The sequence below is a fragment of the Amphiprion ocellaris genome, chromosome 9 (genome assembly GCF_022539595.1).
Source record: "Amphiprion ocellaris isolate individual 3 ecotype Okinawa chromosome 9, ASM2253959v1, whole genome shotgun sequence".
NCBI classification, from domain to species: domain Eukaryota; kingdom Metazoa; phylum Chordata; class Actinopteri; family Pomacentridae; genus Amphiprion; species Amphiprion ocellaris.
This window is the reverse complement of record NC_072774.1, coordinates 28,346,144-28,418,232: the sequence shown is the minus strand read 5'-3', so window position 1 is coordinate 28,418,232 and position 72,089 is coordinate 28,346,144. Positions and strand designations below refer to the sequence as shown.

Sequence of the window (72,089 nt, the reverse complement as noted above, 5' to 3'; positions counted from 1 at the left end):
AGGTCTCTGAAAGTAGAGTTATCTCTATGAAAACCCTGAAAAGGACTTTTCACACCAGAGTGTCACACAAGGTGGGCCTCGATGCACCAACACACACATGCAAATGCAATTAATGTAGTCGTTGCATTAAAACGACTGCATGACTTAGTGAGGTTTTCATGTCTCATAACATAATAGTGTGAATTTAAGTGTATTTGAATGGCCAAATTAGAGCATAAACTACCACGGATGTTCACTGAATTATTGTTGTGTCGCTGAGGTAAATGAGACAATATCTGATATTTTCTCCCACAGTGACAACAGGTAAACTAGGTAATCAGCAAAAGCATTTGAACGCACGGACACACACACACACACACACACACACACACACACACACACACACACACACACACACACACATAGACAGACCCACATGTTCACACACAGACACAGAGCATTCATCTCTCACTAATCTAACCACAGGGATCCCTCACAGTTATGGCCCCAAATAGCAGGAGCTGTCAATATGGACAAGGTTAGTGAACCCAGGGTCATAACAAGCCAGACCCCTACCACCCACCACCACACACACACACACACACACACACACACACACACACACACACTCACACTCTACATCCACACAATACACACACTGCCGGGGCTACACATTGCTTGGCTTTGATCACATGCATGAACACCATGAATATAATTTCAGAATTTCTGGAAAAAAGTAGTGATGAATGTATGCATTGTACGTGCTTTAATACACCTCAGTCTCACCCTAATTGAATTTTATCCGTTACACTCCAGGCGCAATAGCGGTATAAGGCACAACATGGCAAATAATTAAGCATTTCTTTCAATGACATAATATTATATGGATGTTATCACCGGGGCTCTGTCGGGGGAATTGTATTGATAAACTCAAATAAGCTCATCAGGAGTAAAAATCTGAACGTATAGAGAAAGTGCATGTCTGTCAATGTTTTTTCTCTGCTTATAATTGAGATTAAATTAGAATAAAATTTTTAAAAAGTCAAAAGAAGAAGAATCATCAAGCCGATAATAGGATTATTGTTTGTTGTTTGTTTGTTATGGATGGCGGATTAAAAAGAAAACCAGGGTTAAACGCAGGGAAGATTAGCACAGGCTGCGTAGTTATCGCCCTGCCATTTCATAAAATTAGCGAACGCAACAGACTGAGAGCTCATTTGCATGAGGAGATAACACTGGCATTGTTGTACGAGTGTTGCTGCTAATTAGAGGTTGTGCGAATACTGTTATGATGAATTAAACCCTTCATCATTAACACTGAGAAAACTCACAAATGATTGGACAGAGGGGGGAATAGCTGAAACAGGAGCTTGAAAGAGTATTTACAGGGTGTCAACTTGAGTGACACCCCCTTTCCAAAAAAAAAAGAAGTATCTGGGGAGGGGCGCCTTTCCCTTTCGAATATTATCAAAGTCAGTAAAGCCCCAGATTGAAATATTATGGGGTTTAATAAGACTTGGGGGGTGTGACCTGCTTCTCTGTGTGTGTGTGTGTGTGTGTGTGTGTGTGTGTGTGTGTGTGTGTGTGTGTATGTGTGTGTGTGTGTGTGTCTTCTGGATTTAGTTGGTGTGTGCATGTGTGTGTGTGTGTGTGTGTGTGTGTGTGTGTGTGTGTGTGTGTGTGTGTGTGTGTGTGTCTGCTCATTTGTGAGTGATGTGTATGTGCGTTTCTGTACCATACTGTATGTGTGTTTGCTTTATCTAAAGTGGTTAATTAAATAGCAGAGTGGAATTGTCATTTAGTTTTAATTATGTGCCATAAATGAGGAGAGCAGCCGACTCGCTCTCCTTCTCTCTATGAACTGGTCCTTCAAAAACATCAGTGAATTTAAAAAACAACAAAAAAAAAAACCTAATATATGGTGCAGTTAGAAGTTATGCAATCTGACGAGAGTTGGGGGAGTGGAGAGTGGGGGGGGGTGGCGGGTGTGGGGAAGTGGGGGGTAAAAAGGGAGATGGTGCTAATTAAAGTCAGCTCTCTGTCAGTTCTGGTGGATAAACACTTCAAGAAGCTTTGCAGATAGACGAGAGATGCCTTTGTGTCAGGGAAATCTCTCTTACGTGGAAACGTACTCCGCAAAGGGTGACAATCCCCAGTGAGATAGCGTCTGATAAGGACCTTGTCTTGATTTTTAAAAAGCCAGAACAGGCCTCATTAAGGACCAAAGTCATGCATATATGCCCTTCGTCTGGTTTCTTCAACCAGCAACATAACAATAATGGAAACACTTGGACTGGATTTACGGAATTCCAGTCCCTAACTGACTTGGTCAACTGTAAAACTGCATAGCTGCAGGTATCAATCAATAATAATGTGCATCTGCATAATAGAAAATCAACTATTCTGGATGAAAATCCTGAAGATACCATTTAAAAGGGTTCACATTGCATTCCTTTCTTGCAGCAAGGTACAGTTTTACAAGCGGCACTTGAAGGCACTAGCTTGGACTGACAATCATTTTATATATTCATACGGCAACACTATTACTTTGCCTTGCTAACAGCTGATTTATTTAGTGGATTCAATGGAGTTTGGGAGGCTACAAGAAACATATTTGCTTCAAGGTACACAATAGAACTTTGGAATAGCTGAATGTGTGTTTGGTTTGCTCAGCAATTCAAATCGGACGTTGTCACTGACAGCTGTTTCCCACAGTTGGAAAGAGAGTTGAGCTGCACTGGTGGCATTGAGAGTGGGGACATGTACCTACCTTGCTTTGTTTGTAAAAATATAGTGAGAGGAACAGCAGCTGTACCGATTGTTGAACTCTTCAACTGGCAAACTCCTCACAGCCACAGCTGCAAGTTCTGGTTCTGAAAATTATGTCAGTGTGCTGATTATGTCACTAAATTAGGTTCTGCAAAACCAAACAAAATAACTCTTCAGTATCTGATATTACTACAGAATGAAAAAAATGAAACTAAAGGGTCAATTCAGACTGTTTCATGAAGGGAAAATGATGTGTGACTGAAAAAATGGTTGCTGTTATACAAAGAAATTAGTAAGAAACACTGGAACACGTGCTTTACTCTGTTGTGGTCGCTGGCAGGAGTTAGATCGTAACCACATGTGGTGAAGCACTCTGCTTAAATAAGCACCTCCTCAAGTGTTACCAAATACTTTTTTAAGTGTCATAAATATGCATTCACAAACCAAACGTGATTAATGGCAAAGTAACCTCTTTCATATTTCCAGACGCTGATCCTGTCCTCATTTTGTCTGCTTTGGTTTGCTGATGTTATTGTGTTACTTCCTGGTCAGCAGATGCAGCCAGAGCCTCCGCTCTTGTAGATGTTGGTTGAAATGAGAGGCGGACGCAGCTCCAAGGGGCCCCCCGTGCCTGCAGGCAAAGCTGACCCCGCCGTCCTCCTCCGACTGTCTGCGATGAGGCGCCGATCCTCGCTTCAGGCTACAAACATACAAGAGGGGAATGGATGGATGCATGCAGGAGGGAAGGGGCAGTGCAAGGCTGCATGGGGTAAAGGCTTAAATTAGCCTGTTTTGTCACTAAATTTGAAAAGCGAGATGCTCAGATGTGTACATTTTACACTGTGATTAATCCCACTGTCGTGGCAAACCAGGGGCTAATGGGAGAAAAATGGGGTGAATGAGTCGGGGTGGGGTGGAGGGAAGGTTTTCCCTGAAGTGTGGGGAACCAGTTGACTGGTGGTTTGTGTGGATAATTCCATCATCCACATGAGCATCCATTCATGAGATGAACAGCCATATTGTAGTAATTTGTAACAGAAACAATGTACTTTGCATTCATGCTAAGATCCTGCAGATTTCATGTAAAAAAAAAAATCAGGATAATAATGATTTTCAGAACAGATACGTTAAGCATCAGCTTCATCATGTTTTTTTTATAAGACAGTGTTCGCAAGAAAAATGACTGCGTTTGGTTATTTATTTAAAGGCTTAGACTGATCCATTCTTTTCTGAAAAGTGGCCTCTTGCATTTGTGTGAATAAAGACTTTCTTCTTTCAGAAATAAAGGATGAATATATATGAAAGTAGCACTTTTCTTACAGAGATTATGCTATAACGGCGCTTTGCTCACCTTCGCTCAGTCAGACTGATCCAAACAAGCCGGCGTAACGCTGCTCCAGTGTGCTTTCATGTAGATGGCAGCGCTCTGGAATCAGAGGCGTGACTTGTAGCACAACAATGTGTCTGGTGTGGCATGTCCCGCCACGCCGGCTCTCACTTTCAGACAGACGTCGATATGTTTCACAGCAACAATACACCAAATCCTCCTCCATAACTTACACACAGACCAGTGAGGTGGAGTAAGAGTGTAACAATCCCACGTTGAACAGGCTACGTGAAAAAGAGGCTATTACTGTGTTGCTACAAAACCATATAGGGAGGAGGTCGGGGTAGATGGATGGCAAGTGTGACAACACCAGAATTTACATCCCATTTCGTGTCTACAGTTGTTTAAGTTGCTGGAATATGTCACCTAAACTGAACCTTAATCCACAAAGGTGACAGATCATAAAAAGCTAATAAGATGCCAACAATTGTCCAATGTCACTGTTTAGGTATTGTATGAAGATTTATGTATGATTGTGTTAAAGTGATTGTAAATCAAATTTTAAAAAGTATTGCTAATGATGTCCTGCATTATCTGTGCTGTATTTTTTACTCTTACTGTACAGATCTGTGCCCTAAGTTAAGGTCAGATTAGGAAAGAAATGCGTTGATTGCCCAGCAGTCATTATCCTTCTGATTATGACAAACAGCAGACTTTGTTCACCTTTTTATGTACTACTCTAACACTCATATACTAGTGGCTGAGAAAGGAAGCGATAGCAAACAAAAAAGGTATTTGGTGAAGGGTTGTTTTTGGAACTACACCACATTTCTCTTTGAGTGACAGCCAGCAGTATTTTCAAGGCTTTCCTTCCTCGTGAAGCCCGGGCGACAAACTGCACATCACAAGCCGGCCAAGATGGCATCCATCGCACAGCCCTGCCACTGATCTCACCGCCATCGGCCGCCAATCAGACTCATCACATAGCTGCCTTCTGCTTGCTGACAGCAGCCAGGGCCAAAAAAGTTAACTCTTGCTCCACCAGCCTGGACAAAAATACTAGAATAACTGGCTCCTTCTCTCTCTGTCTCTCCTTCTCTTTGTTTCTGGTCAGATTTTATCTGCAGAAAGCAGGACTGAACCATAGCAAGCGATCACTCTCTCCAGGATCCACCTCAGCCTCCTCACTGTCACTGGGACAGAAATGCAGCTGTTTTTTTTTTCTCCTTTTTTTTTTTTTTTTTTTACCAGCCAGGCCAGCTTTATCATCTCAGTTTGCATACACGACACTGTGGTAAATTATTACGTGAATGTGCATAGTGAACATTTCTAACTTAATTGGGAATATTGAATAGCAGATAATTAGATATTTGATGTGACACGTGGCGTCTAATGGGCTTGATGCAGTGGTCTCATGTTGTTCCCATAGCGAGAGGGATTTTTGATGTGTTGTCAGGCTCCAGTGTAAAAATAACTGAAGTGACAGCAGTGACTTGGTTGTCAGTGTTGTCGAGGCTGGTGCGGATTTTCACAGCCGTGGGTCCTGTGTGTGTGTGTGTGTGTGTGTGTGTGTGTGTGTGTGTGTACGCCTGTGTATATGCATGTTTGTATTGTGTGTGTCTGTGTGCTTGCGTGCACTTGTATATGTGTGTACGTGTTTGTGCACTGCAATGTTGTGGGTGACAGTGCTGATCGCTGTGTGATGACAGCCTATCATTGTCGCTGTGCAAGAGTGAGAGTGGCAGGGGGGCCTTTTTGGCATGTGTTTTCTCCACGCCTTCATCTGTGTCTATGGCACTCCGAGCTTGGCTTAACAAAGGAGAAGCAGGGTGGTGAGGTGGAGGGGGGTACTGGGTGGCGGATGTCGCAGGCTGGGTGGGGCTAGCCGTTGAGAGAATGTGATAGTAGCGCAGTCACATGGTGTCACTTCCATCCTCGGTTCAGGAACAGGAAGCAGAATTCACCGAATCTGTGGTGCAAAAAGTCACCATGGCAACCACCTTCTTTTAAACTTTTCTTCTTGCATGTTTGCATATTGCTTCAGTGAAAATAGAGCTAAGTGATGTTTAACTATCAGTTGCAAATAAAGTATTTACCCGAGAAAGTTCTGCAGGTTTGTCAGGTTTACTCTGGTGTGTGAGAAGCCAGAAACCATATCCACTGCACAGGAACCATTTACGTATTGGTTCAGCTGTGTTTATTTTGCCAAAAATACCCAGCAAACCTGAGATTATCAACAAGTACTATGTGGCAGCAGTCGCAGCAGTCTTCTTTTTCTGGTCAGAAATTTGGTGTGGGGAAGGCATTGTGTAAAAACTTGCCTTAAGCCATTTTTCTGAGTGTCTTTTAAGGAGAAGGATCACATGATGCTCTGTCAGAACAAAGCTCTGCAGGGCTGCTCGGCTGCTTTGGAAACACTGCAAAAAGCCTCTTTCTTTGTACTGTTATTCCTCCGTTCTTATATGGACAAATAAATCAAAGCCGCATTCATGTTGGAAATAATTTCTCTACACCAACTACTGTTGGAGTAAAACTCTCTGGGAGTTTGCCCTTGGCATGCTTTGGCATCAGTCCAGTTCATCGCACATACTGTACACGCACGCACAACGGGAGAAGCAAAATTATCTTGGTGAAGTGACAAGAAAGTGACAGGCTGTCCGTCAAATCAACACCTAGGAGCTGCAGATTCCTACCTTACTAGCATTACAGTGATGCATGGCCATTAGCTGGACTGTCTTTCCATCTGTACGCTGCACACCAAAGCTTTCACTTTATCTGCAGACTCCACCATGAGAGAAGCAGTATGAGATAGATCATAAACACTAGCTGCTCTTTCTGATTGCCTGACCTGATGATCATTTTTACTGGATCATCTATTACAAATATATCTTTCTTCCTGCTTGCTTCTTACTCCCCTGCTTCAATTTCTTTATTTAGGTTCAAGTCGAATTTACTGTTTTCCCTTCAGTTATTTATACCAGACAGACTGTGACAAAACCTGTCATTTACTCTTTCATCAGAGAAGAAAACAAACTTTTCAGATGCGTCAAAAACAAGCCAGTGCATGTTGTAAACTTGGGGAATCGTGAGAAACGTGCGCTTCATAAGTGTGGAGGCAGTTAACCTTTAATAAACAGATGGACAACTCCAACTGGTGCTGTGAAATTAACAGGCTTGAAATAACAACAGGACAGTGACATGCAAGCTGCCTACAATGGCAGTCTGTTTTATTTTCCCTTCATTTTACTTTTTTTCTTCAAACTGATGCTACGGTGGTAAAGGGTTGGATTCATTAGGTCTGGGGGCCACCCAAAGGTCCCCAGCAAAATTACCTCTTGCAGCCAAAAGTTTTACTTCAGCAACTAGTCTGAACTGTTGAAATTTTTTATTTTTTTTTACATCAAATGGTCCACATAAAAATGTGCTGAGTCCTATCTAGTGTGAGTTTTGAATTCTTGCCACTAATTAACTTTCATTTATGACTAACATGTGGAATCAGAAGTAACAATCACTGCATTCATGCCAAACAAAAGCCCATATACAGAGCAGCAAAAACGCCTTTCTTGATAGTCTTCCTTCTTCTTTGCAGTCCAAAAAACCTCTGCAAAAAAACAAAAAAAACCAAAAACCTGAACCAATAATGCTAATAGGGCAACGCAAGGGAGCTGTGATTGAGCTGGGTGTGGGTAATACAGAGAAACTGCTTCCAAACAAACACATTGTGTTTCTTTAACGTAAGGGAATGAATGTACAATACATACCCCTCCAGTCCAAATCCTCTGGGAAACGGATCAGTTTATACAAGCTTTAGAAGCAGCATTTAGACTTTTACAGGACTCTAAAAATCTCCATTAAAATTCATTTAAAAAAAGTTTTCATTGCAGGTTTTCCAGACTAAAAAAAAATATCCCTCACACCACACTGGAATTATGTCTGTGGCCACACATCTCATCCTAAAGTATATTAACAAAAACATATTGACTAGTTGTGGTCTGAGGAGAAACCACTGTGAGGGCCGTGGAGGTTAGATTGTCTGCATCCTGTCCTGTGTGAGTTAAAGTCTTGTCCTTTGTAATAAGGGGCTTGTACTGAATGCGTATTGTGGTGTCTTGCCATGTTTTTGTAATCGGCACAAGCAAACTTTTATTCCGCTGGCACCACATTTACATCCTTAAACAACAACGGCAGCTTTGTAAACACAGCCCAGTTTGTCGCCAATAAAAAGCCTGCAGCTAAGTTTCTAAATTCCATCCAAAGGTACGATTTGACAACGTGACTATCACTGCCTTTGAATTGCCATTAGTGATAGAATTTAGAGAACTTTTTGTTCTGTTCTGATAAAAATCTTTATTTCAAAGAATTTATTTTGAGAAATTTCAGACTACGATTAGTCCTGAGAACATTTCACATGGTGGTGCTCACGGTGATTAAAACTCACTGGAATTCAGACTTTTTCCTGATACATGGATTGTTGCATCTCTTTCCTTCAAATGCTTAAATATGGTGGAGATAAGTAGCTACTGAATATAGTATCACTTAAATGGTGAAAGGCTGGCGTGATTCAAAGGGTCTACTGCACATGACAACCCATAAAAATAGAAATTTGTTGCACAACCTTACTGCCTGACAGAATCTTTATATTTGATATGTGGATGCACTGGACACAAAATGTTGTTTATTAGTAATGTTAAATACTCAATGCCAACTTGTTAATGTTTCATTGTATCTGCATATGGCAAATGTGCCCAATATCAGCATATATAAGACCTATCAGTCTGCTGTGCTTTGACTAGGCATAAAAAAAAGGTTAACAGGGAAGACCAAAGTACATTGCTGATCTTTAACAACAGTTGGTTAATTCCTGCTCTACAAAGCCTGTCGTACCTAATTTACTAGTGTGCTAGTGTGTGATCTAGTCAATAGACGGCTTGCCCCTCGAGGAACTCAAAGCAGGTACAAGGTGGAACACTCACCTAATCGGCCCTTTCAGATCTGCTGTTCCCATTGCAGTGCAGAATCCAACCACCATGTTTGAGCTGTATGAGTAAAAACAACAACAAGTAGTAGAAACTGGATATAACTTAAGTTCTATGAGCATGTGGGACATAGAACAACAAAGTGTTTGTTACTCCGCTAAGGAGGCTGAGTTATGTGACAATCAGTGCTGGTTTGTCTGTTAGCAACATCACTCAACAATGGAACAGATTTCGTTGCAATTTTCAGGGAAAGTCAGAAATGACACAAGGACCAATTGATTAGATATTGACAGTGATGTGGTTTATAGTCTGGATCCACGGATTTGTTAATGATTTCTGTATCGTTGCGAGATAACGGCACAGCGTCACTGTAACTATGACAACAAGTGAACACTACGTCAGCTGCCTGCTGATGATCACATGATTGTAATCCGAGGACAAATCAACTGCTGCAGACAGCAACTTTTTTTTAACGATCCTTTGGAAATCATGCAACGACTGAGCAGCCTTGGTGGAGGACTGTGCTCTCTGATTGCTTTTCTTGTTATATTAGCCTCTACGGTGAATACTACGTTGATAATGCTCATGTTGAAGTCGGGAGACTGCTGCTTGACAAGAACATTGAAAGGGCAGAAAAATGGCACTTCTTGACCTTTCAGAGTTTTACCAATATACATTTGTCTGCTCGAAGTGTAACCAATCAGCATTGAGATCAGCAAGTTTTAAGGATTGCTCAGGCACCTGGAATTTTATCTCTCCTGAAAACAGGACCTGAAAGAGTTTCTACAGTTCTGATTCCGGTGGTTTAGAACACGCACAAAGGCATGGGCTGACCAAAAAAACTGCATAGTTTTGTTAATTTAGGGATGGCTCTGTAGACATCACACGTATGTGCTTTAATGCCTAGACAAAGCAATACGTGACACTGACAGTATAGGACCAGCGGGTCTTCTATGTGTTTTGGCAACCACAGTGTGGGTAAGGTAAACTATTATTAAGGCATTGCAACAACCAACTTTGTTAAGATTAAGTTTAGCAATAAACAAAATGGAATGCTGTTTTGTTAGGGAAAAAATTGAGTTGCAATGAATATGAACGCTGGATCTGCCATCCTCACACCCTGTATTTCCATCTCAATACTTAAACAGAACATTGCTCCCTACATTGACTCCAAACATTGGTGATGTAATTCCAAGGATTCGGACCTGTGTTAATTGTACACACTGAAGTGTCAAGTTTCAATAATGGGCGTATGAACAAGACAGACAAAACATTTCCTGGTTAATTGTGCCTTAATACAGCCCACTCAGCACAGAAAAAAGAACAACAGAATATGAATTCAGTACTGCATGAAACATATACATTAGATGTACAGAAGACAATAGAAATGTCCTGATCAAAACGGTTGAATTTTCTTTCTAAGCACAACCCTGATCTAACTATTGACTGACAGAAAAAGGCACACCAATTTTATGTGTTTCTTTACCTGGCAGGATTGTAAACCTCACATTTTTGTGTCCAGGTGAAAGAATCAGAAAATTGACAGAACAAGATGCAGGACAAGTCACAATAACATCAATAACACAACAACACATTGTAAATCTTACAGCATGCTTCCGTCGTTTCAGTCCTTACTACTACTACTACATTACTATATAGCCCTTGGGGTTTGCGGCAATGGACTGAGTTGAACTGAAATTAATATTTCCCATCAACCCACCAGCATCAGTACAGTAATATCCACGGACAGGTGACCTACGGGCCTATAGGACCTCCAGATCCTCATCCAAGCCTGGCTGGGATGAGGCCTGTCCAGAAAAAGGCCTCCAGGGCCCATACTATACCTCACAGTCATGTCTAATCTGGTTACCGCGGAAACAGCAGGGATTAGGGGTATGATGAGGGAGGGGCTCCTCTAACGAGACTGGTCATATGCATAATTCATGTAAACGAGCCGAGCTAGGAGGGGGGCAGGAGAAGTTGATGGTTGATGGGTACATCCGGAAGACACACAGCGATACACCAATGCAGCAAAAAGTATATCCTAATTGATATCTTATTACAGTATTAATGTACTTATTTACTGATCTGTTAAACATCAACACACTTGCACATTTACATATTCTAGTTAAATCTCAGCATTATCCAGCCATTTGTACTGTAGAATTTATAGCCATATCAATATCCGGATTGTTTTTGTGTCTTTAAATTGTTTACTTATTAAAGAAAAGCACGATTACAATTTCCTCCTCAAATGCTTCACTGAGTCACTGGAGCAAAAACTGTGTGAGGCTGATAAGATGTGGTGTCAGCGGTGCTGTAACAACACACTGCAGATGAAGCCTGGAAAACAATCACATCCAATGCAACGACACGGGGTCATTTCAACAATATTAGTCATTTTCACTCATGAGCAGATGTCTTAAGGGACAAGATTATGGCTGTGATTTCACTGTGACTCAACACGCATCTCACCAGAGATCCAATGTGTGTGTGTGTGTGTGTGTGTGTGTGTGTGTGTGTGTGTGTGTGTGTGTGTGTGTGTGTGTGAGAGAGAGAGAGATAGTCTGGGTGTCTGCATTAGTGAATTTGAATGCACTTGTTTATGTATATGTTGCTTCTCAGTGGACATGACAAATGTGTCGCCCCTTCAGTGTGTGCTACACCAAGATGCCGCCACCCCTCGAAAACACACACACACACACGCACACTCACACACACACACACACACACACACACACACACACACACACACACGCACCCTGCCACCTCTTCGCCCTCACTCTCCTCCTCCTGCCCCACACCCCCCTACCCCACCTGCATAATAACCCCCCCTCCCCTCCCTCTGTCTTCCCTGCCAGAGCGCCCATGTCCAAACCAAACACAACAGATCAACAACTCGACATGCAGATCGTGTCACGGGATAAATTATGCGCAGCGTGTCAGCTTCATACGTGGGCTCTTGGCTGGCTGTCCGTGACATGTGTCAGGGTGCCCCTGCATCTTCGCCGCGCAACGCTAATGACGGGATGCCGGGTTAGCCTCCGATGCACCCCACCCCACCTCAGCCGCCTGCCCCCAACCACCCCAGCCCTTCTACCCCTTCACCCCCTCCTCCACCCCCCCAACACCCATCACCAACGATGAGACAGTATGTCACCTCCAGAAGGGCGGAAGATTAGAAAAAAAAATGCAGGTTTTAAGGGGATAAAGATGGACAGTAGTGTTTGGTCCACTGTGAGGCCATGATGGTGGATGAGTTTGGGCCTTTAGATACAAGCGCTTGGATTTCTGAAATCAGTAAAAGTAATAAGTAGTATGATAAGTCCTTCTACGCTTTAATATACACATACAGGCCCAGTTTTGTAATATGAAAACATTTAACACAATCATTTTCTTTTAAAATACAATTTGTTAAAGTCACACAATCAAACAAATGACAAAATAAATATCAATTGTAACATTAATATGAGCAACAACATTAATGATCCTTTTTTATCAATACGAATGCATCATTGTTTTCATTAAGTAGCACAAAGCACTAAAACTAGATGCCAAAGGCCAGTATCAGTTCTGTATATCGGTCTAACCCTTTTACTTACACAATATGACATGCAAGATCTTTTTAAAACAATTTACCGGTCTCCCCTTTCCTCCCTCTTTCATCCTCCCCTCTCCTCAGATCTCTACCTTCTTTTCCTTCAAGATGGTGCATTTTTTATTTATGCCCTCTTTTTTTTTTGTTTTTAGTCTTTGTATGCAAATCCTGTCTGACTTGTCTGAATTATGTGTGTCTGTCCGGGAGCTTCTGTGATTCGGAGTGACTGAGGATTGCACACACGGTGATTGCATCCACTGGGCCCACTCTGAGCCTTGCATAAGTAATTGAGATGTCAGTATGTGTTCTCATATTCCCACAACAAAACTGTAGGAAAACATGCACTGTTGAAGGTCATTTGAATAATTCCTTAATGGAAGGGAGGCCTTGTTTTTCGGGATGCATGAAAAAGCAAATGTCAATGATCAAAATCAAGCAGCATCATATCTCATGGAGGCAGCACTGATTCCTGGAGCACTTCACCCTCTATCTCCCTCTCTTTCTCTCTGAAAAGATAGATAAGGGATAAGTGTCTTTGTGCATATCAAACACGGCAGAAGCCACTATTTCTCAAGGGTCTTTTTGAAACACAAATTGGTTTTGAGACATTTTCTATGTTGACCTCTTTGATTTGATATAAGAAATGACAGGAACATGGTAGTTCTCATATAAAAAAATGAAAAGAAAAAAAACCCTGAGAGGTCAATGATTAAATCATACATATACACACTGGATAAGGGGAAATATGTCATTAATCTTTCAGATATGGATTATTAGTGTAGCTATAGACATGTTCCCAGGTGAACAGGCAAATAGAGATAGATTAGCTGTTACAAAGAGAAGGTGTGCTTAGAAAAAACATGGAAACCGATAGGGTGTATGTTTGGAACTCCTAGATTAAGAATCCATATTTCATGTAAAGGTGCATAGTTTGTAGTGTATGGCTTAATGCAAGTCAAGAAAACAAAGGATCACAACACAACAAACAGACCCAGAGTCTCTTTGTCCCTCCTCCCTCGCGAAGAAAAGAAAAAAAAAAAAAACAAGACAATGACAGTGTAAGAACAGAATGGATAGGTATCGTATCTTGTTTTGTAAAACCACATCCCTCATCCACCAAGATGGAGGGAACATTTCATCCCCCGTATGCTTTGTGTTTTGTCCGGGCTTGTGATGGATGAAGGGCCTGGCGACACACACCTGCAGATCTCATCCACCACCACATCATAACTAAAGGCTTGGCATACTGAGATGATCTCCAACATCCGTTAGGCTGCTGCTGTCAAACACCATCATTCTCTAAAGACAACTCTGTCACATCAACCCTCCCACTGCAAAATAAACCTACCTTGATGAAAGACTGCCGCGTGTCCATCAGAAAAGTACAAATACACTGCTGCTGACACCAGCTGGGCGCTACTGCACTCTCAGCTACTGAGGTACGTTCATCACACGGTAGTGCCTGAAACAATGTGGCCTCCTTCTAATGAGTGAAAATAAATACATGTCAATAAATCAAATAGCTTTTTGTAAATTAAATGTATGCAGAATATAATGGACCTCGCAGATAAACTGTAGCTGATGTTATGTGATGAGCAATATGAGGCTTATTATAGGTCAAAACTGTCACCATTCTGCTTTTATGAGGATGTAAAAATAAAACAATAATTCCAGTATTGTATACACCCTCATGGTATTTGTCGTTACACTGTCTCACCAAAGAATGTTAAAATTCCTTCACTTCAGCAGGGATGAGGAGAATATATACTCTCTTATAAGTGACGCTCAAGCTCCTAAAAGCGCTTTTTGTAACAGAGCGGTGATGTACAAAACCCTGCTGGTGTGCCTGGAAGGTAGAATCGTCACACTTCACAATATGAAGCCTAGCAACATAATTGAATCATGTCCACAAACTGACTAAGATGAACATAAAAATAGACTGAGGCAGCTATCCTCTGCAAAACGTGAATACTGATAACTTCTTCCTGAACGCAAATTTCCACAATGAGGCGTTTTATCGGGATCCAAACAGATTTCACCGACTTTAGTTTCTGATCCAGTACAAAGGCTCTCAGTTGTTGTTGCTTTGTTTGTTGATTCTCTGTCAGACATTGTTTGCTCGGTTTGAGGTATTTTGGAAGGGTATTAAACCATACATCGGAGTTGTGTGCGAAGTTGGAGGTTTTACAGACTGCAGACACACACAACGATCCTCAGCAGGAGCTTTGTCTTTGTTTTGTGGCTGACAATGATCTTCATGCTGCTATCATATACAAACCAGGAGCGACGACCAAGAACATACGGAGCCTAACAAAAGACTTGTCAGGAAAACCACAGGTGTGTTTTCCCTGGGTATACATACACTTTGAGGTAAAAACACACCTTGAAGCATTAGAGGTGAACCTACGAAAAAGGATCAAAGAAAGTGAGCGCTCGGATCAGCATGCCCTCTCTTATATCTCTGTGAGCCCTCGCCATAGACTGATGCCTCTCCATCACTGTCTCTAACAGATAGCGCAAAGACGTACAGTGTATCTCATGTGATGTACAGGATCTGAGTGTACAGCAGAGTACACATTCACATACAGTATATCCAGGCAGAAGCAGATGCAACTTATAGAGGTTAATACTCCCTCACCGTGTTCCCACCAGCCCAGGTAATTTTGTTATTCCGTTTGTGGCCTCTGTCTACACCCACCCCTGTCTGCTGTACATAATGGTCCCAGCTCTGGGAGGAAGCAGGCATTTACTTATACAAAACCTTGAGGAAATCCCTACCAATCCTCAGGGCTCACGTTCAGCAGCGCCCAAAACACAAAGGCTATGCAAATCTGCCCAGCCTGCGTTTATCTACCCTCGGTTTCCGTTTGCACCACGGGAACCAGCATTGTGCCGTGCGTGGCGATTATCGCATGTAATTTACATAGAATACGCACAGGAAACAGTGCACTGATGTCTAACAAAGCAGGAAAGAGTCTCTATCGGCTCAGGAGCTATCTGACGGCACAGCAAAATTACAGGTTTAGCTGTGGGGTATTAAACCTACAAGGGGTTTTTTATTTCTGATGTGCAGGGAACACTATCTCCTCCAAATGTTGCTTGTTTATCTGCCTTGTTTGTTTTATAACCCAACTCTAGCAGCCCCTTTCCGAGAAAGCTGCATCTTCAGCCGGGCTAATCTGCCCTCTGCCTGTGTTTCCTTTGTCACTGAATCCATGTATCAACACAGCGAGGTGCAGCCAGATCGAGGAGGTGTGTAATTGCACAAAGACACTCATGCTAATATAGCTGGGTGAGTGAGTGTGTGTGACTGACTCAGCTGACACGAGACATGTTGTGAGTGTGAGGAATGGAAGTCATAACACTGCAGCATGGCTTCATCCATACAAAGGCTGGTACTGTAAGTACTCCATCAGAAACTTGAGACATGAGGGTGAGATGAGAGATCAAATTCCTGATGCAGACGCTTCACCTGCAGGGCTGCCTCAGGAAGAAAACCTCACAATCTGCTTCTTAGCTATGGCTGCAGGTCATGTAGAGGTCACGATATATAATGAACTACTTTTATCTCACAGAGAAGCTGAATGTTAGGGCAGCGGTATACATTTAATGAACGTGAAGAATAAGTAAATACAATTGCACATAAATTAAAGAAAAGAGAAAAGTGGTGAGAAAAGACTGTGTCCGGAGCGCAACAAAAGCTGCCGGAGGTTTGTAATGATGTGGAAGCTGCTTGATTAGTCAAAAAGGCGCCGAAATCTTCTGTCATGCTATGCAAACTATGCAAACATTCATTTAAAAGAAATGGAAAGAGTCAGTGTAGTGAAAAGGGTAATGACAATGGTTTTCTGCAACAAACTGCAGCATATTGGATTTACCTTAAACAACTGTGAAAATCAGCAAATAAACATGTACACAGTGATACGAGGCATTTTATCTTTAAAAATGTTATTTTTCAAACTAATAAATATTATTTATGAACAAATCTGCAGAAATATAAATTGGTATGTTCACAATATGGCACGTGTGCATTAAATTTGGGTCTGGTGCAGGCCACAAATTCATGAGTAGTATCTTAAATATCACGTCTAAATTATAATTTAGCTTTGATTATTTGCTACGGTTTTACCCCATTGCTAGGTTTTATTTAACAACAACAGACACCCATCTAATTTTGTTCCAAGGAGACAGGCAAAAATACACTGCAGTCATTAATGTAACACTGATTCTTTCAGAGCGGCCCTCCAAAGGCCAGTCACAAGCCTAGCATGGGTTTCTCACAGCACAATAGGCACTCTTACAGCCTTATCATCCCCATCATCTTCAACAGTATAATAATCGTTTGCGGTATGATGTGGCTCAGTCATCAGTTCTAAGTATGACACCAGTCACTTCTCTTTTCCTATTATAATTTGGCAAACATAAAAGCAGGTCTGTTACGGCACACAAAATGTGTTCTAAAAGTGAGACATTTTGAATCTTACTGCTGCAACACACAAGTATAACGATAAAAGGAAATCCCGTTACACTGGATGAGGATTCGATACGAGTGTGAATGCTTTAATTTGCCAAAATGCAAAGTCACCAAAGCTAAGTTTTATACATGTTGAATTTGATGCGCCATCGTGACAAAAAAAAAAACCACACACACACAACCACCAATGTTTGACTGTTAACAACTGCTTTGGGGTTTATTTTACAATTGAGAAAGAAATGAAACAAACTAATTGGTGCTAAAAAGTTTTTTTTTTCTTTACAATATTGTCGATAAAACATTGAAATGTATAGTCATTGTGCATCGCTTATTTATTTTCCACACCATTTCATGCATCAAATCGGATGCAAGTATAATTAAAATCATTTCTGTAAACCAAGCCAAAGAAGCTAAATTTGTATTTTCTTTAAAAAAGGACATTTTGTAGCTCTACAGCATATATCTATATACACCATCTGTTTTTATTTTTTATTATTTTTGTATATAAAATGACAATATAAAAGTTAGAGAATGCACACACCTTAAGATACAAAGAATGTTGAGCCGTTTCAAATGGTAAGATATGTCTTATGGAGTACTGACATTTCACTGGTAATCATTTACACGTAACGGACTGTTCTCTTTACAGTTGAATAAAGCGACACAATTTAGAAAGAGAAAGTTGTAACAAACCATACAACTGGAAAATTGCTATAAGGTGATACTTCACAACAAGGAAAGGTTTTTTGAGCAAACTTGCATACTGATGGCCATTCATTTTCGCTGATTGACTCGTAACCAGAAGCAGCATTTCAGTTTTTCCAAATGTTCACATGATCTTTTTTTTTTCTAATACACTTTACGAGCAGGCCGTTCATCATCAAAAAACATTGCAGTGACAGAAACCCGAGAAGGAGAGAGGGGGGGAAATGATAATCCTTGATCTTTTCAAAATCTGATTTTGACAAATGCAAGATATTTCAAAACATGTTCTCTTTACAAATTCAAAATTCAACTGTCTAAGGTGCTACTTCAGTCTTTCAGGTTATTCTTTCATTCTTTTGGTGTATACATTTAATTTTCACCTTCTTCATATCAAGTATTATACAGTTTTCTCTTCCACCAATTCTTTCCACTCACCACTTTTACCATTGAAGCAGTAGTTGTATTTTTGCCATGAAAAGATTAAAATCTCGTGTTTAACCTTGATTCACTAAAATACATGCACAGATCAGACAAATAGCATATAAATATTTTACAAAATAAGTGTAAAAAAGCTTGGCGAAACAAAAACAAATCAACATGAAAAGACATGGTCCAGTCAGGCAGTTATCACAACAAAAAATAATAAGACTGATTTTTTTTTTCTGGCGGCTCAGTTCGGCCCAGTGCAGTAACTGTGAACAATGTCATTTTAGTGCAATGAAATTCTAGTCAGTTCCACAGCTGTCAGTCTTTACCCTCAGCTCGAGACACTGCTTAAACCTTCTCCATTTTGTCTAGCTTCTCCAGTTTCTCCAAAGCAGTGACAAACACCAGGTGGTCCTCTGGAGACTTGCCATGGGTCTTGCTGAGGTGCAGTTTGACTGCGTGTTTGCTGACGAATGTCCGATTGCAAAGTCTGCACTGGTACACAGAGCCTGTGTCGTCCTCTGGCGTGGTCAAGGCTGACAGGGGGCTGCCGAATGTCATTTTGTCTGTGATCACCTTTGAGGCAGCCTGCTGCTCCCGTAGGTGCTCAGCTGACAGCTTGGACAGGTCCTTCAAGCTGAAGCCCAGGTGAGACTCCAGGTGGCTGATGTAGGAGGAGGGAGTCCTGAACTGAGAGGCACAGTCACCACAGAGGAACACAGGCTGGCACGAGTCCATGTTCTTGAGAAACTTGGTGCCCCCAGTCCGTCTCAGCTGGTACTTGACATTAGCCAGCCAGTGGGATATGGTGGTCATGGAGAGGCCTGTGAATTTACAGATGTGGACCCTTTCCTGAGGGCCCAAGTCAGTCATGGCGTAGCGGCCCTCTGGAGTCTCCCTCAGGCTGGAGGCAAACTGTGCCTGTAGGATGAGGAGATGCTGGGGATTCCAGTTGGACTGCCTCCCTTTCCTTTTCTGCACCGGCGACAGGTCCTCTAGGGCATCCTCGAATGCACTGCCGTCAGCATCCGACTTCTCTGAGATGGAGGAGGGAGTTGAAGATTTGGGAGTCAGTCTTCCAGTGAGGTTCTTTACCATATCAGAAATGTCCATTAGAGCATTCTCTCTCAAAGGAGAAGAAACTGAGTCAGGGAGGGAAATGAGGGGCTTGTTGCCATTCACACTATTGTTGGCCAAAAGCACACTGCTGTTGTTGTTATTGTTGTTGTTGGTATTAGTGGTGGTCTTATTTTTACTCAGGTCTATGGGCTGGTCACTGCTTTCATACAGCGGATAGTGGTTGATGGGCTCAGCTGGCTTGCCCTGAGGAGTTGGGTTGAAAGCTGGCTTATCCATCATGCTGTTGCTGATTTTGTAAAGCATAGACAGTGGATCTGCAGCTGGGCTTACAGGTTTGGAGGCCTTTCCCAGGTGTGTGTTCATGATTGACTGGAGTGCGCTGAGAGGGTTGATGAAAGGACTTTCAGGTGAGTGATCAGTGATGATGCCAAGACTGTTGCCGTTAGTTACTGGGGATTGGCATGCCTCCGAGCCGTTCTTTGAATGGTTGCTGTGTCCATCTACTAGGCTCTCTTTGGGCTCCTTCTTGCAGATAAGCTCTGAATCTACACTGCCTGGGCTGCTACTTCTCATACCAGACGGTTTACCTACGGAAAGGTCATTTGGAGATGCCAATTGCTCTCTCTGCTCTCTCAGTGCAGGAGAAGGGGATTTTACTAACGATGGGGGCCGGCATCGTTCCAGGCTCACCATCTTCTCCTCCCTTTCTTTCTTCACAGTGGCAGCTTTTCCTGTCACTTTCTCCACAAGCTCTTCCATGGCAGTGACGTTGCTCCTGAGGGGAGTGGGGGAGGAAGGGCTGCGAGGTGAGTGGATGACTGAGTTGGGGTCGCTCACCAGGCCTCGTAGCCCACTGTTAAACATTGGTTGCATCTGGATGCTCTGGACCGTTGGAGGCAGAACAGTCGATGAGCTCTTCATGGCACCCTGTAGCTGGTAGGCTGCATGGATGCTCGGGTAGCCACCCCATGTGGGCGTGCCTGTCTGGGCTTTGCTGATGGCACTGGATACTGTGTTCTCAAGTGACTTAAGAATATCTAAACCCCCTTTAGGTGTCTCCTCCAGATCTTCTTCTCTAAGGTATTTATATGATGTGGTGTCTGTCTCAGATTTCTCACCTGAATCATCCTTCTCCTCCTTAATTTTTTTCTCCATTGGCTCACCACCCTCAACTTTTTCATCCTCACCTCCTTCCCTCTTTTCCTCAGATCCAGAAGACAGGGCGGGGGAAACTGGCTGGGACTTAACACTACTGGGAACAGGGAGTCTGGTGGTGGTTGGTGGTAGTGGGATTGACTGAATCTTCTCTTCCACCACTGGATCAAAGACTAGCTGTTTGCCCTTCTTGGATGCAGAATTTGTGACCTTCAAAAAGTGACCTGTAACCATCATGTGAGCAGTCAGCTGTTGCAGTGTATCATGCGAGCTCCCACACTCCATGCATTTGAGGATCTGCGCTTTACGAGCTTCAAACTGCCACGTGTAGCTGGCACCGTTCTGGTAGCCATAGCGGTTGTTTGGCGTCACATAGGGGTTAGCTGCAGCTTTGGTGTCTTTGCCAGCATCCCCAAGAGATATACTGCCACCACCACTACCAGCATGGAAAGAGTCTGGGGAGCACGGAGAGACTATAGCATCTTGGATAGCACGTTTTTTAGCTGAAGTGGGCACCAGTTTAGTGGCCAAGGCTGGCACCGGTTCTTTGAGAGGCACTTTCTGGTAATGCTTGGTCTTGATCATATGAACACTGAGATCTTGCAGAGACTCGAATGAGTGGCCACAGTACATGCACTTCAGCACTTTCTGGGCATCCTCTTTCCCCTCCATCTCCATCAAGGAACGCTTGCGTGGTTTGGACCAGCGTTTCCCTTGATCCTCCTCTTTGTCCTTGTTGTCATCTCTATAATGACCTGTCTCATTCATGTGGACTGTCAAACCCACCAGCGTGTCATAGGCAGCGCTGCAGTCTTTGCAGCGAAACTTGCTTGCACCAGTAAAAACAGAGCCATACAGCTTGTTGTTCTGCCTGTAGAGCTGCACTGTGCTGAAGAGGCTAGGCTCTGGTAAAAGGTGGTAGGGGGTCTGCTGAAGAGTTTTGGCAAGTGCTGCCTGGTGCCAGTCATAGGCTACACCACTACCATTACTGGTCGCACCACTGCTGCTCCCACTGCTGCTGGTTGCACTTTGGCTGCTAACAGAGCTAGCTGCTGTGCCATTAGTATTGCCACTTGCGCTGCCAGTGTGGTTGACAGTGGTGCTGGAGCTCCTGCCATTATGGTGACTGCTAGCCATGTTGACTCCACTGTTTTTGTTCATGGTTGTAGTTGTGGAGACGGAGGCAGTAGAGACAGGCTCTGGAGTGGTAAGGGCACTGTTGACACTACCAGCTGCAGCAGGCTTAGATTTCATGATGTCCATTGTGATGCTAGACCAAGAGGCATCTGAGATGAGGTTTGCATAGACGGCTTTCATCTGTGCCAGGCTGTCCTGGAACGAGAGGCCGTTGTTGGGACGGAAGGGCAAAGCAGCACCTTCCCTCTCCTGACCATCCCTGGAAGAGGTGCTCTTGAAGTCTGTAAGTCGGTCGCTAGCATCACTGAGCGGAGACCCGTATCCAGCATCAGGGTTAGTGCCATTGCTGAGTGGAGAGTCTCTGTAGCTTGGTGGCTGGCCTCCATCCACATCGTCCTCTTCCTCGTTGCACAGGAACTCAGTGTCCTGGCCATCTAATGAGAGGCCGTCATCCTGCAGGTGCTCTTCCTCATCGTGAGCGCCTGCCTTAAGTTCGTCCTCGGGCATGTACGCTGGAGTATAGAGAAAGAGAGAGAGAGAAGACAAAAATGGGGGAAAAAAGAAGAGAGAAAAAAGAGGTCAGCTCAGTGAAATTAAACATTTACAGCACACTAACAGGACCACTGACAAAATAACATGGGGGGAATACTCAATGATGGGAAATGTAGGCTTTTATTCTCATCCAATGTGTGTGTGTTTGTCCGTATGCATGCATGCATGAGTTTGTGTGTATTTTACACACATGTGGCTCTGAAAGCCAGTGGTGAAAAAAGCCTCCAAGGGAAAAATAAATCACTGAGCTTCTGACAGTTGTCCTTTTCCTTCCCAACTATCTATTCCTCCACACATGCCTCATGTTCCCCAGGAAATGACTGGCTGTTTGGCCTTGTTAGCCAGCTGCATGCTTGCATGTTCAACTCCCCCTCTCTCATTCTTTGTCTTTCCCAAGCTTTACTGCATCTCACTCATCCAGTCTCTGAAGTTCAGCTCATCACATGTTCAGGTTATGCAACTGATTGGGAAAGGAAAGAAACAAAACACAAATTTGAAGATATCACAGCTCTTGCTAACTCGGTCTGATGAGCTGAAGGTCATTTTCATTTGAGCTAATAAGCAGAAACTGGCAAAACAATGATAGCTGGATTGAGAATGCTACATTGTTTGCTGAAGGAAGAAGTCTGGGGCAGACAATTTATACATTTGCACTACTGTTGTTCTTTGAGCCACAATGGCATGGACCATGCAAACAAAAAGATTTAAAGACGAGAGCGAACACATGATCAAAGATAGAGGCGTGAGGAGAAGGAACTAAACAAGGCAGATGTAACAGGTTTACCAGTAAAATGTATAAAGGCAAATGAGATAGAAGGATGACTATGGGTGTGCACGTGCATGCTCGGGAAGATACAGCAAGCATCAGTAAGTAGGAGAGACAGGAGGTGGTTAGGGGGAGAACAAGTGAATGAAAAGAAGACGTGGGGGAGATAGAAAAAGTGAGCAGGAGGTGGTGGGATTGTTGGGTGAGTAGAGTGGGTGTAAGAGAAAAAGGGAGAGAGAAAGGAGAGAGAGGGAGAGAGAGAGAGGGTGAGGGAGGCAGGGAGACGGGAAAGACGGCCCCCTAGCTTCTTCCTTTATCTCCTTCCTGCATGGTGAGATGTGTGTCCTAGATGCCAGTATCAGTCTCTCCTGATGAAACAGATGTGCTGTCAACTTCAAACGGCACGCTAACCTGTCATATCATAATCTAAGTGGACATAATACCTGATATATATACACTGGCACCATTTACTGCTGCCTGAGAGGAGATGGGTGGAGGAGGTGGGGGAGGTGAGCAGCTGCACCATCAACTGTGACTGTGTGATGATGTGCATGCGTGTGTGTGAGTGCCTCTGTAAGTGCCTGTTTGCGAATGCGCGTTTGCCCGCATGCTCGCCTCGCCATGCCTATGCGTGTACTTTATGCATTTTGCAGCTCATACACATTTGCTCTTACAGTGCAAACCTGAACCCACCGACCATAATATTGCCTATAAGTCTGCGTTTGCTGTGTGCTACTGATACACCCTTCTCCAAATGAGCAACATACTCCCCTAACGCCTGACAGGATTTCTGTGAAATGAGAGCACTACAGGAGAACCTGGCTGCGCTTCAATCCCACTGACAGACTGAGACCGAGACAGTTTCTAAAACTCCTGAAAATCCCTAACACAGCAGATTAGCATTATGTGCTGTACTCTCTACAACACATCTGCAGAGTGTCTTCTGTTACAGTGCCTTCCCCCTCACTAACCCGCTTCCAGAAGAGGAGGCTATCAATACATATCAGCCATTTAATATACAAAGCATCCTGCAGAACGGCTATCCATTTTTCACCAACGCACAAGAACAGTGCAAACATACAGTAGGAATTACCTATGTGAGTCATTCACGTCAGCTGCAGCCAAAAAATAGCTAAACCCCAATAGCTGGCAGTGTTTAATACATACACACTTGCGCATACACACACACAGACAGCAGGAATGAGAAGCAGCAGATCAGAAATATCCCTGGGTGAGTGACAAAACACAGACTGCAGCAGGGAGGGGCTTCGAACGACGAGCAGGTCGCCAGGGAACCCTTTGACGATCCCTGTCAATCAATTCCTGTCCTGCCATGTTGTCATGGAAACAACAAAGAGGGAGATATCAAAAGCACACAGACAAAAGACTGGCAGAGACAGACATCTGTAAAAATCACAGGCAGCAAGTGGACGGTTTCGCAAAGCATAAATGTACAATATTAGTGATGAGATGTGGCTAACGTGAGCCTGAAATAAATGATCTCTCCATCTGTTTTGAGATGCTGCATGTAGTCTGACAGGATGCTAAAATCTAAAGCATTAGGAAGGGAAAATATTAAAAGCTACATATCAACTCAATCACTGCAACTTGAAGATGTGAGACTCTGGCTGGCGAGCAGATTAAGCTCCTTCTCTTGTCCTGCATGCACATATGCGGAGCAACACCGGCAGCGAGGGGCGGGTTCGGGAAGGGGTAGGGCTGGCGTGCCGTCCCTGGCGGTTTGGTTTGCCGAGTGGGTGATGGCTGTGAGCAGGGCCATCTGCACGGGCGCCAAAGCGCCTGTCACTTTTGCTCGGGGACGTGCCGCCATCAAGGAGACAGGCGGCAGCGTGGCCAGGATAGGACTGCAGACTCACTGTCAGAAGCAGCAGCAATCACGGCCGCCACCAGCCACGCCAGATCACCAACAACACACACCGAACAGGCACGAATTAGCATCCCAGTGTCACCGGTCTCCTGATACCTACACACAGGTATAATGTACTATTAATAAAACTGGATATAAAATATGTTAAGTGTTCAAATGGGTTTGTAGTAGCCTCTTTGGGTGGTATAAGGAGTTCTTTTACAAATGCATAATGCACAAATAGATTGACATACACACTTAACAGTGCTGTAATGTACATGTTTTCAAAGGTTTTTAAATATACTTCAGGCTACAGACCCTTATTTGATTAGAGATAAGAGCTTTAAAACAGCTCAAGTGCATGTTTTGTTTCCATCTGTCTCATTTATTATTATTCTTATTCAAATGAGAGAGTTCTTGTATCATGAAGCACCCTTGATTCTGACTTGTGCCTAATATATAAAGATTACAGAGCACTGCGTGTCTTTACAGGTTTTGCATTTGCAATCTGTGACAGGTTTGTACATTTAACACCACAACAGATGTGAGTGAGTGCAGTTGAGGAGTTGAGGAGAACCGAGAGTTTGATATGACGTTTTTCTGATGAAAAGACTGCGGTGAACGCCCTGTATCCTGCCTCAACAACAACACTGGGCCTCACTGAGGGACAACACGATCGACCTAAGTACAGATCATCTCTAAAACATCCTCGCTCACACACAGAAGAACTACTTCTTTGTATGACTTGATTTTTGTAAATGATACCAAATGAAATACAACCAGCAGACATGTCAGCATTTTGGCAAGGAGTGAAGCAGAAACATATCACTCCTTTTCAAAACTTTGCTATCTTTCTCCACCCTGCCCATTTTTTTTACGCCTTCTCCCTTTCTTTGCTGAGAGTCTGCTGGTTGTTAAATCAATAAAACTCTCTGTCAGGCTCGCGGAGCTTCACCATTTGGCCGCTGTCAAAGCCAAACAAACCAGATAAGAAAGGCAGAATACGATGAAACGAGAGAGAGAGAGGGAAAAAAAAGGGGATGAAACCAGTCAGCCTCCCCTTGCCGCCGCCGCCACCACAAGCCCCATTTCTCCAACACCCCTCCTTCTATTTATTTACACACATTTCTTTATTTATTTGATGTGAGTTTGGGAAGAGGGGGCAATCACGGCAGTCATTTGCGGCACTAATGTCCAATCACGGGCCCCTTCACTCATGTGATTTAGGCAGTGCAGGAGTGGGTTCGCGTTAGAGAATGGTGGGGGGTAGGTGTCGGGTGGGTTGGTGGAGGGGGGCAGAAGCCGTTTAGGCCGGCCCCTAATAGGAAACTGGCAGTCTTATTCCTTCCCCAGATTCTGTTTGTCACCCCGTTCACCATTACGTGCCTCTCAACCCTGATGGCTTTGGACAGGAGCTGATCAAAAAGCCATCGCTTGACCTACACGCCGTGGCAGAACGAGACTCGCGCCCTGCACAGGCAGAGGGGAAGATGAGACAGAAGACGAGGAGGAGGGGTGTACGTCAGTGTATGGTGCAGAGAGGAGAGAGAGAGAGAGGGAAGGAGGTGGGTGGGGGGGTGATAGCTCTCGGACCGGGACAAGAGGGCTGTAAATAAAATGACATTATTATTTCCTCTGTCCCGTCATGTAGAAAAGCCAATTATGGTAATGCTGCTGCCGGAGTGTCAGAGGGAATGCTGGGATGTGCTTCCCGTGAAGCGGCTAACATGAGAGCAATGCCCTGATCAGGAACACAGGCCTCAGTTTGACAAGAGACTGAACAGATAGGAAGAAAAAGAAACAGAGGGGGAGAAACAGGAGGGAGAAAGAGATATGAAGCTAACAACAAAGCTTTATGCTGGCCTTGTTTTCTTAATGAATACATATTAAGCTATCTGCAGGAGAAAAGAATTTTTAGTTTGAATCCAAACTCAGAAGGGGTCAGAACTTTTCTCTCCCGGTCATATAGTTAAAATATTTAAGTTGCCCCGAGTTGTGGAAAGTCAACAAGTAACAAATAAAAGCTGCAGAGGAGGTCTGTCATACAGAATCTTAAGTTCGGCTTCATATGAAAATGTTTGAGAAGCTCCAGCCGAAGAGAAGCTATCGACCTGAAAAGTTCAGGAGTTCATGAATTATACTCTGTCACACCTCAAAATTTGACGAGATGAATTATGCAAAGACGATGGTGAAAGAGCCGGATATTGAGGGTGAAGGCGATCATTTACTTTAGAAGCTAATTCGTTCTCATCTCATCTCAGGCTTCTCCCGGTAACCCGTTCTTAAAATTCCTCCTGCGCTTGATAGGGGGGCTCTCCTTAAAATAATTCCTCAGCTACCTTTCTCCTTTTGCTCCCCTCTTTCTCTTTTTCTCCCACCCTCCTCCTCCTCTCTCCAGCGTTGCTCACACGCCCACATGGGCCCCTCCCAAGCGGAATAATGGGAGCATATGGCCTAGGCAGCACCTACAGGGCCTTAAATAACTGCTGCAGCATTCCAGCTCGCTGTACCAATTTATCTCTCACCCCCCTCTGCACCCCATTTCAAAACACTTCTAGCCTGAGTTGAGCTCAGCAGACAGCGGCGGATGGGACATGTTGTTCTTCAGACACATAGCTACATAATGGACTGACGTAGAGAGTGGTGTGAAAGTGAATAAGTGCTGTGCAAACAGGATTAGGGTTGAAATTCTTTTTTATTGGCAGATATTCAGTGAGTCAACCACCAGCCTTCCTAGTAACCGTTTGTGCAAACGCTTCAAGTCGTGTTGAGTTACAGTGGGCCGGTGGCATTATGTTAAGTCACAGCACTGATGCTTTAGATAGCAGTTAGTGCGTTTTGCCCTGCAAGCAGGTGGGTATACGGATGGCAACGCTCGACTATCTGTCAGTCTGCTTCCTGAGACTTTGGCCCATATCTCAGCAATTACAGGCCAGCAAAGCAACAACTGCAAGCTGGAGGTTGAGAGAAAACCTTCCTGGCCTTTGAGAGACGGTTCATAAACACTACTAGGAAGCTATTTGCTCATGCTGAGAGAGACAGTTTGAATAAGAGCATCAGCTAAATACCTAAACGTGCACAATTTAGATTGATGTGAGGCCAAATTATTGTTCTGTAAACGAAGGTGGGGTCAGAGGTGAGACGGGTAACTAGTGCTAACCTGGTACAGGTCATGCACTCCTGTAAATATGTCAATAAGTCCCACAGATCTAATTCCACGTGACCTTTAGAGAATGATATATGGATTAATGGGCAGCCTATGTGGGAGTATTTGTGCATATGATTGTGTCTGGGCAGGTGTACGATCCGAGAGGCGAGTGGGCAGGTTTGAATGTGTGTGTGAGTGAGAGAGAGTGAGTGTGAAAGGTGCTGCTGTTTTATTTATAGAGCGAGCGCTATTTATACCCAACTCAAAGATCAGTTCAGAGAAGCTGCTTGTGGGCCACAGCCAAGATCACTCTCCATTACAGTGCATGCACGAAACCAAAACACACACACACACACACACACACACACACACACACACTCGCGTATATGCAAGCAGGGGCTGCATTCACTGTCGTCTCTGCTTTGTGTGCACACATACAGTAACAATGCAGGATGAATTTTACAGTATATACAATATAACCGTGTTTTAGTTGGTGTAGGGGTGGATGAGGGATGGGAGGGCCTGCAGGGGGGGGGTGAGTCCACACTGACTGAGTGTTCTTCATGGAGTACAGCAGGCTTTAACATGCTCGGGGATCAATACAGTGAACCAGCGTCAATCGATTGCAATTCATCTGGCTTTTTTTTTTTTTTTTAAATTTCATTCTCACCCACTCACACTGCACCCTGAGCTGCTGCTGCTGCTGTCCTGTGTGGCAATACATAAATAAACATACACACATTTGCATACACAAGAACACATAAACACAATAACACGCGCACACACACACACACACACACACACACACACACACACACCCACACCTGAGCGGCTGGAACAATTGCACCCTCCACGCAAAAGCGGGTTCAATAAACCCTTATGGAATTTATTTATTTTTATTGAGCATATCACCCCATCCTGGTCCTCTCTGCATAACAAGGCCTGTATAATTAAACCATAAATTTCAGTGCGCTCCTTTAATTACCACAGACAATGTCAGGAGGCAGCAGAGTAAACAAATGGCTTTGAAGTGAGCAAGAAAAAAAATGCTTCGACACAGCAATGGAGAAGCTGTTCATTTTGGTGGGGATGTTGTTGCACTTGAAAAGGATGAAATGTTCAAAAGAGTGTACGTGCAGGGGGAGTACAGTATGTATTTTTTCCCTCCCGCCTTTGCTAAGAATGCTTTTGAGGGATGCAGTTTTGCTGTGGAGGGAAGGGAGGAATAATCAGTGTATCGCTGCAAGCATGACGATGTGCAAATATGTATATTTGGATGAGCATATTATGCTTGCGACTGCTAATAAAGTATGTCAGGGAGTGTGTGTATGTGTGTGTTTGCATGTGTGTTTAAGCATTTGTTTTTCTGGAGCACACAGAAGAGACAGAAGGTGTGTTTGTATGTAATTTGATGGGGAAGCAGAGGTTCATCTGGTCCCTCTTGACCATGACTGGAGACGTCTAGAGAAGTGTGTGTCTTACGCAGTATACATGTGCTTGTGTGTGTGTGTGTGTGTGTGTGTGTGTGTGTGTGTGTGTGTGTGTGTCTGTGTGTGTGTGTGTGTTGTGTGCACGTGTGTACATTTTAGGTCAATGTCAACACACAGGCCTGCTTCTCAGCAGCTTAGCTAATTACACAAGAGCCCTGAAGGCCACTTAGAACAGGTTAGCTAATTAACAAACAGGCTGATTGCAGATTAATTGAGAGGTGTTCCTAATCTTCACCCCTAAATGCAATGACAAATGCTAACTGGCGCTAATTAGGCCGGTATGGAGAGCCGAGAGTGGAGGTTGTATTTACAGTTACCCTGACTCATATGGATGTGTGGCTCGCATCCAGCTGCCTCTTACCTACCTGCCAACAGGTTAAGCACATGAAACTTCAGTGAAACTACTGGGGAAGCTAAAATGTAATGAAGACAGCTTAATCACTAGCCTTTTTAGGCTCTAATCAACGGTGAGCTTAATACTTATAATACATTAAGACTATTTTCTGCATGCATGAATAACTATTAACAATTTCAGTAGCTTTGCTACTATGGTGATGATCTACACTTTTAAAATCCTCTTTAAATGAGTTTTGTGTTGGTATTACAATAATTATTTCTGTTATCATTGTTAGTAAATTCTTTAATACATTGATTATTGTTTGTATTATTTACAATGCCACATTTATTCACTTTTAAATTAGTTTATTTTAGTTCTTAAGCATTCTCAGTTTCTCTCTGACCTCGAACCACTTTCCTGGCTACCTGTGACGACAACGTCCATTTTTAAGAATCTCCCTCTCATAGTTTTGCTAAAGGCAGCACGTTAAGACCATAATGCTTGCGGTTGACCTTTCATTTTGTGTGCGTGTGTCTCTGTGTGTGGGCGCATTCGCGTCTGTTCCGGCGTGAATGGCGTGTGTAGGACATGAAACCTGAGCCGGTGTTAACACAATGGGTTATGGTGAATTACAAAAGCAAAATGAAGAGAAATAGGCCCCTCAGCAGGGATCTGAACCAGCACCCATGTGTGGATCATCACCTGCTGATAGAAAATAGACTTTGCTTCAAGCCCACCACACACACAAACTCAAACCTTGCAATTTTCACAGCCTCTATAACTGCTCCCCAAGGCCCGACTTCTTCCAACTTCCATCTGCCTGGATAAATTTGTCATACGGTTCCCCTGTCTATCACCAGACACCTGTGCCTCTTAAGCGGCCCACCCTCCCCAAACACACACTCAGATTCCACCTGGCCTCTTTCAACCTCTGGCCCCACCCTCACCAAAGCCTCCCTGCTTCCCATAATCCTTCCCTCCATCCATTGACTCCATTGCTGCTCCTTTCTTCTACACCACCTGCGCTTTTAAATCCGTACATCAGGACGGACCATTTTACCTGAACACACACACACCTGAACATAAACTGATACACACATCCTCACCCCGATCCCAGGAAACACACACAAACATAACTATGTACAAACACACACACACATGCACAGTCCCTGACAAGACAACAGCCAGCAGCAGCTGCTTCCATCTCCTAGCAACAGCGAGCCTGATAGATGACCCAACGACGGATAATTACCGTAAATCACCGCAGCTCACACACTAAAGGAGAGAGAGAGGGGCGAGAGAGCTCGAGAAGGACTGGAAAAGAAAGAGAGAGAGAGAAAGAGAGGGAGGGAGAGTAGGGACTGAAAGGGATCAGAACTAGAGGGCTGGGATTGGTCGTGTGTGCACTAATGCACCTTGATGAGCTCAAATTCATCCGTCTCTTAAAGCACACAGTGTTGAGAGCACAAATGCACAGTCAACACATGCCCTGATATACACACAATTTTTATACAGATATATTAAAATGTGCACATGTATATAGACATAAATGTGTGTATACTTTGTCATACACAACACACAAACACACACACACACAGTGGCTGCATTGTTGGTGTAATGTGAAACTACAGGCCCCGCCTCCCTACAGATGTTATGTCTGTCACATTTACATCTTTTACTCAGGGGTGCCAGTCAAAGGCCAGAAGGTGCTGTCGGGTGGGTCTAAACCACACTGTGTACAACTTTGTACTAATAAAATGTAAACACACACACATAACTGTGCATAAAAACACTATCATTTTTGACTAGTGAAAGTCATCTTTAATCTGAGACGGTAACCAGATCTGCCCCTAATGTGCTGCTTTTAAAAATTATTTTATTTTAAAATGAATGTCTATTGACAATGATAGAATACATTTACATAAGGAGACACCCCACTGGCATACAGTCTGTATTCCATGAGTTCTAAATTTACCAACATGACAAACTACCTCCAGAAGTTTTAAATAATTGCACTCTGAGCAAAGTTTACTCCAAATTATCAACAGATCTTCGATATGCACATGCAGCTGCTCCATTTACTTCCCCTTCATTTTCGGCTCTCCCAGACATGCAATCTGTCCCTCTCTTTCCCGTCTTTCTTTCCTCGCTCCCCTCCTCCCTCTTCCCCCTGCTCCCTCCCTGTGCGAGTCCTGGCTGCTGCAGACATTTGATCTGGCTGCCTTGTGATAGATTGACAGGTAATGAGGAGGTTGAAGGGGCGTTGGAGACAGGAGCAGGTGTTCAGCACAGTCTTTTTGGCTAGCGCTAAGCTGCCATGTCCTTCACTGCTGCACCGCAACACTCCGCTTCCTCCCTCTCTCACTCATTCCTTCCCTCCTTCTTTCCTCCCTTCTTCCCACCATCCCCCCCTTTTCTCTTCCTAAGAGAAGAGGACTATGCAATCCATCACGCGGTGACACGGTCGGACATAGACTGTCTTTATATGGGGAAAACGCACGGGCCGTGCAAATAAATAGAGAAACGAACATCAAGTCCCATGCTGGCAACAGCAAACTAGGCCTCGGACTGATCAGTCAAACTGTGTCGAGGAAAGGATGAGACTGATTTGGAACATCCTGAGTAGAGGAGACTGATATGGGCTTTTAATACGCCGATACTAGTGATGACATGACCTTTAAAATAAAAAAGTTACCGGTTTCCTTTAAAAATATGTTCTTGTCAGGTAAGAAAAGCCTCTGAAACAGCATTTTGCCCATTATATGATTTCAAAAAGTCACTTGAAAGCCAAACTAATGACAATTCTTTTAGATGTAGCAGGTGAAAATTCAGGTTTTACCGCAGGATTCACACACTTAGGTTGGTGTCTCTGGTGAGTAAATGTTAGGTTTCTTAATTACATTATAAGTGGGTAGTCTTACAGCTTTTACAGCATATATCGGTCCAACCTGACACCTATCTGAGTCACTGTACATTTTGACCTGTTTCAGTCCTGCTGACACAGCAAAGCGCTGCTGTGCATCATACTTCACAAACTAAGGAGGAGGGAAGAGGGAAGAGGATTCTGATGAGCGAGACGATGGGGCAGAAATCTGAGGATGAGAATAAGAAACGGCTGCAGTAAAGAGAATTCAGGTTGATTCATTTAACATTCATTTCTCTTAGGGTCAATCAGTGAAACATTGCTTTGGTGCATTTAGGTGTAGCTTTGGTTAAATTTCACAAGTCACAAATCCTGCAAACCGCAAAAAAAAATATCATCCATCAACAAAAGCCATTAAAGTTAATGTGCATCAATGGTGAGGAATTTCGTGCAGGGTGATTCTTTGTTCTATGACTGAACTTCTCTGAAACCTAACTCATGGAAGGTTTAACCCAAAATGACCTCAGCTTGCTGTGGTTGGGATGAATAATGTGGTTTTCCTTTTGTACTAGGAAGCTTCTACTTTGTCCGGTTTCAGCGTGACACATGGCCACACGATGTCAATGATAGAAACCAAGTTGTGTATCTTTGAAAACACCTTAAATGCATTAAGGGTAGACCTCCTATTGTTGTCATAGGAGCCACTGGACAGAGACAGTGGGAGAAAAACAAGGCTTCAGCCTATAAATCCAGCCTTCCAGTTTACTACCCAACATTAAAGGACATGTCACCCTCCTAAATCAGCGCACGGCGCAGAGACAGCAGGGCTAAAACAGGGAGCATTTGCATGTTCCCTCAAACATTCCTGAGAGGTGACCAAACCACTCGACCACCTTCCTCCGGTTATATCAACATCATAGCTGAAACAATTTGCGATTACGCACCGCATGATGGATGCCATTGGCTTGCTGTTATGACGGACCTTTCTGAATCAAAGTGAAGGTTGGAATACGTCGAAAAACTCATGAGTTGTGTTATCTAGGTTTTGTTTTTATCAACATTCCTACTAAATGGATTTAAACGCTGAAATCCAGCACCTGGTCGGGCATCTGACCAGCTTTCTTACTTATTCATAGCTACAAAAACAGCCTCACCTGGGCAGTCTTACAGACAGTTTAATTATTTAAAATAATGCCAGATAAGAGAGTGTAGAATTAAAGAGGAAGCCACCAAGCTTAAAATTAGCCTTTCCCAATTGTCACCCTACTCAAAGAGAACCTGTTTTCTGAAAAAAAAAGAAAAACGTCATTGACGTGCAATCACATTCAAACACACTCGCCTGTCAGTTTATAACTCTCCTACTCTCACACACACAGACACACTCTCACACACACACAGACCAAACACCGTCCAACACACAAATAGACACCCACACATACACACTTTTTAAGCCCTCGCCTGGCATCAGCTGTCACACAACCTGTCTCGGAGAACTAAGCAGAGACAGACGCTGTCAACTTAGAGTGCCTCAAATGCCCACATCCAGCCAGGCAGAGGAGAAATCAAGCCTGTCTCCCAGTATAATTTGCGCTAATCCTTCATGGGAGATAGTAAAGTCTATGGCATATCTGCCTAATAGCATCAGTCACCGGCAGGTTCTAATCTCATATTTAGACCCATTTCCATCACGGACTGACGACAAAAGCACCAGCACAAAGTGTGATTACCTTCTTATTTTTTACATTTCTGCATGACTTGACTCCTGATAATGGTGGTGGTGGTGGTAGGGGGGTGGGTTTTAAAAACACGAGGAGCAAAAACTTCGAGGTTCTTTTCTTAGTGGAGGAAAGAAGAAAGTCATTTCAGGCAACTACAGAAGAAAGGTGGACAGGGGGGAAAAAAGGAGTAAAGTAAGTGGCGAACTGTATCAGGAGAGAAAAAGTGGAGGTAAAAGAGAGTGAAAATCTTTCAGTCAAGAGCCTGCACACACTCACATTAACACATCGCCATGCACACACACTCTCACACACTCGTAGACACACACACTCCTTTTCAAAGCGTTTTACAACCTGTGGTGTTTGTCCTGCTCTGCTGGCTGCTTTACCACGTGCATTTGAATGCTGACTGGAGTGCATCCCTCTCTTTCAGACAGCGCCATAAAAGACGACACACACAATGAGGGCTCTTTTCAGCCGAGTGGGGCTGCCTGGGGGTAGGGAAGCACCTCCAAAAACCACCACAGCACTTCAACTCTCAAGGCACAATGAGGTGCTAAGCCTTGATGAATAATGAGAGATTATTCATAAAGATGACAAACAGAACAGAAACAAACTATACAAAGTGTTTGGATGAAAAAGTCCTTTGGTTGCAGCTTTCCCCGCTGCAAAGTGTGTGTTGACTGTGTGTCTGAGTGTGTGTACGTCGTCGAGAGTGACCTGGCGAAAGGAGGGAGACAAAAAGAAGGGGAGGTAGCATGAGGATCCTAATGAAGCCGTAAATCAGAGTCCGATGAGAACAGACTCTGAAGGAGGATCACATCACTGGAGATCAATGCAGACAGCTCCACACACATGCACACACACACACACACACAGACACACACACACAGACACACGAATAGAGATGAGAAAGAGCCAGATGCAAACACATGCCAGAGTTCCCAAGTGAGGCAGACTTATGAAGGTAAAAGCACGTACATGAGCATAAGCATACCCATTCATTTGCAAACGCACACACACACACACACACACACACACACACACACACACACAGACTCATCTAAAATCTATTAAACTTCCTCCACGGTGCCCCCACCCCCCACCCTCCTAAGAACTCACCCATGGGCTCATAGTACCACCTCCTTGTTCAATCCTGCTCGTCTGAATAATATCTGCTGTGATGAATGGCGCCATAACTCTGATATCCACAATCAATCTCTGCTTTAAAGACACATCCATCTTCTGTAATGCTGAATCGGGGTGTGTATGTGTGTGTGGATGGAGGGGGGGTGGGCAGAGGGGTAGAGAGGAGGTGGTGGGGTGCTTGCCTGACCTCCTCGGGGGGGAGGAAGGGGGCTCAAGAGGTGCTGATGGGAGGCAAAGAAGGGGGGTGGCACTGAGTGATGTCTGTCAGCTCACATCTGGCTGCAGAAATAAATGAGGCTTATGAAGACAAATGAAAAGGGGCTGTCTTCCCAGTCTCCCACCTCCCTGACACACACACCGACAGCCAAAAAAAACAAACAAACAAAAAAAAAATGCACAGATACGGTAGAGAAAAGACAAAGACGAGCGGAGGAAGAAGATACGGGGCTTCATTGATGCAACCACACTACAAGGAGGGGTTTTTTTGCATCTCAAAGCTCTTATTCTTGATCCCCCTGTAAACACTAGTGTACACATGTTAGTTTAGTCAACACGAGTTGAGTCACCCATAGGTGCCAAAACAGAACTGTAGCAGAGCTGTTTGAAAACGAGCCGTTTTATCGTGCCGGAGCTAAACTTGACTGCATGTTGCAATCAATTACAAGCTTGTGTTGCTGACTTCTTTTTGCTCATCGAGAAAAAGAGAAAACAAAGATATTAAAATGGCCACTGAGTGAGTAAAAAACTCTCAGCCTTGGACTCACACCTATGGCTGTGTGTACAGAGTAGGGGGGAAGGGAAGAATTCAGTGGGCTGCAGGCTTTAAAGGGTGAACTATCCATGACCTGTTCCAAGGGTCACCCCTCGGTGACACTGCCACTGAATATTCTTCTTAATGATGTACCACGTCTTTTAACCCCCGCAGACAAAGCAAGGAAACATTATACTGTCAAGAGGGCTCCCCCCACGTCTTCTTTCTGCCTTTTTTTCCTCCTTCTTTTCCCCCTCCTCACTCACTCTCTGTTTCAGCTCACCACCTCGTCCTGCCCCGAGTTGGATTTTTAATTATTAAAAAGAGAATTCCACGCAGAGTTTTTCTGCTGCTCTTCAGGCTGTCTGATCTGCCAGGACCTGGCTGGATTCTGCACTAGTAGAAATATACTCTGTTTAGTCCGGTATTAGAAAGCAAAAGTAAGCAATGGGGGCACACTTCAGAGTAGAGGCATCCTTGCAAAATGCATCAAAACTGAAGATATTTGAAACTCCTAGCATGTCTTAAAAATGGTATTGTACATAAATTTCTGTCTATTCTAACCTATGGAAATGTCCCTGCATTTAATACTTGCAGCTTTGAGTGATAAATTTTATGTTTATGTCACTTATTCACTGTGATAAGTTATGACTTCTTTAGCTCAATCTTTTAGATAAACTGATGCTGATTATACTTCGTGTCTTCTCATTAATAGTTCTAATTTTGTCACACTTGCTCAAAAGAAAAGTTCTATAAAACGAGACGCACAAACATGGCAACAAGGCCTGCTTTGCATCTAAACACAGGTAAAGAGGCAGATTACAGCGCTCGAGCTCTCGTCTTCTGTAAACGTCTAATCTGACCACGGTGGAGGAAGGGAAGGGCACCCAGGTGAGATAGTTTATTGATTCTGGAAGTGGCTGGAATGGAGTTAACCCTAGCTGAGGCTGATGATGGGGGTGGATGAAGGGCTGGGATGAAAGGTGAGCCGATGATGGATGAGAGGAAGCTGGAAATGGAGTGCATGCGGTGAGGTAAGACATTAACACAAAAAGTGGTAGATAGGCATGCCATGACTGGACTGACACCGCTTGCTATTGTAACCGACACGTCGGTTACAACAGGCATTCCTATGTACAAGCTGTTCTGCAACGTAATGTGTTCTTAAACGGGCCCCGAACGCTCAGTGCCGTGACCCCGCAGACCTCCGACTGGGGCCCAACCAGCCGGGAAAGCTGTAATCTCCGTGTCAAACAACTCTTCAGTAGCAGGTATGGAGTGTGTGTACATATGTGTGTGTGTGTGTGTGTGTGTGTGTTTGCATATAAATGTTTCCAGACCATAAAGAGATCAACTGAATAAAAAATGACAGCTTGGAATGATTTAGGAAGTGCGCAAACAATTATTTTATAATAAGCCTACAATAATATAAATGACAAAGATATAAACTGTCTTTAATCACATCAGCAAGACCAATTACTAATATCATGATTGGGTGACAATTTCATGAATGAAAAAAAAATCTGTGCATGTTGTTGAAATGTTTTCCAATGTTCCCATAATTTGTTCTTTCGGATTTTCTTCAAAGTTGGACTGACTTTGGCTTTAAGGTGTAGCTAGTGTTTTAGGTAGCCCTGCATACACAAACACACAACTGTTCACACACACACACACACACACACACACACACACACACACACACGGTGGATGTGTGAGAGTACAAGGAAGACAGAAAACATTACAGGGCCCTTTTTCGGCACCAGGCAAAGTGAGCAGGGAGGGTGGAGGTGGTCGGGAGGTGGTGGGTGGGGTGGGGGGGGACGAGGAGGAGAGTGAACAGCGGGGGCGGGCTGAAGGAGTCAAGATGAGGGAGGGAGGGAGGAAGGGAAGGAGGGAGGGAGGGTTGAGCGTTGGAATGAACTCTCTCAGGCTTTGTGGTGCACGTTTCCCAAGGCCCCCGCCTGGCCCCTTTGATAAATGACACATGTCATTCTGTCAGCTTGTGACACTGCAGCTGGGAGGCCCTGTGATGTATGGCTCTGCTGAAAAAGGAAATCAACTTTTTTCCCTTCCCTCTCTCGCTCTCTCTCTCCGTTTCTGTCTCCCTCTCTCTTTCCTCCCTCCTTCCCCTCAGCCCAGGCTGAGTGCATGGCCTTTTTATATGAGGATTTAGGTTTCCTCTGGTCCAGTAAGCCCCCCCCACCCCCCCCACCCACACACACGCACACACACACACACACACACACACACACACACACACACACACACACACACACACACACACACACACGATAGACAGGCATGCATGCAGCCAGGTTGCGGCTGGTTTGTTCTCTCACACACACACACTCAGAATGACGCAGCTATTACGATCATGTTCAAAGCCGTAACCCGAGGAAAAGAGGCCAACGCCACATCGGAGGTGGATCCAGGATTTATGGCGAAAAGCCAAGGAAGTAAACAAAGTGCGCACTTTTTAATAGGCAAAGGGGGGGTTGGAGGGTGTGAGTGTGTGGGGTGGGTGGGGGCAAGATTCCGGTTGGGCAGGATGGCTGGTGTCTCCCATTGGGTCATCTGTCATCCATGTGTCTGACTGGAGCGCACACAGCTCTGGAAATGTTGCACAAAGACACACACACACACACACACACTCCCACAGGAACTGGGATGAACTAGGAAAAGTATGCCACAGACACACACACACACACACACACACACACACACACACACACACATACACACATACACACATAGTACATATGCAAGCAGATAAATATTCACACACTCGAAAAGACTTTTCAGAGCAAATACCCGCACTATCAGTCTTTAAAGAAAAAAGAAAACAAAGACACGATGAGATTTTATTTCACAGGGCAAATGAGTCTAGCCAATGAGCTGCTCCCGTGAGGCCTGCCCTCACCCTCCCTTCCTGGCAGATTAGCCTATCACGGCCTCCTATTGACCTCTCCACTCTATGCGCCGCCCACGCAATGGGTGAGCCAGCATAAAGAAGACCAATCTCTCTTTTTCCCTTTTTCTTCTCCTCTTGCACTTTCTTACTCTCTCTCTCTCTCTAATCATATCCTGGTTCTTCCTCTTCCTCTCTCTCCCTCTCTCTCTTCCTTTACACCCCTCCTCCCTCCCGTTTCTCTCTCAACGGCTGACCTGTTATCAGCGCGCTGGAGATTTAACGGCCAAAAAAAACAGCCGAGCGTGAGTCAGGCGTGACGGAGGGACGTTTCCCAGTGTCGCCTCTCGATCTTCATGTGCTCTTACACACACATACGCACAATTCAGCCGCTACTACAAGAGAAATGCTCTGATTTTGAATGAAGCAAATGTTCAAGTATCTTTCCTGGCGGTTACTCAATGCAGTCAGGTACGAAATCTTCATGAAGTGATGGTTGTGCTGGTATGAAATCACAGGATTCAGGCCATTCAGCAGAGTGCAATACACACTAATGAGTAAGAGTTCACTATGTGTTGCTATGGGGACCAGGGCTACTTTGACTAAAGGAGAGCAAAAGAGCAAGAGACACAGAAAGACAGGGAGAAGAAAACAGGATGAAATGGAAGAAAAAGTTGGTGACGATCCAAGAGATGATGGAGGAGAAGAAAGAGCGATTCAGGTCAGACATATTAGTACATTAACTGGTATTTATCGTGTATTAAAGTATGGTGTATACATTTCATCATCACGTTTATTGTGAAATTAAACACTACAACGATGTGAAAGGTAACTGCATTTAATTTAATGCAGCGTTCTGATTGGATTACACAACTAGGCAACAACATTTTTAGTGTTAGTATTATTATCATTGCTATTATTATTGGCTTATTGGCTTAGAGCGCTTTAATATCGTGTAATTCTGGTTGAAACACTAAATATTTGGAATTTTTGGTGGCATGGAAATTGTCAAATTAACACCATGCAGCATTATAAATATCAGCTATCTTCAGCTTCCAGCAGCGAAACATTAATATCCGCTGCAAAAGGCTCGTATCTGTTTGAACTTAAATAGAATGTAAAGTCAGCTGCCGAAGACAGAAGCTGAACCAGAGGAGGAAAAAATGGAGAGCAAACAAGAACCTGCACGGTCCGGACTGTGGCCACCTGGGGGTCGCGACCTGCCTTCAACCCCATCAGATGTGCACTCTGGCTGGGGTGGGGAGGTGTGTGTGTGTGAGGGGGTACCTTTGCTGCACGACCGACACATTTAGAAACGCCACGGGGCCTTCACAATGCTGCCAACGGCACCAGTGCATGCAACAACTTTGTGCACGAGTGTGTGTGGTTAGAAAAGGAGGGTGGGATGAACCAATGCTGCTATTAGCCCCTCCCTCTGTTAACAAGCTGCCTCTGTGACCCACAGGATATTGCAATACACATGTAGACAACAAACACATTGAAAACACACAGCTCCACCGCTGTCGCCGCCTCCTGCAAGAACATTCCTACCACTGATGTCCGAATAGTGCAGGCACTGTGGCCATTTTGTTTTTGTTTAGTCTCCTTTCTGCACAAACTTCTGGGGTTGAGCGCTTTGACTTTTCTCTTCTAATCACAGCTGGGGGAGAAGGAAGAAAGAGCTGCGAGGAAATGAAGGACGTGACACGACAAGAGGGCCAGTGTGCGGATGCAGGAGGATCTCAGGAGTGTGTTGTTGCGTGTGTGCGGAAGAAGAAGGCAGCGGTTTGGGACTCCAAGGTCAGCTGATAAAACGCCACATTCACGAATCAAAGAGCGGGAGGGAAGGTGGAGAACTCGCAACCTCCTGTTTCGCACCCCTCCACCGTCACGGTTCCTCCAAGCATTCGCCTCAATTAATCACCGGAATTGTTACACCATGGTAATACCGAAAACAATCTCCATGATCACACGCACAAACAAAATTTCAAATTGCTATCATCCATCTCACCTGCCCCTGTTAAAAGCACATTGTGGGGGTGGGTGGGGTGTGGGGGCTGAACCATTCATTGGCCTCTCTGTTTCTAAAGGCCCCGGCCAGTGAGATGATGGTGAAAAATTAACGGCAGGCAGCCAAACAAGTAAAAAGGCGCCAGGGCGAAGGGGATCAATGTGCGGCATCCATGGCGGGAGCAGCTATGTAAAACACTTGCCTTAAGTCAGCCGCATCCGGTTAATATTTAATCCCTCCATCCATCTCCACAAAGAGCGTTTCCCTTTTAGCTTTAGCTGCCGTTTACTTTGATTACACACAAGCGTTCGGGATGGAGGGGCGAGGGAGGTGGATCGGGGCGGTCGGGGGGCAAAGCAGGAACGATAAGAGAGCATGGTGGGGTGATTTGCATGGGGATGGAAAATATTCTCAGGTTTGATAATCGCTCAGAGCAGTCTAGTGCCAGTGTGAGACAGAAGAGAGGCGGCTGGGCCCGAAGAAAGAATAAAATACAAAAAAGGAGAGCGAGAGAAAGAAGGAGAGTGAGAGAGATACTGGGATTGCGATGATGGGGAAAAGAGAGAGGTGATGCAGAATGAAGCTCAGGAAAACAAACCGAATTTCACTGCGAGGGGTTGCCTTATTTAAAACAAGAGATATGCAAATAAAGCAGGAGTAGCGAAATAACACTGATATTATCTTCCCCGGTTATTTTCTGTGGCAAATGATTTCTAGGGAGGAAATCCAAAACTGTAACTCCCAAGTGAACATGCAAATCCATCTGTGTATTCCTGGGGAGCCTTCTGCACTCACTCTCATGTTGCTTTTTTCGCGTTGCTGTTTTTGCTTCCTCCTTCACCCGATTGAAGCTTCTCATGTTTATTCTGCACTGACACTGAAAACTGCATTTATTACAGAAGCCAAGTAATAACTACACAGTGTCAACAGCGTGGTTCAGGAGCGTATAATAACCTTAAAATTCACCAGACATCTATGCATCTAATGGTAAATTACACAATGCATGATTAGAAATAACGGTATTTAACCGAAAATGCAGCGCTCAACTTTATTTCCCTTTGTTTTCCTCTTTATTGCTCACACCGTCACCACTTGGCTGCCTGAATCCCGGCCTCATGCACGTAATGCTTCTTATTACACTTAAACAATTAAAGGGAAATTGAACTACATGCCACTGCACTGATTTAAACCCTTGAAAAATTGGGAAAATATGGCAAACGGAGAACACACGCCGCTTAAATTTCCGGTTTGTTCGCTCAAAAGCCAGAAGCCTGTCGACCCCAAAATGTGTTTCTCAGCCAGCGGGTTTACTGGAAGCGAGCCTCCAAGATGGGCAATGGCAACTGTTCATTTTCTCACTCATTGACCTCAACTCCCCACTTTACAATGTGGAATAAAAGCCGCCCTGTGTTAGCCAACAGGCTGAGTAAGAGCGGATCAAGAGAACCAGCATCTAGGTGAACACAACACACGCTCTGTGCAAATTCGCCCAAACACACACACCAAGGGATGAAATGCAGGTGCCACCATACAGCGACCTGAGCTTTATATTTTAAGTAATAACAATGTGATACAAGACGCCAGTTTGTAAGTGACTGCATCTTTCTGGTAATGTTTGGCTACCTGAGCACAAAAGGGGCTACAAACAGGTCTGTTTACATGGCTATAACCGGACCTTTAACCGACAGACACATGGCCACGATCACTAAAACGGTGAGCTATTGATCAGCGAGAGTCTGCCGCTGGCTGCCTTTTCTAAAGTGGGGGGGAGAGAGAACCAGGGCTGCAGGGCCTGTGACAACACTGACAAGGGTAAAGTGTTATTTCTCTCACACGCCGACAGCTGGACAAGGGGGTGGGAGTTGGGCGGGTGAGGTTGGAGGGGATGGAGGGACGTGTGGGTGAGACGGGAGGGGCTTTTCGGCCGGCCAGGCAGTAATTCTTAATTGACACCTGTCAGGATAATGGTGGCAGTCACAGCTGTTGCGGGAGAATTTGTCCATCGTCCCGTTCATCTGTCAGCTTTAATGCCCACCCTAAAAGCTGCCCCCCTCCCCACACAGACAGATTTCATCCCACCGCCCCCCCTCATCCCCTGGACCCCCACCCACAAACACCACCTTTTCTTTTGATGCTTCCGTTGGGCTAAACATTGGTGCCCACTGCCATCCTCAAGCATCTCCCATCTCTGTTCAATTACTGGAGGGAAGAAAACAGGCCTATTTTGTTACACTGCATTCAAACCATGTTGAGATGATTCAGTATTTAGTGAAAAACAGCCTCAAAAAAAGAAAAAAGAAAGAAATCAAGAATGTGCAGTTAAACTCTTTCATTCCCTCCTCCCTCGTTTGTTTCTTTTCAGCTTTTCATTCCTCCAAGCAATCTCCACCTAACTTTGTCTGATGAGGTACGAGCAAAAGGGGAAAAAAACAGAAGTTTTAAAATAAATTTTCACACCCATTTTTTATTCCTACTTTCCTCCACCTCTCTCTATTTTCTTTGCTTTTTGAGTTGCAAAAAAGTGAGTATTTATCCAGAAGAGAGAAGGAGATGTGAGATGAGAAACATGCTGGAGAAGGGAAAAGAGCAAGAAATAAAGGGAGAGGGAATGCCGCAAAAAACGAGACGAGAGATGAGAAGTACGCAAAAGAGATGGAGAGCGAGAGAGAGAACGGTAGAGAGACATAGAGGAGGAAGGGATGGAGGGAAGGGAGGAGTGTGCAGGGGTTGGGTGTCCCTGGATAGGGCTTTGGCTCTTCTGTAGTGGGCCCATCTCGTTTGTCTTGTTTGTTTGTTGGCATCAAAGAGCTGCCTCTCACTCCCCCTGCTAACTGATGTAATGAGTGGGTAAGCTACATGTTTTTTTTTTTCCTGCGCCGAGGAATTCAAATACTTATTAGACAAAATATTCTGTAATTGCTCATCTTTTATTGATAGTAGTAACATGTTAAATTTGGCTCTAGCAGACTTTCCCATAGCCTCTCGAGGAGGCACGGCACTGATCAAGAGAGCAAATTTACCCTCGGCAAATGTAATACTTTACTTAAGAAAATTTGAGATGTCAATTTTTGCGCCCTAAATGTTGCATGACTACTTCTCTTGAATGCTTCCCCTCTTATCTTCCTCATGTCTCAAATTATGTGCCAGAGAAGGGGAAAAAAACAGAAAACACAACATATCAACAGTTTTTCATTAATGAGCTCTTAAGCCTTACACCCCTACTGTGAACCCCTTAACAAAATGTAATTACTCAGCACAACATAAATATTACATAGTAATTAGGTACATTTAACAGTGAGTTGATAACAGCGACAGCTCTTTATCAAAGCTGTGAGTCCTATCTGTATTTTACAAAAGTTTAAAAAAGGGACTGTTATACTGCTGCAACATTGAAAAATGAGAACAAAAACTCTTTATTTGGGGGGGAAATTGTTTTTCTATGGCAGTCAGGAGTAAGACTGCTTGTCAGCCCAGTCCCAGAGGGCTGCTTTCTATCTGTTTCAGACTTGATTTTCTCAGACTTGGATTTTTTTTCTTCTCTTTTTTGGATCCCATGACTTGCTGCTGTTTTTATGTGCTGCAAGGCAGGCAACAAAGCACATCTGGCTGCTTTAATGATATGATTTCCCATCATACTAAGCCACCTCCATTATGACCTCCCACAGAGACATGCTGGCTGCACTTAAGCATTAGGTGTAGGTGTGTGTCTGTCTGTCTGTGTTTATGGTTGACGGTGTGTATGTGTGTGTGTGTGTGTGTGTGTTTAAAGTGCAGCGAGGGCAACACACTGCTAGGGATGGTAGCTGCGTGCCCCGAGGGCAGCTTTTGTTGAGAATGCCCCGAAAAGTATCAGAAAGAGAAAAAGACAAGGACGGGCATTAGTGCTATGGTGTGAAATATGTTCTTGTCTATGTCAACAGTAAAAGCTTAGCATATGCTGCTGTAGCTATGCAAGTATCTTCTATTTGATTATAATATATTTTTTAAAAACCTGTTGATATCGAAGCAGCTAATGTTAAATGTTTGTGTACAAACTCCTTGTGAAAAAGAATTACAAGAACAGTAAACATAACCAATGCATTCAAGAAACTAACACCACACACAGACACACACACACACACAAACACCAGGGGCACTTGTGGTGACTCGAGGCATTAGAAGAGCGAGCTGAGCATGTTTGACCTCTGACTGGCCCAAATCCCAGATGTAAATTTAACTATTAGTTTCGGAGGGTGGCGCAGGAGCAAAAGTGGCTATCGACAAGGTCGATCGATGCCACCTGCTAACGACACCGCCACTCCAATTAGCGTAACCTCTAGCTGAGTCCGACCACTAAACACACACGCGCACACACACGAGCTAAAGGGAACACCCAGGAAACATACAGTACAAGTGAAGGGTGGAAAATAAAACAGGCTGCGGTGGATCAATATGTGCTCCTGCTCTGTCTGATATCGCTGCTTTTGATTGGGAATAGTGCAAAGATATGACAGTCAGAAGTGAGAAACATGTGGCGCTGCTGTTGGAGGTTGTTTTCCTGCTCCTGTGTGGGGAACAGAGAGGGGATCTGAAGGCAGGCCATGCTAAAGAGGATGACTAACATGGCGAGGTTACCGTTACACTCGTTCGAGTTATTCATTCCAGGAAAACTAACACTGGTCAGTGCAAAGCTGCAAGCAAACACACACACATGCTATCCTCGTCTTGTCTCTCTCTCCCCTTCTTTCTCGATACACACTCAGACAAACATACACACACTATTTTTCCCCATCAAATTCTAACATAAACTTCACATTTCTCAGAAGCTGTGGAGCCTTTAAGCCATCGGAAGTTATAAGCGGCTCCAACTTCCAGGCCAAACACACTAGTTCCTTTGCTGAAATTCAACTTTTCATCAAAACAAGACGGTTCTAATTCTCAGGAAGGAGGGTGTTATTCAAATCCGGCAACATTAAAAGTAAAAAAAACACACACACACCTACAGCCTATGCACTGCTGTATTCCTCAGGACGCTGGTGCAGACAGAAGGGTGGGGGGGCACATAAATCTCAGCATGCTGATTATTTCGAGGAGGAGAATATCACATAACAGCATCGTCAAGTAAGAGCACAAAGGTCGCTGTGTAATCTTAGCTACCCCGGGCATGCAAAATCATTAATCCCTGGGCACTGTGATTCTCCAGCTCGGAATAAACTGGAGGCCTTCAGCGAGGCGGCTGCAGCACTGGAGCTGGGAGGACACTGAGCCAAAGTACGTAGAGACCGTGTTATGATGTGGTGGTGATTTACTAGCAGGGGCTGCAACACACGCAAAAGTGTAAAAACTTCAGCAGAGTGTCTCGATTTTAAAAATGGTCCCTGGGATTACTTTGGAGTGCTGATATATCAAGCGGTTAGAGCAGGCCTGAGCTGTGTCATTAATACAAAAATAAATAAATCTCTTGCAACAGTTGAAAAATTTCCACCCCTAACATTCCAGCCGAAAATCAAGAGGAAACTTCTCGAACACGCGCTGCTGTTTCAACACTCAAACGATCTGCTGTAAGGATTCAAACGAAAAACGGGGAGACGGGCAGAAAATTAACAGAGAACAGAGGGAAGAGGTTGCGACGTGCTGTGGCTGGTCTGGATTGCTTATTACAAGGTTATAAGAGTGGTGGGGGTGGGGGCTTACCGAGGTCATTAACTGGCATTGTCTCCTGACGTGATTAGTCAGGTAGCAAAGTCCATTTGTCACCTGCACAGGCAAATTGAGTTGGTGCTGCACTAGGGGCTATGGGGACTGTATAATATCAACTTGATTACATCAAGGCAGCTGCGGACTTGACACCTTACTGAATTTGTCAGCATTAATCGTTAGGGCCTGTCACAAATCCATCAGCTCCACAGATAATTAGGGCTCTTTCTAATGAAGCCAACGGGAAGCAACCTTACCCCCACCACCACCGCTTCCCCACGCGCACACACACACACACACACACACACACACACACACACTCACACACCGCCTTTCTTATAATTAACCATCTCACTCCGTAGAAATAAGCGTGACTATCTTATCTGCTCCTCTTCCTCCTGTAAGTCTACCCTTGTCTACCACGGATAAAAGGCAGCACCACTCCTTTCTGTCTGTTTTTTTTTCCTTTTACTTGTTCCTTCGTTCTCTCCTGTCCTCATCAACTTTAAATCAAGTCATCTAGTGATGAAGTAAGACCGTACGTCTCACAGGAGCATCTGTGAGCAAATACATAATGTAGAAACATTCACAAACTTGCTGATGCACAAACTTTCTTTCCAGCTTGGCTTTCCTGTTGGATGCCTATACGTGAATTTTCCTGATGAGAATTATTAAAAAGATAATTATGTAATGAATGCTACATTTGTTTCATCTGCTGAAAATTAGTTCTCGTTTTATGTGTCATCTGAACACCACAGACACACACACACACACTTGAAAATAATACTCGATGTTCAATATTTGATTTGAAAAAATAATTGGCGTTCCAAAAGCAAATTTGTCTTGGGAACTGCAATATTTCAAAGAAAATAAATAAATGTGTAAATGAATTTTTAAAGCAGGAGATGAACAATACAAAAATTCTGTTCTCTGCCTGAGGAGTTTACATTGTAAGAAATTTAACTGGAAAATTTGCACAACTGATTCACAATTAGAATTGTTGCTATTCCTGGCGTTGCAACTTCATTTTGTGCAAGGTTTTGGCCTTCAACCCCTAAAATAAAACACAATACAGCAAATAACATTCTCAAAAAAAAGAGGTGCAAGGTGAGAAATAAAAAGAATCCTGTCCAGACATGTCGGGTATTTTAATTATCTAAGGTGTGATTTTCATGCTCAGTCCCACTATGAGCAATTTCCTCTGTGAGCAGCAGCACAGGGAGGAAGCCACAGGTCAGTAGCAGCTCCCAGTAGAGCATCAGGCTAGCCTAGTGTGTGTGTGTGTGTGTAAGTGTGTGTGTAAATGTGTGTGATTATGTGTTGGTTATTTGCTGGTGGCAGCGTGGAGTGGAGGGCGTTATCTCTGACCGACCGTCGTGTTCATGGAAGAATGGAAAACATGTCGTTTGCCAAGCTGCGATTGACCATTACAACTCATGATGTGCATGGCACTCAGTGGACGGTGTAATGGATCAATGCTTCGTGTGTGTGTGTGTGTGTGTGTGTGTGTGTGTGTGTGTCTGCGGGGAGGGAGGGGAGGGAGGGGAAGGGAGGGGTCACAGCGATGTCATGTTTTTCATGCCTCCATCTACATGCAGAAACCTAACGGGAGTCACTGGGCTCCCATCGTGGCCGACTTTTTCCAGAGGGATATTTTGCCAAAACAACAGCGGCAAACTCTTTCTCTCTCTAACACACACACACACACACACACACACACACACACACACACTCAGAAAAGTACAGTGAGGCTCGATATCTAAATCTGAATCCTCGCGTCAGAGTGTGGGCCAGAAATCATGTGCACACTGCTTTGCTAGAAAGGAGAAAGAGAGAAGTTAACAGCGAGCACTGGTTGAATGTTCTCCATCCTACACTTATCCTCCTCCTCATCACCACCATCACCACCAGCTCCCTGCTTAAAATGATAAAAAACCTGCTGAGTTCAAAGTCTTCGTCGGCTGGAACCTCCTGTTCGACCCGCTTTGCACCTCATATTTCAAAATCTCTTTAAAATTCTGTAACTGTCTTTTGTTCACTCCAGTTGTTAATGCCTAACTTCAAAGGCTCGGCCTCATTAGCACAGAGGTAGAAACCCCTGTCACTCATTTACATTTGTTTAAAGGCTGCAGGGAGACCAGAGGAAAAAGGGGGAGTCCAAATCCAAACCACTAGAAGTCAACCTTGTCGGTCCTCTGCCAACACCTGGTTTTATCAGTTGGTCACATTGCAAATATCATGCTCCCCTCTAGCAGTGCATATTGATTTCAATACTGGACTGATTCCTACAGAGAATGTGGGATAAATGTGGATGGAAACAAGCAAAAAAAAAAAACTTCAGCATTTCTCTAAGAACAAAATAAAAAAGGAAAACTCAGAGATTCAAACACGATTTAAACAAAGGAGTGTTTGGGTTGATTTTTTCCTGCCATCGATTCAACATACACGCTGTCCCTTTCATCTGCTGTTAGTACATGCACATCAAAATAAATGAGGTGAATTTCCATCTTAATTCACAACTTTTTTCTTCTTTTTGGTTTCCAGCTCCTGGTTGAAACAACTGGAGGGTTGTGTGTTTGAGTGGATAAACCTACCAGAAGCATGCTTGTCTTCACGGAGGGATTTATTGATGTTTATCAGGGATGAATAGATCAAAGACTGCCACAAGACAGGCGATCAATCACGCATCAAATCAAGGATGGCAATCCTCTAATAAAATAGAAAGAAAGGAAAAAACCGGCTCTCACCAGTTTTCTCCCCCCTTCTTTCCCAGTCAATTATTCATCATTACTCACTCTTGAACCTCAAAAACTCCCTTTTATCCCCCATAACATGCCATTTAGTTTATCTCACCATTCTTAATAGAACTTTCCTGGCAAAGGAGGATTTTTTTTTTAAAAAAACTCAAAGTAGCATTGCGCAGATTCGTGCGTCATTTGTGCAATTAGATACATTTAAAAACACAACTGAATGTCAGAGGTGAGTTTGCGCGCTGTGTTAATAACACTACAAAATAAATTAAGCAGAGTTGTTAAAAATAAATCGCAGCACAAGTGAGGATTGTGATGTGGAAGGAGATATTTTCATTTGGCACTTGGAAAATTAAAAACAATTTGGCTACTGGGATGGGGAATGGTAGGAATGGAGGGGCGGGTTATACCTGCTGATCGCCGCGGCTCTTGCTGCTTTCTCCTCGGCATAGTGACCGTCACGTTCCACGGTGCTTCTCATGCAGGAATTACAGGCAAATCAGGTCTATCAGTTTGGAAAAATCATCCCGTTTTCGGGGGAGGGTGGTGGGATCTCGGAGCTGAAAAATGTCAGGCTTCTTTTCAAACTGGATGCTCTTTTTTGGGTTTACTAGCTGGATCGGCTTCAATGAGAACAGGCTCGGAAATTACGAAGAGGCTCGGCCGGCTCCAGACACCTCCATGTCCATTAAAAATCATCTTCCTTCATCTCTCTCGTGGCAAAAAAAAAAGAAGAAGCGGCTAAACCAGCACCTCAAAACCCAAGTTTTCAGTTCGCTCCCTCTGGAAAAAAAAATCCCCCCTAATCTCCAATGCTGTTTGGAGGGGGAAGATAGTTTGTTGCGCCTTTTACGCACGCCAAAACTAAAAAAACAAATAATTTCTGGCGGTAACCAAACAAATAAGTCCCGTGTGAGCGCACCACACACCTCTGATAAGTAATGTATCCTTGCGTTTCCTTCTCTTCTTTTGCCAGAGACCTGAAACAGAGAAGGGGGACAGGAGAGAGCACATAGACAGGCATTAGATGGGTTAATGTCAATCCCGTCACCACCACGCCACCTCAGCCCGGATCCAGCCTCACCAGTCCGGCGGAGACTTTTTCCTCCCTCCCCTCCTGCCCTCTTTCTCTCCCATTGAAAAAAAAATAAACGGGACGAGCAGGCTTTCTCTCTTACTTACGTTTTAAGAGTCGCGAGAATGATTTCCACGGCTCATCTCATTGCATCTTTTGGACAGAGTCGGGTTTTTTTGGGGAAAGAGGGGTGGCTGATGCGGTGGAGAGCTCACTTGAGAGAGAGGGGAAACAAACAAGACGCAGGCGCATCCAAGCTTCGCCAAACAACAGATCAGATCGACATGGACTAAATATTTGTCTCTTTTTCTTGAAAAAAAGGCACAAAAAATAGAGGGGGGCAAACTCCAGGGACTGATCCGAGGTCTCTCAAAAAAGAAAAAATGGAAACGCGGTGGATCCAGAAGCTGTTTCAGACAGTCTCAACTGATAGACAGACGCATCGAGTGGCTTTTCCTGCTACATTTTTACTCCTCCCCTCTCCACAAGCGTCACCCCTGACAGAGGAGCCTACCTGTCAATCTTTTTAATTGTCTTGTTTTCCCCCCTCTCTTTCTCTCTCTCTCTCCTTCTCCCTTTTGCTTTAAAAAATCCCAAACCTCCTACAAAAGGACAGAATCCTCTCGGAACTTACCGGGAGATCAACTAAAAGCAAACTTACATGCACATGTGTGGCAAACTACAACAAACACAAGCCAAGTTAAGCTTTAAGGTTGTTACTTTGGTTTCAGATTTAGCTTCCAATAGCAGTGACATGGCACGAGTTAGAGTCCTGAGTCCCACTGAGGGTGGGACAACAGTCCAACATGGTCCAGCGGTGCGTAATTTTGCAGAAAATGACAGTTAGATGAGAACACATGAACAAAATGGAATGAGCACACTTTCACAAATCGCAGACTTTTGGTTACAGGTGTACATGTGCGAACAAACACGTCTCTGCAGCAGCGCAACCCTAAACAAATATCTATTTTTTTTTTCAAAAAGACGAATTTGCGCATTGGCAGCCTTGCAAATTGTATTTGTAGATGTTGGGAAAGATCCGGCGCGTCGGTGTTGTTTTCGTGGGAGTAAAACGGCGGAGGATATGTTGTGAGATGAGGATTGATTTGTTTCACCTTACTAGGAAGTGAGTGTTGTGTCCGGGAAGGGGAGGGACTCCGACGACAAGTCTGAGGCGCTGCTGTGCTTCTTTTTACGAGGCTGCACCAGCGAAACGTTTTCGCGCTTTAAAAAAAACAAAAAAACTCGGTTCCGCGCTTGTTGTTTTTTGTTTTTTTTTTTTGTTTGCATACAAATCGTCGTGTTTGTAAATATTGGTTTTAAAGCGTCCGGCTGCGCTGCGCCCGGCCCCGGCCTGCACGCTGAGCTGTGCCTGAGCAGAGGGGAGAAGAGCCCACAGCGCAGGCTAATGGCAGTCGGGCTTATTACTGCCATAAACACACGTCAAGTTGCCCGTGAACTTTGTCACATTTCGGAGCCATGTCCAGTAGGTTGCTGCTGCCGCTGCTGGGGAGAACAGGCAGAAGAACGATCTCGGAAATCGGCGGGGGGCGCAGAGGCACCGACGCACTTTCAGGAGTTCATGCGGCTGCGAGGCGCTCCATCATAGATCTGTCCTACTCGGCGCACTTCATGGATTTTAAAGGCTCCTCCATACCGAGCAGCATGAAAAAGCTGGTCGTAACCAAGCTCAGTCCCAATTTCCGAGAGGCCGTTTCCGCGCAAACCGTGGCCGTTCCGACACCCGGAGACGCGGACTTGCTCGTCAGAAATCGGTAAGTTGTTGTTGTTTTTGTTGGAAACACAAATGTTTTCGGAATGGTGTGACCCGAAGCGTGTTGTGAGAACATCCGTGGGTTATTATTGGGCGTCGATCTATCACTATATTGTTGAGAAGTTGTAAAAAGGTTGTGAGCTTACCTCGGTTTACCCTTGTCCAGCACCTGCGATCATCATCATCATCATCACAAGATGGCAAAATACGTGAGGAATAAGCGCTGTACTGTAATTCCAAGTTCCGCCCTCTCTGCATTTGTCTATCAATCCATCTCGGCATCTCTCTCTCTCTCCCTCTTTCTCTCCCTCCCTCCCTCCCTCCCTCCCTCCCTCTCTCCCTCTCTCTCTCTCTCTGTCCTCCTGTCTCTCTACGTCACCAACCTGCAAACAGAAAGTCATAGGGGGGCTCAGACTGGCATCCAGAGATGGAGATGATGGAGAAAGAGATGCGGTGTTACATGGCGCTGGAATTGCAGCATCATTCACAGCAGCAGCAGCAGCAGCAGCAGCAGCAGCAGAAGCAGCCAGCAGTGTATTCAGAAGTCACATCTACACACCTCCTGCAGCCTGATGAATAGAAACGTGGCGTTAAACCCAACATTTTCTGATCCAAACAGGAGAATTCATGCGTAAATTCTGTTTTTTGTTAAATAGGTGGATTTGTATTTGGAGGTGGTATCTCAACCCCACTTTTTGATTTAAGGTTTGCCTGATGACGTGCTTTTAAATATTAAATGCTCACATACACCTCAGGGTTTTATTGGTGTGTTTACTGCCAATAAATTGCCATTAGAGGGAGTGTAGAAAATACTGCACTGGGATCTTATGGGCTTGTAAGGCAGTGATCAGCTGCTTGTGAACTAAGACCTTTGACCGGTTGGTTGTCTGTATCAGTGGCGGTCAGGAGACATGAGGAATATATTTGAACTAACAGGGGAAATGAATATATTCTGTTTGTGGAAGTCATTTGCAGCCAAAGAACCTTTTGTCTAATCTTGCAGGTGTAACAGAATATAAGATGTAGAAGTTTAAATGCTAAGGGGCACGTATGCAGTGAAATTAAATTAATTAATTATTTTTTTAATTATTATTTTTGATTTTGACTGCAGTAGATCTTATGTTGTTTGTATTTATAGATATATAAAAAATCCTTTAGTGGCAAGACTCCTGGGTGCTCCTCAGCATCACATTTGATCCAAGTGTGCAGATAAATGTAATACATGACATGCACTTGAAAGACAGAGGTGGCATCAGATTGTATGATGTGCCTTTTTATGATAGTTTTTTTCTTTCCAACTGGATTGAATGAGTTTGGCAAAAAAAGTATATATTCTCTTTTGTATATTTGTGTATTATTTTAGTGTAAAATGCACCTCAAAAGAAATAATTTGCATAGATTTGTTAGAGGCCCCAAAACCTTTCGCGTTTTTCTACGTGTAGCATTTGAATTTACACCATATCACATATCAGCGTTTTCATATTATCTGCTTCTTCTACTAATGTTGTTTGTAAATATTATCATTTTGCCCAACATCGTCTCTGCAAATAATATGTGATCAGTTTCACAAGTTTTTCAAAGGTTATGGTTTAATCATTGTGACTGTATTGTCACAAATATCTGCTTATTTTGGTTTATTCAAACTCGAATGGCTCCATGTTTTTAGTTCCTGACTTCCAAATAGTTGTACCCTTTGATAATAACATCGTATGTCTCTGTGAGGATATAAAGAACTCAAATCAAGGTGGTTTGCTGTATCACTGTTACTCATCTATAAACCACAGCAGCATTATCTAGCAGCTCAAAGTACACGTTTGACATGCACAGTAATAGTAATGAGGCACAGCATGCGTGCCGCTCTAAAAGACAGTAAATGATTTATTTATACATTCCTTTCTCACATATTTGTTTCCCACATGTTACAAAAGTAAGATGAAAACAGCCGTCTTCGTGTTGAGGCAAGAGGCAACTATCTAAGATTTTAAAAAAAGCGGAGTTTTGTTGTGGGTGTCTCTGAAGACAATGAATCATGACATCATGCAATGTGTTTTGTGATACAAGCATTTCCCTGTCAGTGCAGGACTGTTCTTTTCAAGAGAAAAAGGGAATCATTGCCAAAACAAACCGGAGTGTTTGTGCCGTGTGCACATGTGTCTAGAGGAGGAAGACGAAGCCTTGACCTTCATGCAGGATTTCAAGAAATATGCACTTGTGCTAATGACCACATAAAAGCCATTGTTTACTGAAGTAATGTGTGCGTTTTGCTTTTCTCACCATTTAATCATCTTTTTCCCCCTCTGTTTGTGTTTCAGTTTTGTGGGAATCAACGCCTCTGATATCAATTACTCATCAGGCCGTTATGACCCCTCCGTGAAGCCTCCCTTCGACGCTGGTTTCGAGGGTGTTGGGGAGGTTGTCGGCCTCGGCCTCAGCGCCAGCTCCCGCTACACCGTCGGGGACACCGTGGCCTACTTCGGCAGCGGTGCATTTGCTGAGTACACGGTGGTGCCAGCCAAGGAAACTGTCCCCGTCCCCGCGGTGAAGCCAGAGTTCCTCACCCTGCTGGTCAGCGGTGCCACGGCCTACATCGCCATGAAACGTCTGGGCGACCTGGCAAAAGGTGAGACCGTCCTGGTCACGGCGGCTGCAGGAGGAACGGGGCAGTTTGCCGTGCAGTTTGCCAAGCAGGCCGGGTGCCACGTAATTGGCACCTGTTCATCCAACGAGAAAGCCGGCTTCCTTAAATCCATCGGTTGCGACCGGCCAATCAACTACACAGCAGAAGACCTGGCCAAGACACTGAGGAAAGAGTATCCACAAGGTATCGACGTGGTCTATGAGTCGGTTGGAGGCAGCGTCTTAGAGGTCGCGGTGAATAGTTTGGCTAACAAGGGCCGTCTGATAGTCATCGGCTTCATCTCCGGCTACCAGAGTGCGTCAGGGATCCCACCTTTCAGAGGAGGGACGCTCCCGGTCAAGCTGCTCCAGAAGTCAGCCAGCATTCGGGGTTTCTTCCTGCCCCACTTCATGAGTGACTACAGGGAGGCTCTGAGTAGCATGATGCAGATGTTTGCCAAAGGGAAGTTAGTGTGTGAGGTGGACTGTGGGGATCTGGCACAGGAGGGGAGGTTCATAGGCTTGGAGTCAGTTTTCCGTGCCGTGGACTACATGTATGCTGGGAGGAACCTGGGCAAAGTGGTGGTGGAGGTGGCACCGCCGGCTGTTAGCAATAGTAAGCTGTGATGTAGATAACTGTTGATGCACTAAAGAAATCATACTTGAATTTACGTGATAAGTTTAAATCAGAAGGCTTCACTGAACATTTTCTAATAGAGGTGAGGTTCTTTATTTTTATAAAATGATTGATACAGCCTAGTAACTGAAGAAATGCTACAGATATATATATATATATATATATATATATATATATATATATATATATATATATATATATATATATATATGTATATATATATATATATATATATATATATATATATATATATATATATATATATGTATATATATATATATAAAGCTTTAATAAACATACTCGCAAACTTTATTTTCTGCTGTCATACTTTGGAAACTGCAATAAAAAGTGATTTTTATATATGTTAGCATGAAGTCATTGTAAGTTTGGAACAATACATTTTATGTAGAATATTTAAAGTGATCTAATAACTTTGTATTAATAGTGGTATTGCACAGATTAAGACTCCGAAACAGAAGCTTCTATATTTCATCTATAGAACTATTTTTATGGCATCTCCTAATCTGGTGCATCCACCTTCTGTCCACCTTTACAATTATTTTAGACCTGCTGCCGTTATGTGCTTGCTTTTGGCACTCTCAGGCACTTTATCTACCATAAATGTTTTATGATAGACTTCATTGTTTTTCTAATAGGGGCTTACATTGGTATGTGTTCGTCAAAAAGTGAGTGCTGCTCCAGGTGTGCTTGGCATTTCATTGCCTGTTTGTGGCTGACAGAAACGGCATTCACACAATCAGTCTTTTCATTCACATGCCCCAAAGCTGCACATAATAAAAAAAAAAATTAGTCCAGCTAACCAGGAGTTGGACTAGAAAATGTCATTATTTTCCCCCACCGTGAGTAAAGAAATCACTCCTAGTGAATGCTTTGTGGAATGCCCTTTGACACTTTTTTTCATTTCCATTTTTTGTATTTAATTTAGTGTTCTGAAACGAAAAACAAAGACTCACAACAGGCCACGTGAAGTTTAGTTACATGGTACTAATTTCTGTGTACAACCCCAAAAAGTGCACAAAAGAGAAGACGCAGGAGATAAGCGTTTAGTGTAACTTTAAAAGCCTCGCTGGACAAACGGTTTTCAAACTCTTCCAGGATTTTGAATCGAAGCAGCATAGACAGACAGACCAGAAATATGTAGAAGCAGTCCGTGTTGTATCGGCGTACTGTATGTCATCTAAAACAAACACCTGTTCCTACCTGGCAGGGAGGGCTGTAGTCTTCATGCACTGTGAACATGTTATTTCCTCATCCAGGTGGCTCCTCAAAATATAACCCAGTGTGAAATACGTTACAGGTGTGACCCCAGCATGCAAAGCTGCTACCTTCACCAGACGGTGCAGGAAATCAGAAACACACCAGGCCAAGGCCATTTTGAATCCATAGTGGAGGAAGCCAGAACACCAGTCAGAGTCACTGTCCACAGAGACGGTGGTCATGTAGAAAAAAAAAATCAAGCCTTTATTGTTTTGCACACACAATTATCTTTAATTATCCATGTAGTTGTTTTTTTAAATGATTATTAGTTGATTATTCCAAAATATGTGTATGGTTTTACATTGATTTTTTTTTTTTTTTTAATTTAATAGTGAAAAACAAAAGGTTCAAGCTGCTTATTACATTCCCAGCATTTCATTTTCCTTTCATTTAGATTAAAAAAACAAAATATTGATTTAAAAGTCCAAAGTTTTGCAGTCACTTGTTCTGTTCACATCCATGATCTGGAGGCTCTCATGCCAAAAAGCATTTTTGACCCATGAGATTTCAAATTCAATCGCAGCAAAAGATGACTAATTCAAAGCGACTTTGTTTTAAGTCTGCAATTAAAGCAATGCATTGACCAACAGAGCACAGCAGTCTTTAAATTATTGCCGTCACCCCGTAGCACCTCTGTTTGCTCAGGTGTCACAAAGCAAAAGCAAGCTCTTACATGCCAGCTGCACAAAAGGCGTGAAAGGCGTTGGTGCGCACGGATGTTTAGATGAATTCGGCGTGCTCGAGTTCTGTGTGCATCCACGTTGGACCGCGAGGAGGAGGCCAGGTTTAGCATCTCTTCAATTAACAGGAGAGGCCTTGTCTCGGCGTCCTCCAGGGCCTACCTGTACCTCCGCTGATTAGTGAGCAGTCACAGCCCCAATTAGAGAACACAGGAACCTGGAGAGACAACACTCTTTATTTAATTGGATTGTGTGGCCGTCCTAGACTGCTAACTGGCATCGCATTGAAGCAACCTGGAACTGCGGAGCATAAACAAGACATTAAAGATGGAGAAGGTCTTCTGGAGAAGCATTCGCAGACTTGTGTGACGGTGCAACTGGAGGGAAAAATTCTCCACTCAGGAAATTATGCAAAGTGTGTCTTTCATTTTAGTTAAGAGTTGGTGTAGTGCTGCTTCTCAGAAAGGGTCATTAACACACGAGTTAAATTTAAATAGTTATGTACATGAAAGTAATGGAGCAGAAGCTAAATTTGCCCTTTAATGTAAATGTGGATGACTTAAATGCAGTGCACAGATTATAGCACATATTACCAAACTGATTGCACAGACTGGAGTGTTTCATACGGGGAAAAGCATGTGTGCTGGTTTTCATCTACAAAAATTGCTGACTTTTGCAGGTTTATCTTACTGTGAGACTATTTTACTTTGAAAGAAGAAATAACACATGCTTCCCTTTAGAAATGACAAGTTGAACTCATAAGAATTACCTTTGCTCAGCTGAAAACACTCAGGAGTTTTGCTGCTTTTCAATCTGATGCGACCAGTAGGTTACACTGACCACTGTTAGGTGATAATAGCAAACCAAAGATACGTTTAATTGTAAAACTGTAAGTGCACACTATTGTGACTTTTCTCTATATGTGCTTTTGTCTCACTGTTTTAGCGACGACCATTATGTGGTAATTATTGCTGCTCAGCAAAGGTTACATCCTATACCTTTAAAATAAAAATATTTCACCTTTACATCACTAATTTAAAAGAAAATCACAACTTTTTTCATATCTTTCTGATCTATTTCAGATTTCAGTCCAAGACAACGGCACAGTGCTGCTTTTTATTGTTGCACGTTGACATTCGGGGTAGTGAAATTCTCAAAGGTCTCCCTCCTTTCTCCTTTTTTTTCCCCACTAAACGGTCTTTTTCCACAGTTTTCCCCCTCGCCGGAATATGTGGCACATAACAAAGACATCACCCTCATAGTGTGGGACGGTAGTCTACCTCCAGGCGCCTAAGGGACACTGGTTGGCTGCTTGGTGCTGCCAGGATTCAGACAGTCCAGTTTCTTTCTCTGCAAGTCAGTCAGACCCCCTCAACTCCCCAACTCCCTGAGCCCCCATCACTCCTACCTCCGCCTAATTACCAAACCTAAAACCCCACTCAACTAATTAGCCACAGCAGACCCAGGAACTGTGAGTAAAGGTAAAGAGATGGCTTCATTCAGGAGTGTGTGTGTGTGTGTGTGTGTGTGTGTGTGTGTGTGTGTGTGTGTGTGTGTTAAAGCGAGGGAGAGTGAAAGAGACAAGAAGAAAGGGAAATGGAATATTCAAGCCTTCTTCAGCAAGCACATCTCTACAGCCAATTAAAGTCATTTATTAAACTCTTTGTGAATCCCGAGTTGTGCATGACAGAATGATAGGGGAATGTGTTTGTTTGTGGCTGTGCATGTGTTTCTGGATATGTAGCCGTGCATGCGGCTTGCATGCATGTGCACCTACCCACACACAGACGCAGACACACACGAACGTCCACATGTGTCTCAGTATGGCTGGCAATCTGTCGCCTTTTCTGTCTATCAGCGGCGCGAGAGCTCAGTGGGACATAAATTACAATATGCAGCGGCACCACTTGTGTAAGTCTCAATGAAGGGGAGGAATAACTTTCTTAATCAAGTTCCCCTGATTAATTGTAATAAAGGTGTCATCCGTAAATGTGTCCTCCTGATTGAGTAATTCGGGGCCAGAGACAGTAAGCACATCCCTGGTGATTGGGGGGGTTGGACGGAGTGGTGGTGGGGGGGAGGGAGGGAGGAAGGCAGAGAGGGAAGGTTTGTGGAGGACATACTGGGACACAAATAGCTCCTGGGCACACTGGCAGCCTTCGCGCAACTGACAGTTATGAAATACAATTATCAGTGTGATCTGCTTAAGAATTCATCAGCGGCCTCAACCGGCCAGTAAAGACGTTCATAGAGAGACAGAGGGAGGGTGAGGGAGGCAAGGAGGGAGGAAAGGAGGGAGGGAGGGTGACACTAGAGGAGAGAAGGCCTCACTGATTAAATGAGGTTTTTATTTGGTCCAACAGATTGTTCACATTATGTTACACTATTGTGAAAGGATTAGCTTTACTGTTATTTCCTCTGTTAAAACTCCCTGTTTTCCATCCAAACCAACAGAAACGTAAAGGTTTTTAATGCATATTACTAAGTCAGCAATGATTTGGTGAATTGCAGGCAAAAAAAAAAAAAAAAAACCTTTTAGACATCTAGATCATAGGTTTCAAGCATTTATGAATTGTGGTCTCTTAAAGGCAGAGTAAGCAGTTCTGATCCAATACACATTTGAATCAATGCAGATTCACTGAATGTCTCTCCATGATCTGTTAAGTGTGTCCTGTGTGTGTGCTGAAAAAAAAGTATTTGTACACAATCCTGGCTCTGTAAATTGGAAGCAAAATAGATGACTCGAACCGATCAAGGCAACAGGATTTTAACTCACAAGACCTTGGTTCAGGTCCCATGTGGGAAAAATATTCTCACATTTCCATTTCCACTTGTTTACTTTTCATTTTGATTATGTTTTGGCCTCAAAACAACATATAAGAAAATATCACACTTCAGCTGATACTTGATAAACTACTTGCCAGAAGTTTCAGTTATGCTAAGGTGCCAAAACGATGTGGTTAGCTTTAGGAAAATAACACAGTCTGGGGAAAAATGCAGCCTTTTTACAAGTTGTTTCAAACTTCCTCTCTATTCTCTGTGTAATGAAAATGAGCGAAGCAAAAAAAAAAAAAAGGCACAGATATGTTGCTTTGAAAGTCATACATGATACGTCACGAACAAACAATCTGGCAATTGCATACATTTTAAAACAATTGAGAATGCACTTCAGTTGTAAATGAATGTAATTTTTGGGAGACATGGCTGGTTTGTTTGACTCTTGAGTTCAAATATTAAACTTTCTATGAATGGCATCCACCTTTAGTATGAAGCAATTTGTTACAGGTTGCATATGACTAAGCATTTCAACCAAAAAGTAATGTTCTCTTTATTATTAAATATGTGATGTTAAGTAGAATACTCAAAGTAAAAATGTGAAAAGTACTGAAAAACATATATGCATCTACTGATGAAGACTGTTTTTGTTAATAAAACAAATAGAAGAACATTTTCCTTAACAGAGATGTTTTTTAATTCTTCATCTTGATCATGATCAGATTTTTCTGATTTAATTTCCAGCCGCTGCTTGCACAGATCCAGACCACTCCTTTAGGTTACATGACAGGTGTTTTAGCTGCATTTGTATCAGTATATTTCAGTGTGAAACAGGTCCGTTGTTTTTGTTAAATATACAATACTGTGTAAAAGTTTGGGCACTTTAGATGTTTAGATTCTTATTCATCTCACAGTACCACCAATACATACAGAGTCACGAAGAGCTTTCCTCAGTGACCAGAAGAAGCAGTAGTCCTGCAACAGAAGCTATGAGCTCCACAGAACTCCAGACTCAATGTCAAGTCTGTCTGTAGTTACATGAAGAAACGCTGAGAAAACCAGGCAGACAGAAAGCTAGAGAAGAGCTCCTCCAAAATGCTTTGAACAACCTTCTTGCCTTGAAAAACTGCTCAAATGCACCAAGGAAAATGGCTTTAAAGGCAAACAAAGGTCACAGTGAGGGTTGAATTGATTTAGATCATTTTCACAGCACTTTGTATGAAATCAATTGATAACAAAAAAAAACTATTTATGGCATTGTTTACTTTATTCTGTATATACTATGATGTACATATAATAGATTTATATGTAACCTAGACAAATTCACTTTTCAAATATTTCTATTTTGTCTGATTTTACACATCTTTTTACCTACAAATTGCTAAATCACTTCTTAGTAGGACACATACAGGAACTTAGATCAAAGATGGTAACCCAGGTGATATTTGATAAAGGATCATTTTCAGGTGGCAGTGGCCAAGTTCAAGCGCACAGTTTTAACAACATGCTTTAACAGCGTGGATAAAAATCCTATTAGAACAGCTTTTATTTAGCACTATCAACACGGTATGATAAAATGTTATTCTAACACGCTGCACTAGCTGCAAACACACTGAATAAAAGATCAAAACAAGCACTAACATTTCTATTTGACAGATAAAATCATGCTCGGTGACATTCATCATCGCTCTCTACCTACATTAACCCTTTAGGGCGTCTGCTGTGGCCTCTGGAGGGGAGTGAGGGTCCCTCGCCGTGTCTGTTCACATGTAGATATATATTCAGGTGAAAGGCAAGGGCACTATTCACCACCCCAGGATTAATGACAGCATCATCACCATGCTGACCAGCACTGCGTTTCCATTGGCTGGATAAAGCGGAGAGGGTGGACAGCGGTGGGAGTGTCGGGGAATATGAACATCCTGTCGGCAGGATGACGGACAGGTCCTCAGTCCAGCTCCCCCAGGTCCCCCCTGTCCTCATTCTTTACTGGCCTGAGTTGGCTAGTGAGGCAGCGTCTCTGCGGCCAAGGACACAGGGGTGTCAGCAATGCGTCTGGGTAACATCGTTCATCAGGCCGCATCGGTAATGGGTAGCTCTCTGTGACAGTGGTCATCAGGACACAAAAGCAAAAGGGCCCATAAACATCACATGACAGATGGCTGGGAGGACAGCTTTGGACAGGGAGGGAGGGGTGGAGAGCGAGAGATAAAGTGAGATAGAGGTAGAAGGACAGAGGTGGAAGAGAGATCTCAGACTGGATTGTTAAGTCTTAGGAAAAGTCTCAAGTGCTGGATGGTTTATGAATGCCCACGTTCAATGTCAGCTGTGAAGGAAAAAACTGCAAATCACTAGGGAACACTGACGTCCAACAAAAAGGCCGAAAATGAGGGAAGTCGGTGCAAAATAGACCAATTAAATCAGCTGATACGCTGAAATGAATGCAAATTATTTTGTCTCATTGCAGTAAAAACAGTGACTCGAGCCTGTCTGGTCCAAATGAAATCATTTTCAACAATAGGTCTTGTTAAAAACATGAGCTATGACTGTTTAGAATTTTATTTGAAATACTGTTCTGCTGTCCTTCTTTACACATTTTGAGAACTCATATTTTTGTCATTTTCCAATCCCCCTGTTAGTTTAACTGCATCTCAGCAGTGACTTTGGCCAATTAGTGCAGTTAAACCTCTTAACCTTCAGCGTGGTGTGTGCCAGCGTAAGAAGGAAGTTAAACGGAGGGTCCAAAATGAAAGATGCGTTTGCTTAAAAGCCTAACATAGAGGGAGAGAGAAAAAAAGTTGTGCCAGGAAAGAAAGGATAAAAGATTGCTGAGGACACTTCTTCAGAGATTCAAGCCTGCAGCACTGATATGTCAGAAGATTTCATCAAAAGGATATTTGGCACAACTCCGACTTTGAAGAGTTTGACAGATAAGCATGCAGCGTTGGAAGAGATGCCCAAGGAGGAGATGTTTTTAAATAAATTACAGCTTAAGCAGTCTGAGGTGGGGTGAAAGTTAAGGAATAATTATGGAGGTGATAGCAATGATAGAAAGCGAGAAACAGGTTGTGTGAGAATGAGGTGAGGTGAGGGTGTCTGGGGCTGTCATGGAAGCGACTGCAGAACCTGCTGTAGGTCCCTGTTGAGGGAAGACAATTGTTGTGTTAGCAACACCTTTGTCACCTCAGGATGCATACTTCGTCTTCACGTGTTTACAGGGACATCAAGTCCCAAATGTGAGGTATCATCTTCAAAAACACGGGGAAATGTAGCTCCCTGCCCTCCACGGTGGAGCCGCAGGCCGTGCTACGTCTTTCTTTGTTTTGTGGAAACAGCCTTGCCCGTCCATTAATCGTCATCCATCCATCCTGTGCACCTGTATATAAAAGGGAAATTAGAATATCCATCACTTGAGCAAAACGTCACCGTGATTGATGGGTTAGTCACAGGATCCCCTCCGTTTCCTACTCAAGTCTGTGTTTCAGGAGTGAGAAGTGAACATTATCTAGCACCGTGATCAGATTTAGTCCGCACATTTCCATCTAGGAGAGCATTTTGAGTGGATGATACACAATCCACAGCGAGGAGGCAGCCTAGCAGAAGGTTTACGGAAATCTAATATCATAAGGCTTTTTGGTTTGTTAGACTTGTTATTCACGGAGTGGGCCGGTGACACTTTTGATGTAACAGTATAAGACAATGTAACGAGGCAGAATCTCATTTTGTTGAAGTGTTTCTGTCAAACTACGGTCTGAAGGATGATGGGGAAAATCTGTGCAAACAGGTTTTGAGTGGGGTGTGCTAAGACTAAAATACCAACTGTTCTCAGAGAAAAGCCTTTGGTAAATAACAGGAAACGAGAAGGCGATGTGAATGCCAGCGAGCGCTGAATGCTCGTTTGCCTTTTAAGTTAAGCAGACAGCACTGGAACAAAAGGCATAATGGTGCTTAAAGATTACCAGAATTAAACTTAAAATTGAGATGAGACCTGCTAAATTGCTGCATCTTTATAGTTTTGTTTCTCATAATCATCAAAAAATGCTCGGCAGTATCAGCTCTGTCAATCCAAAAAAAAAACAAAAAAAAAAAAAAACACTGCTGTTTAAAAATCCATCTTGGTCAAGTTCACGTCGCTTCTTCCCTGTCTGTGTGAGTGTGTGTTTGAGGGTGTGCATGTGTGCGCACTTTGACGAGGCGGAGACGGGAGCCCTAACGCTGCAGGATGGAGAAAGGTGAACAGGAAACAGAAGGTGCCCATGGAGGAGGTATATGACATCTGTCAGGATCCAGGGTGGGTGGGGGATTCAGCGCCCCCCTTCTGTTGGCCGAGGGTCACCCATCGCACTGCAGTCGCTGAAGTTGTCACGACACCATGACACTTCCTTGGCAATGGTGGCCGAGAGCCGGACAGCCTCGGACGTTCAAGACACACACGTATTTTTGAGTAAATTTGTCTGAGGGGACTGTGTGTGTGTGTGTGTGTGTGTGTGTGTGTGTGTGTGTGTGTGTGTGTGTGTGTGTGTGTGTGTGTGTGGTGGGGGGGCGTTTTGTATGTGCTGTTAGTTCCTTCCTCCTGTACAGAAATGTCAGCGTCTTGCTCATTGTTGCTCCTTTTTTCCTCCCCCTTCTTTCTCTCTCTTCGGGGTCCCGGATAGAGGAAGGTCATCTGACACGGCAAGGTCGACAAACAAACAAACAAACAGAAGGAATTAAAATAGAGAAAAACAGCACGGATGAAATGTGGCGGTGTGTTTTTTATCGCTGTGAGGCTGATGGCTTGTAGCAGCCATTACTCTCTGTTGTGTCCTCTGCCCCCCATTGGTTGCAACAACACCGCCTGGCACGGCTGCCAGTGTCACGTCATCTCATACTTCTGCTTAACTACACGGACAACAAGGGCCACTTCACACCAGGATCAGTTTACTGTTTCTTACTGCTCAGGCAGCTGTGCGCTCAAGGTGGCAAAGGTCATCCACACTAGATTTGATAAAAAATATATATATATTTTTCCTAAGCCAGCGTGAGCTCAAATTAGATTTTGACATTCTTGTTGTTTTTGTGGAGGGGGAAAACCACAGAAAAAAAAACATCACAATAAAGTATTTTGTCTTTTCTAATAGCCTGGTCCCAGGCCTCTGACTCAGTGCCAAATATCAGATGTTTTCATGAAAAGGCAATTCAGACTGATTATTTAATCAGACTAATTGGAGCATCCCCAACGTTCTCTCTGAATTGATGATGTCTGGTAATGTTGTTCTATATTTATCACATAAACTAAATGGCCATTACCTACGTCGTTGATGGGAACAGATTTAGTAGGTTTTTTAGGAAATGATTTTTGAAAAATCAAAATTGAGAAATATGGAGAAAATACAACTCTTTATGCTAATATCTTGTGTGATAAAGCTGCAATTTTAGTCACAGTACTTAGATTCTTGACCATTTTCCATCAAATGCTTGCATTGCTTTTCCTCATTTAAATGTATTTCAGTCTTGCACCTCAGAAAAGTATCATGAATGCAGCAATCTTCTCAAAAGGCCGTGCAATGTTAAAATGACAGTCTCTCTGTACCATTTATTTTGAACAGACTTTTTTCAGTCATTTTTCTGTTTATCCAAAAAAACATAATGCACAGAAAATTCCAACTCGAATGCTTAGAATAAAGAAAAAACATGGCATTTCTGGTGCTAAATAAATTAATTACCCCCACTCATTAGCGAGCAAGAAATATATCATTATTTTATTAATCATTCCTCCCTGTAAATAACCAACAGAATCCTGCTCCTCATGACTTTGAGCAGGTTGGGCTCAGGCTGCTGCAGGTGAAGTGTGGGCCTCATCCTCACAGATCTGTATGCAGAGTGTGCCTTTAAAAAAGCATGTTTCTTTTGTTTATTCTTTACGTTGTCTTTTCCTTTCTGTGCGGAGTTTTGACATTGGAGATGACAGGTGTCTGTGGAGTGGCGGAGGAGGAGGAGGAGGAGGAGGAGGAGGAGGAGGAGATGCTGGTAAGAAAACAATCTTTGACTGCCTGTGGGTGAAGGCAGACTCCTCTAGGCAAGGCGGCCTTCAGCGTTTAGCTGGGGGCGCAGTATCAAAATCACAGCCACTGCTGTACCCCTAAGGCGCTAATCTCAACCAGTTACCGTCAAGTGCTGCTTCTTCTTTATATAATCCTTCATTCCCCCCCTTTCCCTCAGCTCTCTCCATCTCCAGCATTCCTCCATTTTTCCAGACCCAATCCACAGAGAGGAGAGGATAAATGACAGCTTGAGAAGGTGCAGGGGAAGTCAGGCATCTTGAATCCAACATTGTTTCTTTGCTAATCAGTTTTCAATCTGAACTAGTTTGCTGGGATTGTACAGTAATATCACAATTAGCAGGGCTTCTGTGCTTATCTGTTCCAAACTAAGCATCTCACCAGATGCTGAGGAGACCTCTGCTGTCATTCAGTTGTCTAGATGGAAAAGGGTTGTTGTTTGATCGCTGGATGGCTGCTAATTTCAATTTAATAAGTGTTAACTATGGTGCAGCCAAGCGAAGGAAAGAAGGAAAAATGAGGGAAAACATAGAAGTAAAAAGCATAAAGATTAACTGATGACATGTTCAACTGTGCGCATAATATGAGGCTTAGTTAAGTACGCACATGCTGTTTGTCAATTATTTAAAACCCCAGGAAATTAAGTCCAGGTAATCTCATAAGGTGTAAATAACATTCTTTTTCATGGCAGCTTAATTGAATTCATTTGACGCTGTTTAGAAATAACAGAATTAGATTTGCTTTCACATGCAACCGGAGACTGTCACAAGACGTTCTTTGAAAAGGTGAATAGAAGAGGAATTAAACTTTGTAATTTCAGACTGATCTGAAGGGATCAGCTTATTCCGGTGTTGAGGTCAGCAAAAGTCTGCTATCTGTGTGAGAGCATCAGATAAAAAAAAAACCCAAAAATGCCAAGCTGTAAGATAATCCAGCAAAACATTTGGCATTAAATAGATGTTGACAAGTTGTCTAAGTCTTCAAAGGAAATGTTGATATGAGGGAGTAAAATATACTTGTGATATCACTTCTGTAACTGTTTTAATCTTCTGTGTTTTACATGTTTTAACCTTTTTGTTTCAGTATCCAGTACATTAAAGCAGCAGCTCAATAAGTAAATGTGTTGCGGGTGAAGCAAAGATGTCTGACAGTGGACTGTAAAGACCAGACCGACCATGCAGACACACAGACAGTGGCCTCAGGCATTCCTGATTTGGCCTTACTAGTGGGATGGCATGGCTTGATGCTATTTAGACACACACACGTATAGACAAACACACCCACAAAGAGTCTTGATGCAGACTGTAGGTGAAGGCTGGTATATGTCTGTCTTGCTGGAGATGGAGGTGGGGTAGACAGACTGGAGGGACGAAGGGGAAGAGGGGAAATGGAGGGATTAGATGAAACCTTTCAGTGCGTGTCATCATCCCTGACATTCTGTAGGGCTTGACCTTAACAGAGCAGCATTGTGTCAGAGACAGGGTCTCATCACAGCCCACACAAACACACACCTGCACACACACACACACACACACACACACACACACACACACACACACACACACACACACACACACACACACACACACACACACATACACCCACACAGGCAACCCTTCAGAGATCCCGACAGCCTGGACATCAGCACCCAACATATACTGTATCCTCACATACGCACACTCATGCAGACACACAAACACACCAGGAATAAAGCAGGTAAGTGAAGAGACAGAAAAACTTAACAACAGCCGGCTGTCATCTCCCTCTGATGTGATGTATATGATGCTGTGTGAATTATTACAGACCTGCTGATTAGTGGATGATTATACTTGTTCTGCGCAAATTGAGAAAAAGTGGTGAAACAATTTTGCAGATGTGCTGCCTTGTCAAAGCCTCAGGAAATAATAATATGCATTTATATATCGCTGGAAGTGTGATTTACTGTCAGACTGTGGCTCAGTTCATTTAACTGTGAGCTGTTACTTCTGGTCCATGTTTGTTTTTGTATTTATCAGTCCGATGGCGAGCTTGTTGCACCGGAATTTCAGTCATAATGTGCACCAACTAGTGTATGTTCTGGTTGACAATAAAGTGGCTATTCTATTCATTTGATGTTCACGTTGGCTATTTTTACATGAACACGACAAGGAGTGAAGTCCTGCCGACTGACAGGTAACTCGTTCTTTGAACAGTCTTGGTGGCTGTCGCTCATCATTGTCGTGACATCCCACGTAGGGCAGTCGAATCCTGGTGACAGACACCAGGTCCTGAGGCTGTTTATTGATTCTTATCTGTGCAGTATATTTATATTCTCTGGTGTCAGAAAGTCAAAAAAAAATGATTGAAACCTTTATTAGTTGAGACCCCAATATGAATAATGGCAAACATGCAGAGGTTTACACTTCCATGGATGAAAGTCTGAGCAAGAGATTTTGAGCAGAAGCCAGAAATATCTTGACTTTTATTCAGGTTGTATTAAGCTTCAAAAATGCAGGATTATACAACATTCATAATACAACTCAACTTCCTACCTCCTTAAATACTCACCTGTTTTATTTCTCCACACCTCTATTTTGAAATGCATTCTAGCTGTTAAAACTTTTAAATTATAGAATAAATTTCACCAGCTTAGGACTCATGAAAGGTAAGCTAAATGCGCTCCCTCAACAATGCAACACGTATTTCTTTCATGTCTCATCATCAGACTGATGTGAGGTTTAAATAAAAGTTGTGTAAATGTATACGATCCATTTATCCATTATTCTTTCACTTATCCAGAGTCAGGTCATGATGGCAGCAAGATATGTAAGGTGATCCATCTACCCAGGAGAGTTTTCTAATTCCTCCTGGAGATCCTCAAGTGATCCCAGGCCAGATGAGATATGCAATCCCTCCAGTGAGTTCTATGTCTACCCCAGGGTCTTCTCCGCATTAGATGAGCCCAGAAGACCTCCAATGGAAGGTACCCAGGAGTTTCTGAATCACATGCCCCTCCAGGTCCCTCCAGATGTCTGAGCTCCTCACATCATCTCGAAGGCTGAGCCCAGTCACCCTACAGAAGAAACTCTTCTTAGCTGCTTGTATCTGCATTTTTCAGTCACCACCCAGAGCTCATGATCACCATTAGATTTGGAATGTAAACTGACCAGCAGATCAAGAGCTTTGCCTTCTGGCTCAGCTCCCATTTTACCAAAGTGGTCCAGTACAACACCTGCATTACTGCTGCTCCAATCCGTTTGTCCATCTCACACTCATGTTACAACATGTCAACACATCACTCATGACAAAAGATGTCAAAACACCTAAACTTGTTTGTTTGTTGCACCAACTCATCCCAACCCAATGGAAGTGATCCATTCATTTCAGGTTGAGAACTGTTGCCTCAGACTTGAAGACAGTTACTCTCATCCCAGACACTTCACAGTCAGCTGCAAACTGCACAAATGCCTGCTGAAAGTCACAGTTTGAGGAAGTTAACAGAACCACATCATCTGCAAAAGCACAGACAGAACTCTAAGGTTCCCATATCGGACAGTTATTCTTCTGTACAATAAGATCCTATCCATGAATGTCACAAACAAGATCAGAGACAAGGGGCAACAATGGACCCAAGAACCATGAAGATTAATTCAGGCCTGATGTGAAATGATGTAGACATGTGAGACAGTGCAAAGAGAGTCTTTAGGACCGTGTTGCAGATACAAGGACACTTGCCACAGCTGAATGAAATACTTTGATGGGTTTGTGTGTGACAGATTTATGCGGTCTGGTACACTCAGTAGGCCATGGTGGCTAAAGTTAGAATGCTGGAGAACTTCAGGTAATTTTATGGCTGTATGACTGATATTATTGAGTCATTATATATTGTGACTGTCAAAATAGCAGTTTTAGTTGTAGCTAAACATTTAGCATTATCCCATACTAAAACTATTACTTGTACACGCAGTACACCCAGTTCATCATATACATACATACATACAAATATCTATCTATCTATCTATCTATCTATCTATCTATCTATCTATCTATCTATCTATCTATCTATCTATCTATCTATCTATCTATCTATCTATATATATATATGATTCTGTTTCTGCACTTCCTCATATGACAGAAATTTACTTAAAACCAGTCTATAAAGCATAAAGTGTATCACAAGTCCCATCTTTCTATCCAACTCACCTATAAAGATTGCATCGTAATGATGCCTTGTGCAGGTAGTAGACTTTATCTCCCACTCCTCCTCATTGGACGCCTTCCATATGCTGGGGACAGATTTAGAGTTGGCCATAGGGCTGCTATTATAAAAATATGGTTGACCTTTGAGGACCAGGGATGTTTTAGAGCACGACTGTTCCTCCCCAATGCTGTTTGGACAGCCTGCTCTTCTCAGTCTAATTAACATATGCCAGTCTCTCTAAATGTTCGCAGTCACTTTATTAAAAAATTTGAGTACAACAGTATAATTTTTATTATGCCCATAAAGGCAGTGCTAGCTCATATTCATTTTTTCATGAACAGTGAACTTTCAGAAAGAACCTCAATGGGTTACATGATTAATTTCTGCTTTCTGTTAACCCGTTTCCATATATTTCAAACTTCTGCTCTTTGAATCATATCTATCTATCTATCTATCTATCTATCTATCTATCTATCTATCTATCTATCTATCTATCTATCTATCTATCTATCTATCTATCCATGCTGCAGTTATTTTTCCAGAGTACTGCAGTCAAAGGTGTTTCAATATCTGCACATATTTCTTTATTTCTGCCTTTGGAAACTTTTTGGATATTCTTCCTAATTTGATACCTCATAAGTTACATAGAAATAGCTGGATGGAAACACTTTTTGGTGTCTGTGTTTGTCAGTAAGAGTGCTGCTAGGAGTCTGGAGAAGCAGTGCAGTAGTAGCAGTGTGTTTCTGACCCCATCATGCTATCTGTTCTAATGATGCTCAGGCCTCCATCAAAGTAGGGACCCCCCGTGGCTCCTGGGGGCCCCTGGGCTCAGGCACAGTTGCTCTGGTTTGGTTTTTCCCCTCACTGCTTGAGGCTCAGCACAGTAATGAGAAACAGAATTTAAAGAAAAGCAAAACAAAACAACAAAAAGCCCTCCATCTTCGACTGACATCCAGTCTGTGTTCAGTCAGCTTGCTCTTTTTCTCCTTGTCTGTATCAAAAACAAAGATTGTTTTAATGGAGCAGTTCAAACACACTGGGCAGCTTTTCTTCAGTGCAACATTTTTCTCTTCCTCACACACGCACACGCACACACACACACGCACACGCACACGCTCACGCACACGCACACGCACACACACAACTCGCACAAACAGGGAGAATTAGTGTTGAGTGTGCACACATATGGATTGATATGTTACAGTTTACTGGACCGATGCAAGACAGAGGGAAAAAGTATTGATTTTTTGCCAATATGGCTGCGTGTTGATCCTGGGGCCACATTCATTTTCATCACTCAGATACGAGGAGGGGGGGGAAGCAGAGGAGTGTCACACTTGTTTTGCCAGTTTCCATGGCAACAAGGATCATGCAACTCAGAGGAGGTCAGGCTGCTGGTGAGAGGCGAATCTGGGTTCACTGAA

The 72,089-nt window shown here is 43.5% G+C and overlaps 2 protein-coding genes across 2 annotated transcripts; one reads left to right on the top strand and one right to left on the bottom strand.

Annotated features, from left to right (window-relative positions):
• Nucleotides 1-17,313: 17,313 nt before the first annotated feature.
• Nucleotides 17,314-51,689, bottom strand: LOC111576212 (teashirt homolog 1-like). Its single transcript, XM_035953549.2, has 3 exons — nt 50,792-51,689; nt 50,020-50,589; nt 17,314-22,138 (listed from the first exon to the last, which is right to left on the bottom strand). Exons 2-3 carry the CDS (start codon nt 50,057-50,059, stop codon nt 18,603-18,605), a joined length of 3,576 nt encoding a protein of 1,191 aa, XP_035809442.1. The 5' UTR covers nt 50,060-50,589; nt 50,792-51,689; the 3' UTR covers nt 17,314-18,602.
• A 137-nt stretch (nt 51,690-51,826) lies between these two features.
• On the top strand, nt 51,827-55,895 carry LOC111576213 (prostaglandin reductase 3). The gene is made up of 2 exons (XM_023281785.3): nt 51,827-52,459; nt 54,771-55,895. The coding sequence occupies exons 1-2, from the start codon at nt 52,164-52,166 to the stop codon at nt 55,699-55,701; spliced, it is 1,227 nt and encodes a 408-aa protein (XP_023137553.1). The 5' UTR covers nt 51,827-52,163; the 3' UTR covers nt 55,702-55,895.
• Nucleotides 55,896-72,089: the final 16,194 nt, after the last annotated feature.

Coding starts and splice junctions, on each gene's coding strand:
- LOC111576212 (XM_035953549.2), bottom strand. CDS start 50,059: ATGCCGAGGAGAAAGCAGCAAGAGCCGCGGCGATCAGCAG. Junction 22,139..50,019: donor AGAGCCGCGGCGATCAGCAG/GTATAACCCGCC, acceptor TCTATACTCCAG/CGTACATGCCCGAGGACGAA.
- LOC111576213 (XM_023281785.3), top strand. CDS start 52,164: ATGTCCAGTAGGTTGCTGCTGCCGCTGCTGGGGAGAACAGGCAGAAGA. Junction 52,460..54,770: donor GACTTGCTCGTCAGAAATCG/GTAAGTTGTTGT, acceptor TTTGTGTTTCAG/TTTTGTGGGAATCAACGCCT.